The sequence below is a fragment of the Budorcas taxicolor genome, chromosome 7, assembly GCF_023091745.1.
Source record: "Budorcas taxicolor isolate Tak-1 chromosome 7, Takin1.1, whole genome shotgun sequence".
Taxonomy (NCBI): domain Eukaryota; kingdom Metazoa; phylum Chordata; class Mammalia; order Artiodactyla; family Bovidae; genus Budorcas; species Budorcas taxicolor.
In genome coordinates, this window is record NC_068916.1 from 15,772,121 (window position 1) to 15,823,633 (window position 51,513).

Here is a 51,513-nt window from a genome sequence, read left to right on the forward strand (position 1 = left end):
GTCACAACTATCGAGCCTGTGCTCTGGACCCCAGGAACCAATCCATTGGACTGAAGCCCACAACTACTGAACCACAACCACCGTATATTTTTAAAAGGATTTCCTATGTTCTGTGGGGAAGGAAGATTGTAGCCAGGTCAAAGTGAAGTACGGGTACCTTTGGGACCTAATACTGGGGACAGGCATCTGAGGTGGGGGCAGTCTTGTGAGACTGATCCCTTAACCTGTGGGGTCTGCACTGACTCTGGACCGCAACTCCTGTAGCCCTCATGCCAGGGAGCCTGCGCTCCACAAGGAGCGGTATCCGTGTGAGAAGCCTGTGCACGCAACCAGAGAGTAGCCCCCACTCGCTGCAACTGGAGAAAAACCAGGGCGGCAACGAAGACCCAGCACAGCCAGAAGTAAATCAATTAAAAAAGTATCTTAAAATATGATTAACTTTGCTGTATGTTATATATGAAAATCATTAAGAGTAAATCCTGAGTGTGCATCACGAGGAAAAAGCGTTTTTCCCTATTTCTTTACCTTTCTATTTATATGAGATAACTTCCCTGATGGCTCAGACAGTAAAGAATCTGCCTGCATGGAGGAGGGAATGGCTACCCACTCCAGTATTCTTGCCTGGAGAATCCCATGGACAGGGGAGCCTGGCAGGCTACAGTCCATGGGGTCTCAAAGCTGGACATGACTTAGCAACTATACAGATATAGAAAACAAACTAATGGTTATCAAAGGAAAGACAGAAGTGTGATGGGACAAATTATGTGTATGGGACTAAGAGATTAAAAACTCCTATTTATAAAACAGCAACAAGTTTATATTGTATCAGATAAATATTGTATAATAACATTTGGTAGAGTATAATCTGTAAAATACTGACTCACTGCTGTACACCTGAAACCAGTATAATATTGTAAATCTACTGCAATTAAAAATAAAAAATTAAAAAAAAAAAGAATCTGCCTGCAGTGTGAGAGACCTGGCTTTGATCCCTGTATTGGGAAGATCCCCTGGAGAAGGGAATGGCATCCACTCCATTGTAGACAGAGGCAATCCACTATAGACGGAGGCCACAGTCCATGGAGTCTCAAAGAGTCAGACATGACTGAGTGACTCACACTTTAACTTTTTGGATGGATATTCACTAAACTTACTTGGGAATTATTTCATGATGTATGTAAGTCAAATCATTATGTTATACGCTTTAAATTTATACAGAGCTGTATGTCAATAAACGGAAAGAAAGAAACTTTTTTTTTTTTTACAGTTTTTACTGTTTCTAATTGCAAACATGGAGGTTTTCCATACCAAACAATTCTATGAGGCCCCACAGTTCAATTCAGTTCTGAAACTAGAGTCAGTGCAGACCCCACAGTTTAAGGGATCAGTCTCACAAGACTGTCCCCACCTCAGATGCCTGTCACCAGTATTAGGTCCCCAAGGTACCCATACTTCACTTTAACTTGGCTACAATTGTCCCTCCCCACAGAACTCAGGAAATCCTTAAAAAAAAAAAAAAATATATATATATATATATATATATATATATATATACACATATATATTTTTAAATTTCACTGCATCAGTCTTAACTGCAGCAAGCAGGGCTTGTTATTGCAAGCCAGGTGGCATGTGGGATCTTAGTTCCCCAACCAGGGATCAAACCCATGTCTCCAGCATTGGAAGGTGGATTCTCAACCACCGATGATCAGGAAAGTCCCACAGAACTCTTTAGTTACTATTAATATTCCCAAGCCTGTACCTCAGATGCGAGTGACAGCGGGTGATTAACTCAGTCCCCAGCCCCTTTCCCCTCTGGAGCTCCCTCCCAGGACCTGAAGCTGATGGTGGTTGCTGTTCAGTTGCTAAGTCGTGTCCAACTCGTTTCACGGACTGCAGCATGCCAGGCTTCCCTGTCCTTCCCTATCTTCCAGAGTTTGCTCAAATTCATGTCCATTGAGTTCGTGATGCTATCTAACCATCTCATCCTCTTCTGCCTCCTCCTCCTCCTGACCTCAATTTCCCTCAGCATCAAGGGTCTTTTCCCATAAGTTGGGTCTTCGAATCAGGTGGCTTCAATTTCAGTCCTTCCAATGAATATTCAGTATTGATTTCCTTCAGGATTGGTTGGTTTGATCTCCTTGTAGTCCAAGGGACTCTAAGAGTCTTCTCCAGCACCACAATTTAAAGGTATCAGTTCTCCGGTGCTCAGCCTTTATGGTCCAGCTCTCACATCCATACATAACTTTGCATAGCTTTCCATCCATACATAGCTTTGACTATATGGACCTTTGTCAGCAAAGTGATGTTTCTGCTTTTTAATAGGCTGTCTAGTTTTGTCATAGCTTTCCTGCCCAGGAGCAAGCATCTTTTAATTTCATGGCTACAGTCACAGTCTGTGATTTTGGAAGCCGAGCAAAGAAAATCTGTCACTGCTTCCACTTTTTCCCCTTCTACTTGCCATACAGTGATGGGTCCAAACCACCATAGGCTGATGGTTCCAAATCTGTGATCATGGTTTGGTCTTTCTGGTGATCAGCCCTATACTGAAGCTACTTACGGGCCCCAGCCTAGGCTGTCTTCTCATTAGTACACAAAAGATGCTTATCACTCCAGAAATTCCAAGGGTTTTAGGAGCTCTGTGCCAAGAACCAGGGACAAAGACCTAATATTTCCTTTTTATTGTGTCAGACAGGAAAGAGATGGGTGTGGAAGTAAAAATTTTAAAAATTCCTGCCTTTGAGGTGCAGATATTATAGTGAAGGAGACACAAGTTAAGCAAGTAAATTATATAGTATTTTAGATTCTAGGGGCTGTAGGGAGAAGCACACAGGGAAAGGGACGTCAGGAATTCTGGGGGAGGCACTTCCCTGTGGTCCAGGGGCTAAGACTCTGTTCTCCCAATGCAGGGGGCTCAGATTCAACCCCTGGTCAGGGAACTAGATCCCACATGCTGCAATTAAGAGTTTTCATACTGCAACTAAAGATCCTGCATGCTGCAACTAAGACCCAGCACAGCCAAATAAACACATATTTTAAAAAAGAAAGAAATGCTTGGGTGGGTGGGGGTGGGGTGGGGGGTGGGGAGAGACTTTCCTGGCAGTCCAGTGGTTAAGATAAGATTGTGTTTCCAGTACAGGGAGTTCAGGTTCAATTCCTGGTGTGGGAATTAAGATCCCACATGCTGCCCAGCATGGCCAGGCAATAAATAAATAAATCAATGCTTGGGGAGGGGTTGCAGTACTAACCAGGGGGTTGGGAGGGAGGTGGGTCAACAGGAAGGTGAGATTTGTGTAAAGATCTGAAAGAGAGGGTGAGTGAGGAAGCCATGTGAATTCAGGCAGAGGGAATAGCCAGTGCAAAGGCCCTGGGGCAAGACTGTACCTAACGTGCTCAAACTACAACAGGAAGGAGCAGAGCAAGTTGGTGGGGGAGAGGGTGGCGAATGGGAAGAGTGACAGGGCAGGTGACAGGGAAGAGAGTGAGGTGACAGGTCAGAGCATGCAGGGCCTTGTGGAGCCTGAGGAGGACTTAGGGGTTTACTCTAAGTCAGGTGGGAGCAATAGAGGCTTCCAACCAAAGGAAGGACATGATCTAACTCAGGTATTCACTGATGCCCTCTTGCCAACATGGGGAGGACAGAACTTCTTACTAGAATCAGTTGCGTGCGTGGTCAGTCACTTCAGTCGTGTCTGACTCTGTAACCCTACGGATTTGTAGCCCACCAGGCTCCCAGTACTCTTGCCTGGAGAATCCCAGGGGCGGGGGAGCCTGGTGGGCTGCCGTCTGTGGGGTCGCACAGAGTTGGACACAACTTAAGTGACTTAGCTGCAGCAGCAGGCTCCTCAGTCCATGGGATTCTCCAGGCAAGAGTACTGGAGTGGGTTGCCATGCCACCCTCCAGGGGATCTTCCTGACCCAGGGATTGAACCCCGGGTCTCTTGCATTACAGGCTTTACTACTGAGCCATGTGGCGTCGTCCTCCTTACCCTCTATACCAAGGACGTGACCATGAGGTCCTGCGGCAGGAGCTAGATGGCCCTGGGGTGAAAAAGTTCTCCCCTGTGTACAGAAAGTCCATAATAGTGTCAACTAAAAAATTAATCACAAGCTGAAAGTAGAGAATGTTTTATTTGGTGGAAATGTTTAGGACTCCGAGCCCAGGAGACAGCATCTCAGTAGCCCTGAGGAACGGTTCCAAGGAGGTGGGAGAGGGAGTCAGTTGTTGTAAAGAAGTTTGCAACAAAGGGGGCAGGCAATCTGAACATCAAAGATTATTGTTAAGGAAAACCAGTTACCAAGTGAAGGAATGTGGCGCTCTTCTATGCTACTTTCACTTCCATGTATGGGAAGATGCAAGAGTTTGGGATTATTGAAGTAATTTCTTTCATATGCATCTCAGCTACCTAGGGCCAGCATACTGCATTTTTACAGAGGTATTCTTCTCTCTCTTGAATTCCTTTAGGGCCCACCAGCTCATACCAGAGGGCTATAATCACTGATGACTGTGACTAAGTTCCTCCTATAAGGAGTACTTTCTGAATTCAGAAATTCACATTTGGAAGGCCGGAATCATAGATAGCTGTGATATTTCTTGCCCCACTGATATGACAGGAAACATTTCCTTTCACAGCAGCAGAAACTCAGTAAAAGCAAAATGATGGAGGAGGCTGGGCCCTAGCCAGATAAGACAGTAAAGACCATTTATTCCTCATTCTCGAAGTTAAGGAGAACCTGACTACACATGCACAGAAAGGCTCCTTGGAGGTCAAAAGAGGGGGGGCTCACCTTGTAGTACCTGATGTCAACCTACCTGATGTCAGGCCTCTTTGCTGAAATCCGTCTTGGCTAAGAGATGGGCGTGCACACTTGGGAGGAGCCTGAAAGTGAAGTGACAGTGAAAATCACTCAGTCGTGTCTGACTCTTTGCAACCCCATGGACTATACAGTCCACGGAATTCTCCAGGCCAGAATACTGGAGTGGGTAGCCTATGCCTTCTCCAGCGGATCTTTCCAACCTAGGAATTGAGCCAGGGTCTCTGCATTGCAGGCGGATTCTTTACCAGCTGAGCTATCAGGGAAGCCCTGGAGCAGCCTAAGACAAACAAAATACGGGCTCAGAACCAGGCAAAGCCAGATGACTGACGAAAGTAAACCAGGAAGAAATGTACGGTAAGCATGACTCAAGCTACCACGGGGGCGTGACTCTGATCTTGCCTGTGTGTGTGTCTGATAGGGACAAAAGAGGATGATCAAATAGTTAGCTTGGAAACCCCATTAATAAGATTAATGATCAATCAAGAAAGTAATGGGAAAATTCTGAAACAAGGTGGGCCTGCCTGACTTATACAGCAAAACAGCTCACTTAGCGTCAAAGTCAGACTGGCTTGCTTAATGATAAAAGTTAACTTGCTTAACAACAAAACCACACAACACAAGCATGGGGCATGCCCCAAAGCAATCAAACGATGGTGGCGTGAGACCCACATCCTGCCCAGTGAGCTCACTGAGTTAGGAACCCCCAAAACATGTTATTTGGCCCCTAAGATGTGTTCTTTGCACCATGCCCCCCAAAACAATAAAACGGCAGTAGAAAATAAGGCCTACGATCTGCCCAGTGGTGTCATCAAGTTAATGACTCCACAATCAGGCTCTGTGGACACAAAAAACTATCATTTACGGGAAGGTGACTTTTCAAAACGAAAGAACTTCATTGTACTAAGACCTGAAAATATTTTTCAAATGTGCTGTGACAGTCCTGGTCTGACCATGTAGGGAGGGACAAGTAAACCTCCCTGCCCTACCTGGGGGAAGAACTGATGATGGAAAACATGAGGTCTCTCAGGAAAGACAAATCAGATTTTCTCCCCTTCCACTCTGTTCCTCTGACTATAAAAATGTTACTCACTGAGTACTCGGGGCAGGCAAGCATTGCGCTGCCCACTTGTGAACCTTACAAGCATCCCTTTCTAAGAAATCACTTTTTATCTATCACTTTGCATGCATGCTAAGTCGATTCAGTCATGTCCAACTCTGCGACCCTAGGGACTGTAGCCTGCCATGGACTGTAGCCTTCTCCGTCCATGGGATTTTCCAAGCAAGGATACTGGAGTGGGTTGCCATACCCTTCTCCAGGGGATCTTCCCGAACCAGGGATCAAAGCCAGGTCAGGGATCAAACCTGTGTCCCTGATGTCTCCCACACTGGCAGGCAGGTTCTTTACCCCCAGCACCACCCTCGGAAGTGTACATCACTTCACCCTTCACCGAATTCCCTTTTGTTCCGAGACATAAAGAACTGTGGTGTCAGAGCTCTTCAGAGCCCTGGAAACGACACCTAAGGGTCTCACGTCTGTCCACCTGTGCTCTTTTTCCGCCTAATAAATACTTCACTTGTTTCACTACCTTCTGCCTTTGTGCAAATTCTTCTCTGCAAAGCAGAAGAGCCAGGGCCTTGTCACTGACCAGTGGTCTAGTAGCTAGATTTGTTGTTCTCACTGCTGAGGTCCAGCCTCAATCTCCGGCCAGGAAACGAAGCCCCAATTCAAGCAGGCTGAGACCACTGGAAAGTGACAAGAAAGTGTTAGTGGTTGTGTCCAACTCTTCACGACCCCATGGACTGTAGCCAGCCAGGCTCTTCTGTCCATGGAATTCTCTAGGCAAGAATACTGGAGTGGGTTGCCATTTCCTTCTCCAGGGGATCTCCTGCATTGCAGGAAAATTCTTTACCATCTGAGCCACCATGAGGCAGCCCGACCCAGGCAGCCACTAGAGGCAGCCCCAGACCTGAGCCTCCCTGTCCGGATTCAGCTTCTGCAGCATCACACACGGCCCTCGACCAACTCTCCACTTGGCAGTGATTCAAGTGCCCTCTTCCTGGAAACTCCATTTCACTAATGGAAAGAAAAGAACCACAGCATCTGGGCATGACAATTTTAATTTTTTATTTTCTCGAGAAAACTGCACATCTTTATGACTGAACATCCAAGAACAGCTTACACAAGGAGAACCACACCCAGAAGATAAAGGCCTAGAGCTCTCTCCTGATGTGTTCTGGGATCATGGAGGAGAAGTAACTTATTGGAATTAGCACTTCAACACTGAAATCAAATTTCACCCCTTGTTTTGTTTTCAATGGAGTTGGGAGAGAAACACACAAGAAAATGATCCCCAGAGAAGCCAAAGAAAAGCAAAACAAACATAACCCCAAATCCCAAAAGGCGATCATGGCAATTTCCTGCTGATACTGGAAAGACAAGTTGAAAGCAAATAATAAGAAGGCACAGTGGGGATGCAGGATACAGCCTCAAGTCACCTCCCCAGATCCTAGCCTCCCTGGCACTAGGTAGCTGTCTTCCTACAGCCTTTGGCTTAATTTTTGTTTGTAAACTCAACAAACCTCCATTCCCTTCCAGTGATCTTTGAGGACATCAGTTTCAGTTTTCCAGACACTGTCAGGAGTTAAACTTCCCCAAAAAACATAAGATAAAAACGTAACACCATTTTTAGACCAAATAAGAAAAATTCTCCTACATCATTCCCAGGCTTGAGAGAACCCTCAAGAGTGGCAGCTGTCTCCAATGTGACTTAAAGTTGAATTGCTGAAAAGTCTTGTGTAAACAGAAATCTTAGGCCAGGTCAGGTACAAGATGCAGCCAAAGCTGTCTTTTATTACACAGGCTATCACACAAGTCAGCTGGTCCCCTTGATAGTGACACTCTGGCCAAACATTTTTTTTTGGCAGCAGTTTAAGGAAAATGGACAGGCAAAGGGAATCTTGACAGGCCATGGTGTGTCTTAAGAAGCCTTTTTCTAGCTGCTTTCTCTTTTATGTTAAAGCAACTAACATTTTAGACTCCCCTGCCCCAAACCTTCCGATAAGTCTCATGTGGTGTATTTCCAAGAACTTGTCCTTTTCATCGCAGTCTAGTTTGTTGGTGTACAAAAAATATCCCCACTTTTGACGCTCTAAGGGCAGTCCCTGGTTTGGGGTGAACAGGGCCCTCTAGAAACAAATTCAATCTCCAGCTTCTATAAAGGTAAGAACTACGTTAAACTTGACCCAGACCTTCCCCATTCCTGGTAGAAGTAGCAGAGATCCGCAAGGCTACAGAAAATCATTTTGGCAGCAGGGCTGGGAGACTGGACAAACCATACACTTGGCTGCCCTCACAGTGGCTGTCAAGTTCTGGGGTATCAGTGTTCCAGGGTAGAAAGAGGTGCTGTGTCACCAAGGTTGGACTCAGGTGGGCAGGAAGGGCCACTGAGCGGAGGATGGGGCCAGGAAGGTGTCAAAATGATCACCTCCCAGCAGGAGCCCCTGGTAGCTGGGGACCCCCAACCTGGTGGGCTCCCCACTAGTTAGTGCCACAATCAACCAGGGGGACTGGTCCTCTGCCCATCTGTCTTCAGCCTGCCACTCCCAAGCAGCATCCGGGAAATGCAAGTAGCAACAGTGGTTACCCAGCCCTGCCTTCCCTGCTGCCCCTCCAGCCAAACCCCAAAACATTCTTTCCTGTGGCTCCTCCATTAGCAGAGAACATCATTGGACCCCAGAGATTACATGGTTCGGGAAGCCAGCCCTGAGTCTTCAAGGTTTTTCAACTGGGAGGAGCCGATGTCCTCACATGGAGCGCCACCAGCCAGCGCAGGCTACCCTACAGGAATATTGCTCAATTTCCTTTTTGAGCAGGATATGGGATGTGGAAAGACCTTGCTTAAAACATTACCAGCCAAACAGGGCCCGTGGAAGGCAGGTCAGGGCAGGAGAGCCTAAGCTTCTAACTCTGAATTAACTCCTGGTAAAAAGTCCTCAGCAGGAATGCATGATTCTCTGCCTGGCCCAGAGCAGCCCCCAGTTTCCAGAATTCTGTTCTGGATCGGGAATGCAGTGGGTCAGCTGTAACAGTGGCAGGGTCGAGCAAATTCTGGAGAAGCTCAGAAGGCACTTCTGGGGTCCCTGAAGCCGCGGGTGGGGGTATGGGGCGCTCTGGGAAAAGCCGCTTTAATACTGCTTTCACAGGCAGAAGATCTGCAGGTCAGAAGGGAGGGGTCTGGGAGATGCAAAACCACCAGCCTGGTTCACAGGCAGACTGGGCGATCCTGAGAAAGGAGCTGCCTTCCACATCTCCAGGGATGAATTCTGAGATCCCTCCCACCAACTCCCCACCCCCACCGCACGAGGGAGAAGAACCATCTCCGGCCAGCACACGAACTAAAAACAATGCCCCACTCAGAAACGGATGCGGATAAGTGGTTCTAACCCAGAAGGCATGGCGGTTGCCCTTTCACCAGGCAAATTGGGACGCGCCGTGTGCGTGCTCACTATCACCATGACAACGCCGGGAAGCAGCAAGCTTGTGCACGGACCTCCCCCAGACCCTGCCCGCAGCAGGGTCTGGAGCCTGCGACAGGGGCTGCTTGGGCAGGCTGGAGGCCATGGCCAGAGAACGCGCCATGCGGGAGTGGGGGCGGCCGACGGGAAGTGGGGGGCGCCCTGAGCTTGGAGACAGCCCTTATGGCTCATGCCTCAGTTACAGTCTCTGCCGAGGCAGGAGGGGGTGGGGTGGGAGAGTCATCTCTAGCAGGGACAGCTGCTGGGCTGTGGGCCTGGGGTGTCCCCCAAGGCCGGCCCTTTCCCATTGCTGCCAGGGCTAGAGCTGGGTTCCAGGGATTCATTCATCTTCTCGCAGATGACGTCCACCAGGCGCTCGAAGACCTGCTTCACGTTGATGTTCTCCTTGGCGCTGGCCTCGAAGAACTCAAAACCTGGAGGAATATAAGATGGGAAGATCGGGGAGTTCCCTGGCAGTCCAGTGGCTAAGACTCCATGCTTCCACTGCAGGAGGCACGGGTTGGATCCCTGGTTGGGAAACTAATATACAACATGTTGGGCGGGGGTGGGGTGGGGGTTAAAAATAATAAATGGCACATATATATATATATAAAAGGAAGATCTGTGAAACCCTGGGGGGTCAGTGCCTGGGCTATGGCATCACATGAACCTGGGTTGCAAGCCCAGTTCTGACCTTCGTTCAGCTGGGGGACCTTGACTGAGAGTCTTAATCTTTCTGAGCCTCAGTTTGCTCTTCTGTAAAATGGGAACAATGATGCTGCTGATGGTGATAAAAACATATGACAGCAGTGCTTGCCCGGACTACCTTGCGTATCTCTTTGTCACAGGGCAGTGGTGGCAAGAGTCTTACCCCCAGTTAAGTGGCACTCATCCTCTATCCAATTTCTGCTGCACAGGAAGGCACAGCCAGGGTGTCTACAAAGCCCAATATTTATGTGGACCTTTTAAGCACAGCCAAGTATTTCACATGTTATGGAACATATGCTCCAGGTCAAATAAAACAGGACTGGCTTCAGCCCAGGGGTACCCAGTTTGTAACCTCTGTCAGCCAGATAATGGCAGGTTTCGCAGAGTTTTAGCGAGTATACAATGTACGCAGTTCCTGGCCTACAGCTGCTGCTGCTGCTCAGTCGCGTCAGTCGTGTCCGACTCTGTGCGACCTCATAGACAGCAGCCCACCAGGCTCCCCCATCCCTGGGATTCTCCAGGCAAGAGTGCTGGAGTGGGGTGCCACTGCCTTCTCCAATGCATGAAAGTGAAAAGTGAAAGGGAAGTCGCTCAGTTGTGTGCGACTCTTAGCGACTTCATGGACTGCAGCCTACCAGGCTCCTCCATCCATGGGATTTTCCAGGCAAGAGTGCTGGAGTGGGGTGCCACTGCCTTCTCCGCCTGGCCTACAGAGTGCACTAAAAACAGTAATAATAATAATAATAGGCAGTGCTTACACAATGCTTACTATGCAACAGGCACTTTTCTAAGAACTTTACATAAATTAACTCATTTAAGGATGTTCTGTGAATGCACTGTCACTCAGTCTGAGGTATAGTTTTTGTGGGGAGAGCTGGGCCATGCAGCTTGTGGGATCCTAGTTCCCAGATCAGGAATTGGATCCATGCCCCCTACGATGGAAGGGTGGAACCCTAACCACCTGACTGCTAGGGAATGCCCTATGCTATTATAGCCCATTTTATAGATGGGAAAACTGAGGCACACAGCAGGAAAGTCACTCGTGTAAATTCACACAGGTTAACACACTCAGGCTGCCTGGTTAAAATAATAATAGATTAAACATTTCTCCTGTACCACCTTGGGCCTCAGGAGCAAGGGCAGGATGGCTGATTCCTTTGGGGGAGGGGGAGGGTGAAGCAGATTTGAATAGACTTTTAGCATCACAGAGATCATCATAACTTTTTCTCTTTAAAAAAAAATGTTTAGGAACTTCCCTGGTGGTCCAATGGTTAAGAATCTGCTTTCCAATGCAGGGGATGTAGGTTCAATCCCTGGTTGGGGAACTAAGATCCCACGTGCCTTGGGGTAACTAAGCCTGACTGCTGGAACTCCTGTGCCCATACTCTGCAACAAGAGAAAACCCAGCACTGCAACGAGACCCAACAAAGCAAAACAAAAAAAGTTTATCCACTTAGCAAAAGGTGAGAGGTGGTACAAATGCTTTGGGGACCTGCCCAGAGATCCTGGGCTACAAGAAGTGGCCCAGCAACCTGCAAATAAGGCTGCACATGACTGTCCTTCCTGCACCCTGCACCCTGGTCCAGGCTCCACCTGCTGGGAGCTATGGTCCCCAGTGTATCCCCATCTGCCGTTCCCTAGGCCAGAAATTCAGACCAATGTCCAGGCTGTTACATACAGCACAGGGTAAACAGGCCTCTATTCTAGCCCTTGTCATTATCATGAAGCACTATAAAAATATCATTGTAATTAATAAATGTATAATTATCCATCTATGTCTCCACTATTAGAATACCCGCACCAAGAGGGCAGGGTGTCTATCTGCCTTGTCCACAACTGCAGCCCAGGGCCTGGCACAGAGCAAGTGCTCAGAAACTACTGACTGAATGACTGATCAGATGGATGGATGGATGAGTGGGTAGAGGGATATATGGACGACTAATGTGTATTTAGATGGATGGATGTACAGGTGGATGGATGAATAAATGGGTAGATGGGAGGATGTATAGGTAAGTGTATAGATGGATGGATAGGTAGTTGGATGGATGGAGAGATGGATATACAGATGAATCAATGGATGAATGTATAGATAGATGTATAGATGGATGGATGAGTGGATGGATGAATGAATGGATGGATGGGTGGATGACAGAGGCAGGACACGAACACAGATCTCTATCCTGAGCCTGGTGATCATCAAGGTCACCCCACCGTCTTCCTAGGCAAATTTGGCATTTCATTAATCACGTCCAGCTCTGCCTCAAATAATCTGTTTTTCTTCTTTTTTTAAGACTTCATTTTTGGCTGCCCCACACAACAGGATCTTAGTTCCCCAACCAGGAAAGTGAACCCACACCTCTTGCAGTTGAAGTGCGGAGCCTTAACTACTGGACCAGCAGTGAAGTCCCGGTTTGGTTTTTTTTTAAAAAAACACTTTTTTTCTTCTAATTGTAAATATTTACTAGAGAAACTACTGAAAAATATCAAGTCAGCTAAAAATGTGGTATGTAATCTCGTCACCCAGAAACAACTACTATTGCTGTTTTGACATCTAGCTTTCCACTTTACATAATTGTTGGGGTTCGGTTTGTAGTGGGTAGGAGTATGTGTGCATACATGTGTGGATTTTTTTCTTACAAAATTGGGGTCCAAATCCATCTCCCAATTTGTTGTCTGATATTTTAAACTTAATGGAAGAGCAGGAATCTCCCCGTCACCCCCAGGAACTAGATGTTTTCCACAAGAAGGTGTGGGCAGGGGACTTCCCTGGTGGTCCAGTGGTTAAGACTCCGTGTGGCCACGGCGAGGGGCAAGGGTTCAATCCCTGGTCAGGGAACTAAGATGCCCCATCCCACATGTTTCAGCCAACAACAACAAAAAAGGTGTGGGCAGCATCCTCAAGTATTCCAGCCTATGGCAGGGCCCCAACAGCTGACTCCCAGCACATCTGTAAATGAGACCCAGGCTCAGGTTCCTAAAACACGGGACAAAGAGCAGGTGAAATGGCAGCAAGAAGGAGCAGAGTCAAACCCCAAACAGGAGACATTCCACAGAATAAAGACCCAGTTTCTCCAACAAATGATGGCAAGAAAAAAAAGGAAAAGAGGGGACAGTTATGGTCCAGGGCTCTGTGAAGTTTCTCTGCAAAGGGTCAGACAGTAAATCTCTTAAGTTTTAGGTACAAACATCAGCAACACTTCACAATCATGCTAGCTAACGCTTAGATGAAACCTACACATAGGCAGGATTCTGTTAGAACTGCTTCATGCGTCATAACTCATTTAGCACTCCTGACAACCTAACCAGGTGGGGCTGTTATTATATTATCTGCCTTTCACACACGAGGAAGTGCTGGCCCAGAGAGCTAAAGTCACCGGTGCGAGATCACAAAGCCGTCAAGAAATAACTGGAGTTAATGTTCAATCAGGGCCAGGATCTGCTTATTTAATCTAACAGCCCTATGAGGTAGATGAGGTTTTCACCTGTTTCCTAGATGGAGCAATGGAAGCACAGAGAGGGTAGGTGAGGTGCCAAAGGTCACACAGTTAGTGGGTTGCAGGAGGGGATTCTCGAGTCTCCGTCCTTAACCCGCCCTCCCTGCATAGTGGTTACATTCCCTCTTGCACAGAAAGTCCTGGGGAGGGCCTAGAATACTCCAGGACAAGATTTTCTTTTAGCTTAAACTTTGAATCGAGAATCCATTCACCTTATTCACAAAGGTAGGCTGAAAAGTTCCCCTCCAACCCTGGTAGCATCCCAGGTCACCAGGGTTACTAGAGCCTTCTGTATCCATCCAGATTTCCTTTAAGCAAACATCAATACACATCCTTATTCTCACTAATACAGGGGTTGGCAAACTGAGCTGCAGGAATCTGGCTTGTTGCCTATTTTCTTTTTAAGTATTTAGTTAAGTACTAAATTTAAGTATATTGGGCCTTCTTGGTGGCTCAGTGATAAAGAATCTGCCTGCCAAGGCAGGAGACATGAGTTCGATCCCTGGGTCATGAAGATCCCCTGTAGAAGGAAATGGCAACCCACTCCAGTATTCTTGCCTGGAAAATTCCATGGACAGAGGAGCCTGGAGGGCTATAGTATGTGGGGTCGCAGACACGGACATGACTGATCGACTGAACATGCATGTACATAGCTGATTTATAGTTTCAGGTGCTGTTGCCTATTTGTGTAATTAAAGTTTTATTGGCAGACAGTCACACTCATTCATCAATGTATTATCCAAGCCTGCTTTCAGGCACAGCTGAGCAGTTAGACCCTAGGACTGAAAATATTTCCTCTTTGGCCCTTTAAGGAAATGTTGGCACGGGACTTCCCTGGCAGTCCAGTGGTTAGGGCCACTTGCTTCCACTGCAGGGAGCATGGGTGCAACCCCTGGTTGGGGAACTAAGATCCCACAAGCTTCACTGTGCAGCCAAAAAAAGAGTTTGCTATCTCTGGACTAAAAGAAGCAGCCATACCTACTATTCTGTAGTTTGCTTTTTCCACTTATCCATATATCCATAGACTGCAGAATGTAAAAAATGGCCTGATCCTTTTTCACAGCTGCACAGTATTCCCCCATGTGACTCTATGTGTAGCTGCTTCCCGCACTGTGAGAGACTTGAGAGGCTGCCAAGCTTCCCCTCCTCCTAACTGTGCTGTAAGCTGATACACCCGTCACTTCCCACATGGGTGCAGGTGTCTGTAGGATTAATTCCCAGAAATGGTTTTTCTGAGTTTGGGTTCCCAGGGCAGTGGGGGCAATAAAGGTTATCTGTGGGTAAATCCTTTGGAATTAAATGTAGCAGGTGGTATACATGCAGGTATTTTTCTGGGCAGATCTTCAAAGGCCAAGGTATTGGTGACTGTGGTTGGACCTGGGACTCAAGCATAGGGATGGGGGTTTGGGTCTGGGAGGTCCAGGGCCTGTAGCCCAGGTTGGGCACTGACCAAGGTCGTCGGCGAGCCTCCGGCCTTCCTCGGTGGGCACAACACGCTCATCCTCCAGGTCACACTTGTTCCCCACGAGGATGACCTGAGCATTGTCCCAGGAGTAGGTCTTGATCTGCGTGGCCCTATGGAGTTGGAGGGCTGTGTTAGGTCAGAGATTAGGGTCAGGGAGAGAGGGTGAAGGTCAGGGGGCCAGTGGTCAGCAAGCACTCACCAGTCCTGCACGGCAGCAAAGGACTCCTGGTTGGCAACGTCATACATGAGCAGGAAGCCCATGGCTCCGCGGTAGTAGGCTGTGGTGATGGTACGGTAGCGCTCCTGGCCCGCCGTGTCCTGGGCACACAGTGGGGTCAGGCATCTAGAAGCCACCCCGTTCCCCACCCTACCTCTCCAGGTGGGCACCCCAGCCTCACAGCCCCAGTCTGATGACCAGGACATGGACCTGCCTTCACAGCCCCCGATTTAATGGGGAGAAATATGGGCCTGCTCTAGTCTGATGAAGGGGACATGTATCCTGTCCTTGAGGGGTTTCCAGTCTGAGGGGTCAGTGGCCTCTCAAAGACTTATAAGCCCTCTATGACCTTGTCTCCAAGAACCAACTTCATGACCACAAACAAGAACCAGCTTGACCAGAGGGTACCACCTTGATGCAGACAGTCTGATGCTCGTTACCATGACAATCATTACCAGCAGGTGCTTTGGGAGCGCGAGCATGACTCTGAAGAAGCTCAATGGGAGCCTCCAGGCCTGTCCCAACAGGGTACCCAAACCTCTTCCCCATTCGTCACCAGATCTTCTAATCCAGCTTGGGTTAGTACTGTTTCCTGCTCAGACCCTAGAGGGCAGGGTAAATCCCCCTCATCCTGATGGATTCACTTCATGGATAATACCCCTGCTACTCTTCACACCTATCCCAAGCCCTCTCCCCGACTCTGGATCACTGTTCCTGACCCAGGACCCCTCCCCACAGCCCTACACCCTTGCCTGAGCTTCCCCAGAGGAACCCCAGCCCCTGTCTGGGCCGGCAGACCCACAGACTGCCGCCTGGCCCACCCAGATCTGCAGCTTGATCCTCTTGTCGTGGCGGTAGACTGTCTTGACCTTGAAGTCAATGCCCACAGTGCTGACAAAGGCGGGCGTGAAGGAGTCATCGGCATATCGGAACAGGAAGGACGTCTTGCCCACGCTGCTGTTGCCAATGAGCAGCAGCTTGAACATGTAGTCGAAGTTCTGGTCCGCTGCATCCCGCTGGCCTGTCGGGGGGTCTCCAGCTGATGCCATCTTGGCAGGGAGCCTCCTGGGATGGGGAGAGCTAGAGCCCTGCAGGGAGAAAAACACCGGGAATGGCCCCAGTGTCTACACTGGTTGTTGTTGTTGTTTTAGTCGCTAAGTCGTGTCCAACTCTGCGCCTCCATGGATGGTAGCCTGCCAGGCTCCTTTGTCCATGGGATTTTCCAGGCAAGAATACCGGAGTGGGTTGCCATTTCTTCCTCCAGGGAATCTTCCTAACCCCAGGTCTCTTGCAACAGCAGGCAGTTTCTTTACCACAGAGTCACCTGGGAAGCCCATGCACCGGACCTGGGCTCAAATCCTGGCTCTGCCACTTGGAAGTAAAGTGATCCTGGATGCATCACTTGCCCTTGTGGGGCCTCAGCGTCCTCGCCTAGAAAATGGGGATGTTTGCCAAATGCAAGGGTCCAGGCTGGGGGTGCCTCATTGGGCTGCTGAGGAACCAGAACCTTCGGAAGGTGCAGGTGTAGACTTTGCCCCAGGGTGAGAAGCTGGCGGGGCCCAAGTGTGAGCTGGGGGTAGCTGGGGCTGTCAGCTGGATAAAGCCCCCCCGCACCGGCCCTGCCGCCACCCAGGGCCTGGGTGTTGACTTTGGCAGGTGTTAGCCACCTGCCTGCCCCTACCCAGGCCAACTTTAAGTCCTTCCCTGAAGCCCATGGGGAGGGGGCTTTCAGTGGATACACCCCAGGGTTTAATGCCCAGTTCTACCCCCAAATGGGTCCTGCCACCTTCTGTTTGTCAAAGGGGCTGGGCCCATCTGCCTCCCAGGAAAGCTGACTCACCCCAGCCCAGGGTCAGCCCACGGAGGCCAGAAAGATGGCCTTCCAATCCAAGGAAACCACCCACCCCAGCCACCACCCTGACCACCTGGATGGGCCTTTCCTGTCAATCTGTCCCCACAGATAAGGCTGCTTCATCTGGGGCCGTGCACCCCCTTAGTCACTGCAGAGGCCTATTTTCCTAGCTGTTGTGGCTGCTCCCTGAGCCTCACCAGAAGGCCTGGGTGAATGGGGGGTAACCAGCCCCTGGCAAAGCCATTTCTTAACTACCCCCTGGAGCTTTCATCCAGGTTAAAAAGGAGGACCCAGCCGGCCCTCCTTTCCTGCCCAGCCCTCCGCCCCACCCCGTGTTCCGGGAGAACGAGTTTGAGGAGGGGAAGGGAAGAGGGCAGGAAGCCTTTCCCCATGCTAGGCAGGGCAGCCAGGATGGGGGCCCAACTCCGCCCCACCCTCAGCCCACCTGTCAGCCGGTCCCACCTCTTATCTGACCATCTGGCGACTCTCCCTCAGGCCAGGCACGAGTTAAGGGACCCCGGAGGGCTCGGTCCTGTCCCCCTCGTCACCTGATGTGGGGCGTCCCAGCCAGTGCTGGGGAGCTCCGAGCTTCCTCCCATCAACATATGGTCACATCTCTTGTCCCCAGCTGGGCTTTCTGCCCCCCCCGCGCCCCATTAACGCTCCCGATGAGCCCAGCTGGGTAGGGGAGAGGGAAGAGGCGTCCCCTGCCGCCTGCCTTTGTTCCCCAGGCCCCCGGCCCTCCCCCGCTAAGCCCCAGTCCCCCCATGGAGACCTGCTGGGACGCGGAGGCGCGGGCTGGAGTGCTCTCCCTCCGAGGGAGTCACTTCGCGTAGTGGGGGACGCTGGCAGCGAGGGTTCTGCCTCCGAACTCTCTGCGACCTGGCCCTGGTTGCGACCCAGACCCCGCAGCCGCAGACGCCGCCGCCGCCAGCAGCCACCCGGATCCCGCGCCGGCCCCGCCCCTAAGCCGGAGGAGGGGCCGCCCCTGGGGAAGGGCAGGGAGGAACCTGGGCGGGGCTTGTGGGGCTGGGCTGGGCGGGGGCGGAGTGGGGTGGGGGAGGGGCTGGAAGTACCTCCAAGCGCGGCATGTTCCCAGCCAATAAACATTTCATTTTAACCAACCTGACGTGGAGTTCCTACACGTGCACAGCAGCTACCAGCACGGACTCTGGAGCCAGGTTCCAATCTCAGCTCCACCACTTCCAGTCCTTGTTGCGTTGGACATGTTAACCTCCCCGGGACTCATTTTCCCTATCCATCATGTGGTCGGTCGTTAACAAGGGTCCCCACTTCACAGGGTTGGGTAAGGGTTCTGATATGAGTTTGTTGTTTGTAAAGTGCAGCGCCTGACCCTAAACTGGGCTAGACACCTTTTCCAAATACCCTGAAGAGTTAACCCCCTCCTTTTACAGATAAAGAAATTGGAAATCAGAGAGGGGCAGGCCCTGGCCTGAGGCCACAAAATTTGATATCCAGGCCCAACTGTGGTTTTTTTCTTCAGGCCAACAGCAGAGAATCTGCATTTATAATAGCTCAGGCTTAGGATTTCCTTGGCGGCCAGGTAGTTAAGACTCCATGCTTCCACTTCAGGGGGCATGGGTTTGATCCCCTGCTCATGTGGCCAAAAAAAATTTAAAACCAAAAATTTTAAAAGTTCAGGCTTTGCTGAGATCCTAATTCAAACAACTGCACCTGAAGCCACTTGCTGAACTTCACTGAGCCCCCATTGCTTCCTGGGAACAACGTTAGCCACCTCCAAGGGCTACTTTGGATGAACTGAGATGTGTGTCAGTCAGGAAGTGCTGGTATATGCTTAGTAACAAGCAGCCCCACAGTCACCATGGCACCCAACATCCAAGCTTTGCTTCGTTTTTTTAAATTGGAGAAAAATTGCTTTATGATGTTGTGTTGGTTTCTGCCATATAACATCCCAAATCAGCCATAGTTATATACATCACTTCCCTCCCCCGGTCCACCCCTCTAGGTTATCACAGAGTGCCAAGATGAGCTCCCTGTGTTATACAGCAACTTTTCACCAGCTGTCTATTTTATGCATGGTAGTGTATATAGGTCAGTGCTACCTTCTCCCTTTGTCCCACTCTTTCCTTCCCTTACTGTGTTCACAAGTCCCTTATATCCAAGGTTTGCTTCTCACTCACACTGATCATTGCAAACAGGGGAAGATGTGGTGAAACAGGCACTGGCTTGTATACTTCTCAAAACTGACTTTGCTCACATTTCATTGGCCAAAGCAAGTCACATGGCCATTCCCAATGTCAATGAGGTGAAAAAATACAATTGTCCTCTAGGGATCAGAACCAGATACCGTTACCATAATACATGATATGTGTAATGGTTAGCACCATGCCTGGCACACAGTAGGTGCTCAACAAATGGCACCATTGTAGGACGAGCTTAGAGGCTGCAACATCCTACACTCTGAATTAGTATGCCACGTGAATGGGAAAATGGAATCCCTCAGCTCTACCCTTGCCTACAAGGGTTTCCCTGGTGGCTCAGTGGTAAAGAGTCCCTACCAAGGCAGGAAACGGAGGTTCGATCCCTGAGTTGAGAAGATCCCCTGGAGAAGGAAATGACAACCCCCTCCAACATTCTTTGCCTGGGAAACCCCATGGACAGAGGAGCCTGGTAGGCTACAGTCTATGGGATCGCACAAGAGTAGGACACGACTGAGAGACTAAACAACAGCAACAACAACCCTTGCCTGCCCCTCCCCTTCCTTGCTTCCCAGTTGGAGAAAGATAAAGGCAATCATTTCCAAAGAAGCGTTTATTGACATCCGGGGCCCCAGCAGAGACAGAGAGTCAGCGGGAGTTAGAGGTTGTGGAGGGCCAGGGCGAGGCCTGCCAGATGAAGCCCATTGCTCAGGAGGCAGCCCAGATTGCAAAGGGAGGACAGGCCGTGGTAGCGGAAGAACTGCTGGCGGAGGGCGCTGTACTTGGGGTCCTGACCCCGCAGCTGGCGGTAGGGGTCCGAGCCCTGGTGACTGCCCGGCACCTCCCCGCCCAGGCCCCGCTCCTTCTCCACAGTCTGCAGGGCCCACATAGCGGCCGAGGTGCGGGACTCCAGCCAGCGGGCATTGACGGTGGCCAGGGTGAGGCTCAGGAGCAGCAAGAAGAGCTGGTGGGGCAGCGGGAGGACAAGGTGAGCCACGCCTGGGAGGCAGGAGGGGCCCCAGGGCATGTCCTTGTGCATCCTCAAAGGCCAGAGAGGAATGGGAGACAGGATCGGGTCAAAGCCAGGTCTCCTCGCTCCATCCCCGAACCCAAACAGAGCTCCAGCTCTCATATCCTGAGACCCGCAGTTCCTAAGGAAAGGCTCCACCACTGTCTCTTCTCTCTCCCCCAAATTCCTGAGCTGCGTCTCTTCTGATACACTAACTGGGACTTTCCAGAACACAGTCTGTCTGATACCCAATTCTTCCCCAGAACTGAGGATGGGCAGAGCCTCTCTTCCCTGAGTTGGGACAGAGCACCATGGTAACTGTCCCCTCATTTCCCTCAAAGAGCCTAAGACGGGGCCTATCTCCTTTGTGGCCCCAGCCTAGTCCCTAGAAGCTGACACTGGGCCCACAGGGAAAGAATTACAAGTCCCTGAAGTTCCAGTTACCTATAATCCCTCACGTGTCTGTGAGGTTATCGAAACCCCCTTCAGGCCTTACCTGCCCACATCTGAGGGACAGAATGGGGTCGGGGGAAGGCAGGATAGAGAGACATGAGATGCAGAGATGGCTCCTTGCCTTGTGGCTGGGTAAAATGTGTGGATGGGGGTCGTTGTTACCGTTGTTTAGTCGCTAAGTCGTGTCTGACTCTTTTGCGACCCCATGGACTGTAGCCCACCAGGCTCCTCTGTCCATGGGATTTCCCAGGCAAGAATATTGGAGTGGGATGCCATTTCCTTCTCTGGGGATGGGGGTGGGGGACTGTAAATCCCCAGTCAGGCTAGTTTTTAAACAATGAGCTGGGGTCAGTGCCTCAACCCAGCTGAGTCACCACAGCTTGGCTGCAGGCCCAGGCAGGGGGAGGAGAGGGAGCAACAGCCAGCAGACAGACACTGGAGGAATAGACAGGGCTGCTGGGGATGGTTGTGCAGGCTGTGCACTGCTCAAGGGTATCCAAAGCCCAACTCTGTGTACACCAGGAAGCCGGGGTGGTTTGGGGGGGTCTTGTTTTAATTGTCATAAAGGTGTCATAGGTGCTCATGCGGTCCTGGGAATGAATGTCCAGAGGGTAGTGGAGCCCAAGCCCGCATACCTGGCTGGCCTCCCAGAATGTGAGCTGAGCCCAGGCACACTGTGAAGCCAAGATGCAGAGGTTGACGAAGGCACAGCCCATGGAGATGTGAAAGTAAAAAGGGAAGAGTTTGCTCTGCACCAGGCCGAAGGTATGTCGGGGAAGGCCTCGGAAAAGCACAAAGCCTGTGGGGTGCAGGGGACCAGTGTTAGGACATGTCCAAGGACCCGCTCTCATCCCTGTCCCCACCACGGGCGTCCATGATGTCCAGGCCGACGATCCCTACCTGAGATGAAGGTCACCCACATTTGCATGCCCCAGGCCCCTGACAAGACCAGGAGATGGACCACTTTAGTCAAGCTTCCTGGATTCCCGCCTTCCTCCATCTTTCAGGCCTGAGAAGGAGGCACCAGGTAAGTCAGAGCTTTATCTTTGCCCTGTGGCCTTCAGACCCTGTGAGTCTGCACAAGGCCAGGGTCATGGTCTATCCAGCAGAGATACCGGGATAGCAGCCCAGGAATGGGGTGGGGAAGACCCAAAACAGTTGTGACATCCCCGACCCTATCTCTCCAAATGTCAGCCCCCAAGATCTTAGGGTCTCTGGACCCCAACATTCATGCCACCTCTGAGACCCCCAAATTTCAGCTCCAGCAGCCCTAGGTCTTCAGAGATCAACCCAGTGACTCCCAAATATCACCCCAGGGATCCACTTCTAACATCAAAGACCACTCCTTTCATGACAGGATGTCGCTAAGAACATTCCCGAAGCACCTTCCAGCGTTCTAATCCTGGGAAACCCCAAATCTCATCCGGAGGACACCGACCCCACCACTGGACTCGGACCTCGACCCGCAGCACCTAGGAGTCCCGGGCTGGATCTAGGGTGTCAGGCTTGCTGGGCTCAGTACCTCACTCCCGCGCTCCGGGGTGGCTCGCGGACCTCAGCTACCTCCCCTGGCGGGACCGGGAATTCGTCCCGCCTCCCAGCTAAGCCAGAAGCCAATCGGATCGGAGATCTGTATCTCCTGTACCGCCCTCTTAAATATTGGCCAATCGATAAACGGAAACCAAGCCTGAAATCCCGCCTACTCTTCGGACTCTCATCCAATTACACCGTGGATCCTAGGATCTGTGGAAGCGGGAAGGCACCAATGAAGCCTTCGGCTGCATCGGCGGGGGCGGAGCTAAACTGCCAGCCAGCCACACCCCTCTCTGTGACTCTACCTTTGGGCTCCTCGTGTTTTAAAGGGATGGTGTCCCCACGGGATCAAATTTCAGCGTCACAGCTGGGGACTGGCTTCGCGGTCCCTGATGGGAGAGCATGAGCAGGTGGTATGTAGTAGGTGGGGGTGGAAGGGGGTCGGAAGCCTGGCGGGCGCAGGATTCAAGGCCCCGGGGACGGGGCCCAGGCAAATGACCCCGCCCCCTTCCTCCGAGAATTCTATCGGGAGTGACTGAGGGAGAAACAGGTGATGTTGGAGGCGAGTTGGGGCGGGGATCGACCTGGTGTCCTGCCTGCAGTTGTCACTCAGAAATGCATCCTGCCTTTTCCTCTCCCAAGTCTCCCAGGGCTCCTATGATTCCAAAGTACTAAGTCCTCAGTGTAATTTTCAAAGACAAACACTGAGTTCCCTTTATTGTGTATCAGGCAATGGTATGGATTAATTTACTTAATCACAACAACCCAGTAAAGTAGGTAGTATGATATCCCATTTTTATAGTTGGGGACACTGAGGCTTGAAGAGGGTTCATGATTATCCCAACATCACACAGCTGGGAAGGGGATAAAACTAGGATTTGAACATCGGCCATCCAACTGGAGGGTCTCCTTGCTTAATCATCATGCTGTACTGCCTCTGGCAGTGAGGACCTCCCTGAGGCAGTAACTTTTGAAGGGGTAGCTTAGAACATTTCAGGAAGAATAATAACTCTTGCAAGTTATTATGGTGGGTGTGAAGACCCAGTGAGGGCTTAGGGTGGTGTGTGAAGACCCAGTGAGGGCTTATGGTGGTGCCCAGCACTCAGCAAAATGTTCAGAAAATATGAGTTTTAAAAGGGATTAAGGAAGATTTTACAGAGGCGATACTGAGTAAGGTTTTGAAGGGTATATAGGAGTCTTCTAGGAGGACTGGGCTAGGGGAAGGATACCAGAGGGCCCAGAAAGGACAAAAGAAGAGAAAGCCCTATATTGTGGCCTTTCTAGCTGAGTGTGATCCATGGCAAGATGCCCTTCACCTGGAAGTTTTTCCAGGCACACCTGTCCCAGGTTTCTCAAGCTGTGCCAGCCCTCACTACACTGGAAGGGCCGGGGGTAGGTATGTGAGACCCAGAAATGAGCCCTTTCTTGTTCCCAGCCTTATCTAGTGCAGGCCTGGGCCCCAGTTTAGCTAACATTTGTTAAATGGATATGCTGTGCCTCTCCTCACATTCTATGGCTCTCATTTACTGGGGAGCCAGTTCCCAACTCCTCTGCTTGGCTTGCCCTAACTTGTTTGAGCTGTCCTGCCAACCTCCTGCTGCTTCCTCCTGGACCTCTGCCTCCAGCGACCCTGACTTTATCAGCACAGAGCACCTGGTTCCAGACCTCCAAGCTTTAAAAAATATATATATATATATATATTTACTTAACTGGACCAGATCTTAGTTGCATCATTTGGGATCTTTAGTTGTGGGCTTGTGGGATCTAGTTTTCTGACCAGGGATCAAATCCAGGCCCCCTGACCAGAAATTGAACCTGGACTCCCTGCACTGGGAGCATAGACAGACCTCTAAGCTTTGGCACATGCTGTTTCCTGCCAGGGATGTCCTTCCTTTAGGGCCAGTGTTAAGATCTTTTTTTTCCCCTTCTTTTAGGCTTGTCTCAGTTCCTTCTGTGGGAACTTCTGGGTTCTTCTCACTGTCCAGTCCAACCCCTGGGGCTAGGATCATCTTTCACCCAGCTTTGGCTTCTGCCATAACTAAGAAGCCTGTGTTGAGGGCTGTGGCCACTCTGGGGTGTCAGGGAGGGCCTGGGGCTGTCAGGACCCAGGAGCTGGTCTCAATGCAGCCCTCTGTCCCCCCTACTCAAAGCAATCCTCTTCTGGCTGGCCTACCCCTGGATCCTGAGTACTCCGTGCCTTGCTACCGCTCACTTCCCTCACCCTCCAACGTGTGTTCGCCTGCTCACAAGAAGTGTGACAAGTGCTGTGGTTCATGTTCGTCTGCTCACAAGAAGTGTGACAAGTGCTGTGGTTCATGCTCGCCTGCTCACAAGAAGTGTGACAAGTGCTGTGGTTCGTTGAGGGACTAGCCTGGGGCTGGAGGGCTGGCGTCATGTGGGCTGGCTCTCAGGAAACTTTCACCACCCATCCCTCTTCCCAGGCACTTCCTCAGAAAAGACCTTGGGATATACATTTCACTGGTCCAAGGACCCAGAGCCAGAGACCCCACAGCCGAGTGCACCTGAAAACACAGTGACAACTGAAGCCTGGAGGCCAGGGAGAGACTCAGGGTGTCAGTCACATGGGTCTCCTTCCACCCCTTGCTCAGACTCACAGGAGCCGTGTAATGGCCAGGATCTTCCCAAGAGGCATAACAGCAACACTAAGGTCTACCCCACCTGGGAAACCCCTTCCTGCCACACCTCAGTCTGCTGCTGCAGGGCTTCGGGTGGGGGCTGTGGGGCAAAGAGTTCTTGAGAACCCTCACACCTTATGTCTTCAGCACCCAGAACAGCGCCCAGTGCTCAGCCAGGCCTGCTCTAAAAATGTCTTGAATGAATGGAATGGATGCCCCATTGTGTGTCTTGTGAAAGTGAAAGTGTTAGTTGCGCAGTCCTGTCTGACTGTTTGTTACGCCATGGACTGTAGCCCACCAGGCTCCTGTGTCCATGGGATTCTCCAGGCAAGAATACTGGAGTGAGTTAGCATTGCATTCTCCACGGGATCTTCCCGACCCAGGGATTGAACCCAGGTTTCCTACACTGCAGGCAGATTCTTGATCATCTGAGCACTGGGGAAGCCCATTATGTGTCTTAATGAGGTTCTGTCTGTGATTGACACTGGGTGTGACTGCCTGTGTGTCTGTGACTGTGGTTGTATGTCTGAGATGGGCATGAGCATGTGCCCTGGGTCTTATGACTTAGCATGCATCTCTGTGTCTGAGGTTGTGTGTCTATGGTTGTGTTTCGATGACCGTGTGTGGTTGTGCATCAGGGGTTGCTGGTGCTCCTTGCAGACGTTGTTGATGCCGTTTGCCTCTAAAGAAGAGGGCCATTACCTGAGTCCAAGCCGGAGTGAGGGCTCTGAAGCTGTGTGTTCTCAGGGGCAGCCTCCATGCCTGCCACACAGATGCACTTCTGAGCGTGTTCAGGCTGGGGCAGAGGTGAGGTGGGGTTGGGGGTGCATGCATATGCCTGGAGGCAGCTTTGCCTGCCCTCGGGGTTCTAGGACACCCAGAACTCAGCAGGCCCAAATCATGTCTAACCCCCACACCCTGGGTTAGGGTGAGCAAGGATGCAGCCCAGGGGTAAATTTCTACTGCCTTCATGTCCCCCTTCTCTAGAAGCCCTTGGAGACCAGCTGTGCCAAAACCAAAGGTAAGAACCTTCCACCCAACAAGACTATGGGTAGAAGACCCTCCAGTTCCTACCTCCACCTTCTGCTCCTTCCTCAGTGGACCTGCACCATTGCTTTCCATTCATCCCTGTCCTGTCATCAGCTGACTCTTGCCCCTGACCTTGCCCTTCATCCTGTCTCTGACCTTGACCCCTATCTTTCTTCTACCTCTGCCTCAGCCTACCCCAGCTCCTTACCTTGTCCCCTGCCTCACCCCCCCAACACTGAACCTCTACTGACCTCTGCCCTGCCCCCACCCACACCCTTCCCAGCCTTGGCTGACACTCACCTCTGCTCACAGTTAAGTCCACCACGATGATTCCCGACTGCCAGAAGCTTTTGAGATGTGAACTGGAGTCACTCAGGTGTCAGTTACAGGCCCAGACCAAGGTGAGCCAGGTCGGCCCCACCCCCAGCAATTGTCTCCATCCCCTCCCACTTCACCCCTGCTCCCGCCCCTAGGCCTGACCTCTTGGCCCAGGCTTTCGAGTTCCTAAACCACTCAGTGACCCTGTTGGAGAAGGAAAGCTGCCTGCAGCAAATCAAGATCCAACAACTGGAAGGTGAGAACTGGCCAAGGGTCGAGGTAAGGCTTGGAGGCTGGCCCTGTCAAGGTCAGCCAGGTCAGGCCAGGGTGGGAAAAATTGGATGAGTTTGGGTTTCAGGCCAGGGTCTGGTGAGGGTCAGGGCAAGTTGTGTTCAAAGCTAGGCTCAGGGCTATGGGTGGGGCTCAGGCAAGTTCCCACCATCTCTGTAGAGGTGCTGGGCCCCACGAGCCACCAGGGAGACAAGGAGGGGCACAAGTGGGATGTGGTGGAGGGACGGCAGGAGCTGTATGAGGCCCTGGCTCAAGGCCTGCAGGGGCTGCAGAAGAGCCTGCATGACAACGAGGAGGTGCAGCGGGCCCGCACCACCCGCTGCCTGCAGTTGCTGGCCCAGGAGATCCGGGACAGGTGGGTGTTGCCAGGAGGGTTGCCTGGAGGTTGTTTCAGGAAAGAAGGGAGGCCAGGGAGAAGGGGCCACAGGTGGGATGGGGGAAATGAGTAAGGGAGTCTGGGGGGCCATGGAAAGCTTGGGGGACAAGAGGAGGGGGTGGAGGAGGCAGGAGGCAGTGGGGCTGTGTGGGAAACTGGGAGGCCAGAGGAAGGGGAGACAGGGATGGGAAGAGAGCTCAGGGGACCAGAAAGCTGGCAGGGGTGAGATGGGAAACTGGAGGGGAGAGGTGGTGGAGAGGGGCAGAGTTGGGGTATGGGAGGTCAAGGGCGCCAGAAGATGGGGAACTGGAAGCCAGGAAATGGGGGTCTGAGGGAATAGGAGGCTGAAGGTCAGAAGGGGTGGACAGGGTCAGGGTAGGGACGGGTAGGAGGTGGGGGAATAGTAGTAGAAGGGGAAAGGTGGGTAGGCAGGTGGGGGGAGGGGACAAGCTTCTGGTGGATGGTAGTTGAAGATAGAAACATGGAAGGTGGCAGTGGCTTGGGGGAGGCAGGTGGGCAAATGGGAAGCCAGGAGGCCAGGATACGGGAGGCCAGAGGCTGCCCTGTCTCCTCAGCAAGAAGTTCCTATGGGAGGAGCTGGAGCTGGTACGAGAGGAGGTGACCTTCATTTATCAGAAGCTCCGTGAGTGCCCAAAGCCCATGGCCGGGAGGGCAGGGTGGAGGTCCTTCTACAGATTCAGCCCCCTTAAGCCTCCTCCCCATACAGAGGCACAGGAACAGGAGATCACAGAGAACCTGGTGAACATCCAGAAGATTCAGAAGACACAGGTGAAGTGCCGCAAGGTGAGCAGAGCAGGGTGGGGTGGGAGGGGAACCTTGTGTGAGTTGGCGTATGGGGATCTCTGCTGGCCTCTACCATCATACTGCAGCCAGAAGGCCTGGGTTCAAATCTCAGTTTTGCTACTTACTGCTATGTGATTGTGATCAAGTCACTTCTCCTTGAGCCTCAGTTTCTTCATCTGTATAGTGGATGTAACAACATGGCCCTGCCTGACTGAGTAGCTGCATTAACTGAGTGATAACCTCTTTAAAGGCACCTTGGTATGCAATAAATGCTATATCACACCTTTCACCATTATTATTATTGTTTCCCCATCCCTTCCTGACCTTAGGTCCTGACCAAGATGAAGCAGCAAGGGTACGAGACAGCCAACTGGCTAGAGACTGAGGAGTTGCCCCCAGGATGCAGTGGTTCCTGGAGGGATAACCTCCAAAAGGAGCTGGGTGACATATGGTGATGAGCTCCCTCTGTAACCTCTGACCCCGACCTTCATCTGCCCTGCCCTCTCCTCCCAATCAGATCCAGCCGTGACCACTAGAACCTGGAACCCACCTGAGTCCAGGTCTCCCTCTCCCCTTGGGACTCGTCTCCACACCTCCCCCACCACAGCCCCCCTGCCTCAGCCCTGAGCAGTCCAGAGTACCCTGGAGGGCCCACAGATCACCATCTCCCCACAGGTCCGCTGTGCATGTGCTGCAGAACTCCTTTGATGGCCTCGCCATATCCTCAGGGGGCCGCCCCAGGGCCGCAAACCTCAGGGGTGAGGGGGGCTAAGCAGCACTCCAGGGTTGGGGGGAGATCATTCTCTAGCTTCACACATGGAGGTCATGTCAGAAGCCATCTTTGGGGGTCACATCTGTTGGGTCTCCCCCCCTGCAGATATTTATTTATTTTTGGTTATGTTGGGTCTTCATGGCTGTGCGCTGGCTTTCTCAAGTTGTGGCAAGCAGGGGCTACTCTCTTGTTGCTGTGCATGGGCTTCTTATTGAGGTGGTTTCTCTTGTTGCGGAGCATGGGCTCTAGGTCCCGTGGGCTCAGTAGATGGAGCTTGGGCACTCCAGAGCACAGGATCAGCAGATGTGGTGCATGGGCTTAGTTGCCCCATGGCATGTGGGATCTTCCCAAGCCAGGGATGGAACCTGTGTCCCCTGCACTGGCAGGCAGATTCTTAATCACTGGACCACCAGGGAAGTCCTCTGTTGGGTCTTATTCTGTGGTCACATTAAATAATGTTCTGGGGTGACATTAGAGAGTCCCTGGAGGTTTCATCCAAGGGTCACTCAGGGTCACTGATCTTTTTTAAGGGTCAGTGGGATAAAATTTGGGACTTCCCAACTGGCACTAGTGGTAAAGAACCTGCCTGCCAATGCAGGAGACATAAGAGACATGGGTTGGGTCCTTGGGTCGGGAAGGTCCGCTGGAGGAGGGCATGGCAACCCACTCCAGTATTCTTGCCTGGAGAATTCCAAGGGCAGAGGAGCCTGGCAAGCTACAGTCCAGGGGTTGCAGAGCCGGGCATGACTGAAGCAATTTAGCACACACACACACACACACACACACACACACACAAATGGGGTAAAATTCAAGGGTCATCGATTGAGATCATAGTTTGGGGTCATGTTGGGTCACATTCAAGGGACATGATCAAGGATCACATTATATCAGGGGTACTGGGCTCATATTCACAGACCACTGAAGGGTTACATTCAGGTTTCATGATAGAATCGCACCTGTTCCACCTGCAGGCTATAAGGGACACAGATGCCTGAGCCCTCCTCTGCCCTGCTGGGACTCGGACTCAGACACGGACCAGGGCCCTCCCCAGCTACTGCTCAGCAAGAGCCGCAGCTCCTTCCCACCTGGTGCGGATCCTCCCCTCCCCCAACCCACCTTTCCCTTCCCCTTCTGGCTTGTCCTGGGGTCCCAGAATCTGGGCACCACTCCCAACTCCCAACCTGGATATCTGCTCCCTGACCTCCACTCCTGGGGTCCCCTGGACCAAGCCAGGTTCTGACCCACCCTCTCTCTCCGCAGCCTGAGCAGCCGGGACTGCTCTCCCTTGAAGACTCCTCCAGAAAGAAAATAAACTAGCTGAGACCCTCATCTGCCTGTGAACTGTTGCTCCAGCTTCTTCCTGGGCCTGCAAGTGACCCCTTCAGTTTACTGCCCAGTCTTGGGCAAGATGTGGAGACCAAGGGGCTGAACAGGTCTAGAGTCAGGGGGCGGTGTGACACTGTATTTAGTATATGACAAGGTCAGAGGTCAGTCTGTCCAGTTATTGAGTGACCAAACAGTCTCTTCCCCACTAGCTACCAGTCTTCCTTTCTGAGATGCCCTGGCGATCCTGCCTGCTGTCCCTACTGCCAAATGGGGAAACTGAGGCTCAGAGAGGGAGGGCCTCGTTATCCCACCCTCTTCCTCTCAGCACCCACCAGGGTCCTCCCTCTTAACCTCGTCTTCGTTCCCTCATGGCTCGCCCCCAAAAGCAAGTGGGGCCCCGCCCCGATCACGCTAATGAGACATCGCGAGGCCCCGCCTCACGGGTTATGCAAATGATGTCCCTGAGGCCCCGCCCCTCCCTCCGGCGCGGAGACTGCGCGGCGCGGCCCGGCTGGCCGACCGCATCTCCGTCTCCGCGTTCGCCTGCTGGCTGGCGGTTGGTTTGTCTGTCCGTCCCGCCGCGCCGGGCCGTCTAGGTGGAGCCAGGGCTCAGGAGGCGGTAGTGTCGACCCGGTGAGGGGGAGGGCCTCGGGGCGCCGCCTGTACCTCTTCTCGCCGGCTTCCGACCCTCGTTGTGTGTGTCTGGCCAGGGTTCGGTTCGTGTGGGTCGGGTCCCCCTGCGGGTCCAGCGCGGGGAGGGGGAGGGGAGGCTGCGAGCTGAGGCTTGGGGACCCAGCTAGGGGAGGGATGGATGGGGACAGTTCCCCGGTGAGGCTGACCGTGACTGGGTGGTTGTCGTTATGTGTCAGTGTGTGTGTGTGGCATCAGGGGTGTCCGTGTGGTGGCTGTGTGACTGTGTCTCCCGTGGCTGTCTTTGTGTGATTGTCACCGTGGGTATCACTGATGGTGACCGTGTGGTGGTCGTGTTGCTGTGTCCGCCTTTGAGTGGCCCTGTGACTGCTCTCACAATGATTGTGTGGCTGTCTCGGTGTCTGTGTGGTTGTATGCATGTGACTGTCATTGTGTGGCTGTTGTGTGTTTTTTCTGATGGTGTGTGGGGGTCCATTGTTATGTGACTGATCGTGTGCCTTTCTTATGTCTGTGTGCAAGGCTATGCCATGGTCCCCGTATGTGCCCTTGTGTGGCCATGTGGATGTGGTTGTGGATGGCAGGGCTCTTCCGTGACAAGGTGGACCCGAGACTTAATATGTGTCATTCTGTGCCTTGTAATTGGGGGCGTGACGCTGTGACCAGTTCTGTGACCCCCCCCCACTGTGTGTGGTGACTTTTTTTTGATGTGACTCTTAAGTGTATTGGTAGCCTTGAGTCTCTGTTGCTGATGGGGGTGGAGTAGGGCTGTATGTGGGGCCATGAGGTGTGTGAAGGACCTCCTGTTGTGTCCCAGTGACTGTGTGTGTTGGGGGCAGGGGATTTGTTTGATCTGCGTGGGTGTCTGACAGGCTGTGTGCACACCGTGCTGTGTGAGTGTGCAGTTGTGTGTAGTGGGTGTTGGGCACCTGTCTGAATGAGCGAGCCCATCTTGTTCATCACAAGGCTGACACCCAGTGCATTGCCTGGAATCCAGCAGGCCCTTCATCCTTGTTGGTGGGATGAACGAATACTGTTCGATTGGATATGTGTGTGTGTGTGTGTGTGTGTGTGTGTGTTGGGGAGGGTGGTTGGGATGGAAGCTCTGGCTGAGTTGTGTGTTCTGGGAGGGGTGCCGATGTGTGCCTGTGTCTGTGAGAGTGAGGGGGCCGTGGCTGGGTAGGCACCTCGGGCATCTGGGCTCTCTGGTGTGACCCTCATCCCACATGTAACGTTGCAGAGCAAGCGACGTGGATGGGGCACTGGACCCAGAGTGCTTACCCCTGCCTGTCTGGGCCTCAGTTTCCTCATCTGGGCAATGGGGCTGACCATCCCTGCCCTGCTGGCTGCCAGGAGCGGCTGTGAGTCTGTGGGCGTGGCAGCAGCCTGCGGGAAGCCATAGGGCCCATTCACAGGTGAGGTCTGGCTGGGAGAATGGGTCCAGCAGGTGTGACTGTGTAGGCCTCTCAGTGCTGGGGACTGACTGAGGTTAGACTGGGGAGCGGGGGAGGGTGAGCGGGTTGAGGGGGAGATAGCCCTCTCTCATAATACAGGGAGGCAGACGGGCTGGGAGGAGGGGAAAGGAAGGAAAGAGGGAGAGGCAGCTGGGAGAGAGGGAGGGCCTGGCCATCAGCCCAAACCAGTCAGGCACAGCCCATGGGGACAGGAGAGGGAGGCCCCTGTGGGCTCTGGGGGAAGTGGTATGGGGGGAGGGGCCTGGTGGAGGTGGGTAACAGGGAGCATAGGGCTTCCTGTAAAGCACGTAGGGGAAGAATATGGGGTCTCCTAAAAACTAGTGGGGGTGAGGAATCTTATTTGTAGAAGAGGGGTTCCCTTTAAGCAGGATAACTCTCTGCTGAAGGCCAAGGGGATGGTTCTCACATGCTAAGGGAGACAGGTCCCCATACAAGGTATGGGGTCAGAATCTCCTGTGCAGGCTGTGGGGGACCACTATAGAATCGCTGGGCACCCCAGCAGAGGCTGAGCTGACCAGGTTGTATCGGTGGAGGCACGTGCCTCTAATAAGCTGGGATGGGGGAAAGACCTGGGTATGTGGAGGCGTGGCCAGAAGGCTCAAGGGGGGCGGGGCCGGGACTCCTTGGCTGTAGTTGGAAGAGCCAGGCTTAGGGGGTGGGGCCAGGTGTAATTGGAGGGGCCAGGGATGGGGGCCAGGGTGTGGCCAGAAGACTCCAAGAACAGATGACCTGAGGCTCTCTCTAGACCCCGCCCCTGGCGGTCCCATTCCCTCTGCATCTCCACAGGCCCAGCCATCACCATGGCGGGAGGGAGACCTCAGCTGAAGAGGAGTTTTTCCATCATCCCCTGCTTTGTCTTCGTGGAGGTGAGGAGCGCAGTTCCTCCCTGGCCCAGACCCTCAAGAGGGAGGAGGCACCTTCTGAAGTGGCACTCCCTGGGGTTCCAACCGACCTCTGCCCATCCTTACTGTGGAACTCTGGGTACCTCACATGCCTTCCCAAGCCTCAGTTTCCTCATTTGCAAATGGGCACAATTGGCATCCCTCCCTCTCTCTTAGGGCTGTTATGAAAGTAAAATGGATTAATTCTAGAAAAAGGTTTAGTATGACGCCACAGTAAGAGTTACACCTGTTGTGGCTGCTCGTGTTGGGTTGGTGCAAAAAATTTGTTATGGAGAAACCCAAATGACTTTTTTTGGCCAACCCAAAATTTCTACCAGTGGTTTTCTTTTTCTGTTGCTCTGTCCCTCCACCACACTCACTTTTTGAGCCCTGGCCCTGTTCTCTCTCCCTCTTCCCAGTCCGTTCTCTCTCTGTATTTCTCCTCGTCTCTTTCTCCATCTCTATGTCTCTGTCTCCATGGCTCTGACTCAGACCTGACCCTTTCTTTCCTCTCTCTTCTCTGTCCATCTCTCTCCCCACCCTGACTGGACGGCAGTCGGTACTGCTGGGCATCGTGGTCCTGCTTGCCTACCGCCTGGAGTTCACAGACACGTTCCCTGTGCACACCCAGGGCTTCTTCTGCTATGATAGTACCTATGCCAAGCCCTACCCAGGGCCTGAGGCTACCAGCAGAGCACCCCCAGCCCTCATCTACGCCCTGGTCACCGCTGGGCCCACCCTCACGGTGAGACTGGTGGTAACCTGGCTCAGACTATGGGAAGGGCGTTCCAGGAGGCAGGAGGGCCATGGGATGATGGGTGGTGGACTGGGTTTGAAGGCCAAGAAGACCACATCTTGGTCTTGCCCACAGATCCTGCTTGGGGAGCTGGCACGTGCCTTTTTCCCTGCACCACCCTCAGCCGTCCCCATCATTGGGGAGAGCACCATCGTGTCCGGGGCCTGCTGCCGCTTCAGCCCCCCACTGCGGAGGCTGGTCCGCTTCCTGGGTGAGTGACTTGGTCAGGGGTCAGCCGTGCAAAATGGAGATGGGCCAGGCTCAGCCGTAATAAGAATTCCAGGGGGAAAAGGGCCCTAGAATGTCCATGATGGTGACTTCATGGAGCAAGAGGAATTTGGGCTGAGGGCAGGCCTAGTGGAGGTTCTAGAGATATGGGTGTGCCCTAAGCCAACCATGATGGCAACTCTAAGAGGAGGGCCCCAAATTACCACAAGAAGAATCTCAGGCAGAAAAAGCACAGGAGGTCCTCAGGGCAGTGGGGTGAGATCCCTGGCAGTGCTCTAAATATGGTCTCAGCCACAGTTGGTGGCCTTGGGGTAGAAGGGCAGAGCTCACCCGACATGGTGGTCCCTGGGGCAGAGGGCTGAAGATCCTCCAGGAGAAAAATGAGCAGCTCAGTAATAGCAAGAACAGAGGCAGGCAGAGGAGGCTCAGAGTGACATCGCAAGGGAACATGGCCCAACTGTTACGGAATATGGTGCTAGGGGGAGTCCGCGGTGTGCTTTCATGTCAGTCACAGGAAGAAAGATACAGGGACCCAGATGGATCTTAAGGAGGCTCACAGGAGAACAGCTGCTGGGCCCTGGCATGAACCCCTTCTCTCATCCTACCCCAGGGGTCTACTCTTTCGGCCTCTTCACCACGACCATCTTCGCTAACGCGGGGCAGGTGGTGACCGGCAATCCCACGCCTCACTTCCTGTCTGTGTGCCGCCCCAACTACACAGCCCTGGGCTGCCCGCCACCCTCACCGGACCGGCCAGGGCCCGACCGTTTCGTCACTGACCAGGGTGCCTGCGCCGGCAGCCCCAGCCTGGTGGCTGCTGCACGCCGCGCCTTCCCCTGCAAGGACGCTGCCCTTTGCGCGTATGCCGTCACCTACACAGCGGTAGGAGCCCCGAAATGGAGGCAAGGCAGTTGGGGGCAGCCAGCGGTCAGAAGACCCCGTGGGCTGGGGCCTCCAATCCCTCCCAGAGTGAGGCCACGCCCTGTGTCACTGTGGCTCCGCCCCCAGGGCGGAGGCTCTGGCTCCACCCCTTGGAGTCTGGTCACGCCCCCATCTTGAGTCAAGAGCCGTCCCTTGGTGTTTGACCACGCCTCCAGACCCACTAACCCCGCATCCGAAGGAGGCTATTTATTGTCTCAGGTCTATAGACTCTGCCCAGTGAAGCCTAGCCAACTCCCTACAGTGTCACAGGTCCTGGTTATTGGCTGGGTGACTAGGTAGTGGGCTTTCAACTTTGTCCCCTGGAGCCCTTGTCCCCCACTTTGACATCACTTTTTATTGGTCTGGCCATACTCCTGAGTCAGTTTCGCTGAAACTTCCTGGTTCTTGTCCCCTGCTTTTCCCTGGTCACTCCCACTGTTGCTCTGACTCCTTTTTCTGGCGTTGGGGACTATGCTTCTAACCCTGTCAGTGGTCCCCAGGTGTTTGGGGACTCCACCTCTTGGAGCTCCTGACAGCACTTGTCGTTTGGGCCTGACTCCATCCTCTGACTTTGAGGCTATACCCTCAGCCAGCAAGTATCTTTCACCATCTGTGATTGGTCTCCCAGAGACCTGGGGCCCCAGACCCTATTTTCTGCTCATTGGTGCTCAGGCTACACCCTCTTCCCTGCAAAGGCCCACTGGGGGTTCATGACTCCATCCCCTGAACTCCAGTCCCCCTGGCTGTGTTCCTTGGAGCCCCTGGCCAGTGCCTCCAGCCCCAGCGCAGCTTCTCAGGGTTCAGACCTCACCCCCTTCCCTGAATGTAATGTCCACTTGAGTTTGGGAACTGCTGCCGCCGTGTGACCTCTGACCTGCCCGGCTCCCGCAGATGTACGTGACACTCGTGTTCCGCGTGAAGGGCTCCCGCCTGGTCAAACCCTCACTCTGCCTGGCCCTGCTGTGCCCTGCTTTCCTGGTGGGCGTGGTCCGCGTGGCGGAGTACCGCAACCATTGGTCGGACGTGCTGGCTGGCTTCCTGACAGGGGCAGCGATTGCCACCTTTCTGGTGAGCCCCTTGCCTTCCATCCCTGACCCGAAGCAGGACTGCGTGATGATGAAGGGTGTGGACTCTGTGTGACCTTGGGCAAGTCCCTTAGCCTTACCTAGCTGGGACATTCTCATCTGTGAAATGGGATAACAGGTTTGGGACCCGGGTAAGGCAAGTGAGGCACTCCCTTGAGTACACCAGCTAAGGGGTATGCCAGAACACTCAAGATCAAGGGAAACGTTATAAATAATAATATAAAATAATATTAATCATGATAAACTTTATTTTATTTACTAAAAATAAGTTTTTTGGAGGCACATGGCATGCAAGATCTTAGTTCCCTGACCAGGGATTGAGCCTGTGTTCCCTGCAGTGGAAACAGAGAATGTTAACTACTGGGCCACCAAGGAAGTCCCAAGATAAATAATATTCTAATGAAATATTCTTCCAAATCAGGATTAATGCAAAAACCCATGTTGTCCAAAATACCAAAGGTTTAAATAAGGACAGGATTAGATCCTGTTGTTACACAATTCAGTGTCACTTGCCTCCCCGTGTGGAATAAGTAATAAGGGTACCTGTCTCTTAGTAAAGTGGAAACAATGGTGTTTGCCACATTATAGGCACCATAAAAGTGTTAGCTGTTCTTGAAAACCTAAGCCTCAGTTTCCTTATCCAACAAATGGGAATAGTAGTCTACCTTATTGGCTTCAGGCCTCAACACACCCCTCTCCCCCTGTCGATAGGTCACCTGTGTCGTGCACAACTTCCAGAGCCGGCCACCCTCTGGCCGAAGGCTCTCCCCTTGGGAGGACCTGAGCCAAGCCCCCACCGTGGACAGCCCCCTCGAAAAGTTAAGTGTGGCCCAGGTAAGGGGGGCCGGGGGCTACTCCCGGCTGGAGAGGGTGGTGGGTGGAGGGGGACCAAGGAGGGAGGAAGTCGGGCAGGCGGTGGGGGGGTCTCAGGGCCATGGAGGGGTAGAGGGATCACTCGCCTCTGTGGACCTGGGTCCCGGGGGAGCTGTCCCACAGAATGGAAGGGTGTGTCCCCCCTCCCTCTCAAGGAGACATGATTAATCCTGAAAACTTGTTACCTGTTCCACTGGGCTCTGTGCACTTTGAGCCCCTTGTGGCTGTGGCCAGCGGTGCCCAGGGGGCCACTAGCCCCTCCCCTCTGCCTCTTTGTCTCAGGAACCCGAGGGCTGCAGGCCGCATTCGACACCGGCACGGCTCACCCCATCCAGTGAGTATCAAGGGGGTGGGAGGATAAATGGGGGGACTTCCAGATGGCTGTCACTGCCACAAAGGTGTCACTGTGCTCTTGTGGCCCCTCCCAAGCTTTCTAATCCCTTGAACTTCTGATTCCTGATCCCTAGAGCCGCAGAACTGCGCCCGCCGTGGCCACCTGATCCCCAACTGCGTGTCCTCCAGGGCTCCAGCCATGTGTTCATCGCCCCGTGTGCCCCGCCCTCGATTGAGGTCTGAGCCGACGCCCCTGCCTCTGCCCCTGCCCCTGCCGGCACCAACCCCCAGCCAGGGCCCCTCACCCTCTTCGCCTGGGCCTGGGGGGCCGGGCGGGGGTGGTGGTCGTGGCCGGAAGCTGCTGCTGCCCACACCCCTGCTGCGGGACCTATACACCCTTAGCGGACTCTATCCCTCCCCCTTCCACCGGGACAACTTCAGCCCTTACCTGTTTGCCAGCCGCGACCACCTGCTGTGAGGCCTGACACCCACCCAGAATCTGCCCAGTCCCCATTTCTTCCCTGCCACGCGTGTGTGTGCGTGTGCTGTGTGAGTGCCAAAGCCCTTGTCCCCAGGCCAGCCAGGCCCAGACATCAGAGGATGGCTGGAAGGACATCGAGGGGACCCCCTGTCTCTTGCCCTCTGGGATATCCAAGTGGGCCTAATTGGGAGGTGGGTCCTTGCCTCCTAGGATTGCCCTTTTAAGGGCCAAAGCCTGATCCTATTGGCCATTGCCCAGCCAATGGGAGCTTCCCAGTACTCAGAATTCTAGCCAAAAGGAGTTTACTCCAGCCAATAGGAGAATCCCCATCGTTTCTTAGACACCTCAGGCAAGAGGGCAACTCTAGTCAAGCGTTCAATCTCAAGGTGGGTGGGTATGATTCCAGTCAATGGGGGACCGCCCATGTCGAGGCATGTGCAAAGGAGAGAGTGCTCTCTCCTCAGAATCAGAGTCCAGCTGGAGGGTGGGGGGCAGGCTCCCCCATGGCAGGGTCCTTGGGGTACCCCTTCCTCTCTCAGCCCGTCCCCCTTGTGCAATCTCTCACCCAATCTCTCTTAACTCCCAACTTGTGCAGGGCTTGCCCCATTTCAGAGGTTTTGGGGTTCAGGGTGCTGCATTCCCCCTTGCCTGTGCCCAGATCACTTCAAACCCTTCTGTTATTTATTAGGGCTGTGGGAAGGGAGTTTTTTTTTTCCTTAGAACCACCCCTGTTCTTCACACTGCCCCCCCATGCCTCAGCCTCATACAGATGTGCCATCATAGAGGCATGGGTGGAGCAAAGAGGGCTCCCCACCCCCGGCAGCCAAAGGCAGTGGGCAGGGGAGACACTGCCCCCGTTTCACACCCCCTCCTCATCTTTAATAAAGACCTGTTTGTAACAGAAGTTTGGCCACCTGCCTTCCTTCTCCAGGTGGCAGGGGTGAAGGACTTTGATGTTGGGTGTGGGTGTCAGTGAGGCTGGGTGTGAGTGTAGAGTCACAGGGAGATAGTGGAGAGGCAGCATGGGGCTGTAGGGTCCATGACTTGGCTTTAATCCAGGCTCAGCATTTCCTGGTCGTGTCACCTCAGGAAAGTTAATTAACCTCTCTGTGCTCTTGATTCTTCATCTGTCAAATGCAAACAGCCCTGCAAGCCACATGTAAGGCACACAAACATACTGTGAGGGGCCTCATGTGACTGTCTTCCTCAGGTGGCTGGCCTGTTCTGACCATGGCCAGGGTACTGAGGGTACAGGGAATACGGTGAGGGGACCATAGAGGTCCTGATAGAAGGGGATGCTGAGGGCAGTAGGAACCTCCACGCTGAATCCCCAACTACGTGGATTTGAGCAGGGGTTTTGATTATGAGGTTGTGCTGAGAACCAACCCCTGAGGGGCACAGCAGAGATTGGGGAAGGTAGAAAGACAGGGAGCCACATACAGCACCCCCACACAGAAACACACTGTGGCTTCAAGAGACTTCAGACAGGCCATTCAGGGCACGGAGTCATTTAAAAACCAGGGAAGGGAAGTCTGCTTTCCTTTCACATTTATTCATTCATCCATCCATTTATTCAGTCAAAAAACATTGTGGAGCACACCTCACCCCACCCCCATGCGTGCCAGGTGCTGTTTTGTTAGGCAAAGGGGCTGCAGCACTAAGCAGAACAGACACAAAATCCTGCCTTCATGGAGCTCACATTCTAACACCAGAGAAAGAGTAAACAAGATAAATAAGTTAGTGACAAAACTACAATTCCCAATTTCAAGAAGGTCTGGAAACCAAAATTATCCTCATAACTCATTTGTGGCAAAACCTGACCTGAACTGACATAAGGTCATTAATAGCTTTTATTTGTTTAATTTTATGTGAATATTCTTATGTTTCATTACAGATACAGTGTTTGATTTAGAATGTTACCCCAGGTCCAACTAGGGGTGTTAATCAATACATTGTATTTACACCATAGTACCTTTTGAAAATCTGAAAAAAATCTAAATTTCAAACTGCAGGATCAAGAATTTGGGTCAGAAATTGGTATCGTTGATATGTTAGATATTGATAAGTAATAAACAGAAAACTCAAGCTAGAGAAGACAATGGGACAACTTTGGAATGAGGACATGGTTTGCAATTTAAGGAGAGTGTCCAGGGAAGCTATTTCTGAGGAGTTGGCACTGGAGATGTGGTGTGGAGGGAGGGAGGGACGAGAGCCCTGCAAATAACCGCAGTGTGGAGTGGGGGAGTGTTCCAGGCAGAGGGAACAGCAAGAATGAAGGCCCTGAAGTGACAACGTCCCGGCTTTGTTCAGGGAACAGTGAGGAGACCTGAGCGGCTGGAGCTGATCAAGCGACGCGGAAATAGAAGGGAAAGGAAGTGTGCCTGGGGGAGTGGGGTGTGGTTGATTCTGCATTGCAAGAAATGAGATGGACGCATGAGACGGCTGAAGGCAGAGGAGGGATAGCATCATGTAGCCCCCTACTTCACCGCATGGAGTATCTACTTCCAGGGCTTGCCTTTCCCTGAACCCCGTAGCACAGCTGCCTCCTTGGGGCCCAGCAGAGAAGCAAAGTTTCAGCACAACGGACAGCATTCTACGAACAAACCAGTTGGCGCTGTCCATGGTTCTGATGTTAAGCCCGGGCCAAGAAAATGTCAGGTTGGGGCTGCCGGGCACAAAGAAGTGTCTGGACCCGCTAGGGAGGGTGGAGACTGCAGTCCTGGCCTTGCCCACTCCCATTGCAGGGTGGATAATCTCAGGTCGAAAATCCAGATAAAGATATTCCTGCTTACTCAAAAGGCTTCTCCACATGACCCACCGCTTCTTATCCTCAACTTGACCAAAACTGAGCTCCTTTTTATAATGTAAGACCATGACCCTCCTGTGTTCAAACGCTCTCTGGGCTCTCCATGGCACTCGATCTAAAAGCCAAAGTTCTCCCAGTGCCTCCAGCCCTTTGCACTTTCAGGTGCCTCGCCCCTGGAATTCTCTTCCCTCTCATATCTGCATGATTTGCTCCCTGCACCTCCTAGGAGCCTTTCTTCAAGTGTTACCTTCTCAGGGAGGCCTGCCCCTACCATCCTATTCAAAATTGCAAAAATCAAACAATTGTCCCTTCCCTTCCTTTCCCTGTGCAAATCTCTCTCTCTCTTTTTTTTAAATACAGACTTATCATCTGCTCATAGACTATTTAAACTCTTCATTATGCTTGGTAGCCATTATCACCTCCCTCACTAAGATATCAGTTCCACTAAGACAGAGATTGTTGTTGTCTGTTCACTGCTGAGTCCGTGTGCCTCCTAGAACAGGGTCAGGAACAACATACCTGCTCAATAAGTGTTTGCTAAATGAATAAACTTATTGCTTGAGGATATCAACAAACTGGGGAGGAGTACAGACTGACCCTGACTGTCCACCTCACCCTTTGGTTCTGCCTCCTCCAAGGAGCCCCTATAAGGTAAAGTCCTGTCAGGACATGAAGATGGGGTCCCAAGGAGCAAGGGAAAGAAGCAGTGTATGCATGAGAGATACACCTAATGTCTGCATCTCTGCCAGTATATGCATTCAGGAGCACCTATCCTATGTCAGGTGCCATTCCAGGAGCTGGAGACCCAGCAGTGAAAGAAAGAGGGACTCTACCCCAATTGAGCTGACATTCTAGTGGGGAGAGAGGCAATAAGATAAATACATATGGCTGGAAGTGATAAGCATTTCAAAAGAAAATAAAGGTGAAGAAGCAGTGAAAGAGTGCGGAGGGGTGTGATTTTACACAGGTAGTCAGGAAAAGTGAGTGATATTTGAGCAGAGACCTGAATAGAATGGAATAAACGAGGGTTAGATATCTGGGAGCTGAATGCTCTAGGAAATGGAACAGCAAGTGCAAAGGACTTGAAATGGGGCTGTGTTCAGCATGCTCTGGTGTTTATAACTATGTGGAACTGTGTGATACAGGTGCTTGTGTATTTAGAGTGTTGCAAAGCGAGGTGAATCGGGATGAGGTGGTGCATTTGACAGGACAATGTAACAGTGTGACTCATGTGTGTGTCGGCAAAGGAATTGTTGTATCAGACTGTATCTGGTTTGCTTGCAAGAGAAAGGGTGTGGGGGCATGAATGTGAGAAAGAGTATGTATGGGGTGCCTTGTGTCAGGATATGATTGTGGGCATGTGAGTGGTGGGGATTCTGAAAGTGAAATATATGCAGAAATGCCCTGTCTGTGTGTGTGTGTAGGAGTGTGGGGGTGCCTGTCTGTGTGAGTGGGTGTATTGAGGGATGTTGTGAAGCTCTTTTCTGGCCCCAGAGGGAGAGAGAGAGCCCTGGAAATCTCAGTTCCGCCCTGCCCCTGGGTCTCCTGGCAACGGCACCACTTTGAAGTTACCAGGAGACAGAGTTGCTAGGGCAACAGGGCTGTGAGTGGCAGCTCTGGGGAGAAGTCTGTGAAGATATCCAACCAGTGCTCACTTGGTCACTCACCTTGTTCTTCCTTCTCTCCCAGTTTCCAATCTATCCTACCTTTCTTTATTCATTCCTTTAACAAGCCTTTGTTGAGACTATGCAATGCCCTAAGCACTGTCTGGGCGCTGGAGATACTGAAGTGAATATGACAAAGAAGGTCCTGCTGTGTGGCTCTCCCTCAGTCCCCCAGCCCCTGCATCTTTGCCTTTTCTCTCTCTTCTCTCTCTCTCTCTTTTTTTTGTTCTATGGTCCTGCCTCTCATTGTACCCTAAGCAGGACTCAAGAAGCCCCCAGGCCAATGAGGAAGCCAGCTGCGACTCTTCTTACAGACCCTCAAAGACACTCCTTTGCGGTCTGACGGATGTTCTGCACATGAATATCCTCAAGCTTGCAACCCCAAACACACACACATTTGTGCAAGCATTCATTCAAGTGCAGAGAGAGACAAGCGCATAGCTTATCCACTTCTCCCCTTCACTGTCATTAGGTAACACCAGCAGAAACGCGCGCACACACACGTTCATTGCAGTATTCCTGAGATACCATGTGCTCCATTTTATAGGTGGGCAAAGCTGAGGCTCAGAGATTTTAAGTAATGTGTCCGTGATTAGGGCCTGTTCCGTCCAACTCTCAACCCTTATATTGTCTGATTAGCTGCTTAGCTCACAATACTAGTGTTCGTGGTGCTTCCGCCAGCGGACTCACTTACGAGAGGGCCTTATCGCCCTGAAACGCCTCCATTTGTTGCTCAAACTAGGTTATTTGCCCCTTCACCAGGGGAGGAGCTAGGAAACGTCGATCTAACTTTGAGGAACAGATTTTTGGACTAATGAAGAAGCTAAGTGCACTGTAACCAATGAGACCCCGCCCTGGGCGGGATTAAGGGCAGGCACCGGCCGCCGATTGAACAGAAGTACGCGGCAAATGGCGGAGACGCTGAGGCGAGTGCTGAACCTGGGCAGCGCGGCGGGCCCCGGGAAGAACACAGCTGAGGCCGAACCGCCTTTGCTGCTGCTCGGCGGTCCAGGCTCTGGAAAGACAGCTCTGCTATTCGCGGCGGCCCTGGAGGCGGCAGGGGAAGGCCGAGGCCCGGTCCTCTTCCTGACCCGGAGGCCTCTTCAAAGCCTGCCCCGCAGGACTGGACCGGCGCTCGAACCACTGCGATTACAAGTAGGGGACCAGAGGCGGACCAGCCCGTAGCGGGGCTAATGGGGGATTGACTGACAGGCGGAGACAGACCAATGGCGGAGACGAAGCAAACATTGTGGGAAGGAATATGGACGAGTTGGGGATGGGACTATACGAAGCCTTGTTAAGACTGAGTGAGAAATTATCCAATGAGGGGGCAGGATCCACACATTTGCGTTCCAAGGGGTAGGGTCAGGGGCGGAGCCAAACAAGAGTCCGTGGTGGAGGTGGACGCTATGGGCAGGTTTTACGTGGAAAGATTGCCCTAGAGATTTGGCAGAAAGGCATACCTGTTCTTAATAATACCGGGCAGTGCCGAGTGCAGGATAAGAAAAAAACGAGGGTAAGGGGTTGGTGAACAGAAGAATATTCGATCCCTCTGAGCTGCTTCACGCTCGAACCAGAGGTCTAGTGGGTGAGAGCCTCGTCCAGGGGAGTATGCAAGGAAGCAGGGCTGCTCTAACTGGAAGCCCCGCTTCCTATGCTGAATCTGGCCCTTTCCTTTTTCCCTTTCTAGAAGATCCGCTTCCAGTACCCACCCTCAACCCGTGAGCTCCTCCGGCTTCTGTGCTCTGCCCATGAGGCCCGTGGACCAGCCCCCTCACTCTTGCTGCTTGATGGCCTGGAGGAATACCTAGTAGAAGACCCTGGGTCCCAGGAAGCCGCCTACCTGGCTGCCCTGCTTCTGGACACAGCTGTCCACTTCAGCCACCGGGTTGGGCCTGGCCGGGGCTGTGGGCTCATTGTGGCCTTCCAGACCCGAGAGGAAGGAGGAGACAGTGGAAATGCTCTGCATCTGGCACTCCTTCAGAGGTATTTCCCTGCCCAGTGCTGGCTGCAGCCGGATGCAGCAGGCCCAGGACAGTGCTGCCTCCGAGCCTCCCTGGAGCCAGGTGGGCTGGGCCCCAGGGAAGAATGGTGGGTGACTTTTCAACCAGATGGAGAGATGACAATCACCCGATGGCCCACCCAGTTGGTTGACACCAGCTCGCACAAGGGTTCAAGCTCTGGAGGCCAACCATGAGGTTTGGAGTGTGACAACTTCTCTATGCCTGTTTCCTGGTCTGGAACACCTGCCTCAGTTCAGTTCAGTTCAATCGCTCAGTCGTGTCTGACTCTTTGCGACCCCATGAACTGCAGTATGCCAGGCCTCCTTGTCCATCACCAACTCCCGGAGTTTACCCAAGACAGATGCAAATTCAAAGCCCTTAAGATTGTAAAGTGCTTTTTCGCTCGTAAATATACCATTATCCTGTATATATTGTGCCCAGCCAACATATTGTTGAATTTTTCTGTTTTGAATTTTATAAAGAAGAATTTCATGATAAATGTAATCTGAAACTTCCCTCTCAACACTGGTACTAAGATTCGGCCACATTTTCATTCATTCCTTTTTCCATACTGCATGTAATTCCATGAGTGACTATACCCTACATTAGGTATGATCAGATTGACTTATTTACTACTATTAACATTCATACACATATCCTGGTCCATGTGTGTGAGGGTTTCGTGGGTACATATCTAAAAGTGGAATTGCTGGAATAGAAGGTATGCTTTCCTAGGTTATGTCAAACTTTGAAAAAGCAGTTAAGCCGAAACTTCCAATGAGCCACTTGATTGACCTTTGGTGTCATCAGCGTGCTTTCTTAGAACCAGATTTGGAATAAAGCCTTAGGAATTAATGTTAGTATTATTATTAGTGGCAAAGACTAGCTAGCTGCTCATTAAACAGCTCTTCTCTCCTGGGTGCACAGCTGAACTACATTTCCCAGCTGTCCATGGTTCTTACTAGAGTCAAATGACCATTTCTAGCCAGCAGAATTTGTGAAGACGTGGCACCCACCTCCAGGCTACATCCCTAAAGTGGCCTACAAAAATCTGCTGTCTCTTGTTGGCTGGAAGGATGCAGAGGGTCCACCTGAAGACCCCAGAGTACCCCTAGGAGATGGTTAAGCTACAGCCTGGGTTTCTGACTCATCCCAGGGATAAGCTAACCATCTATTTGAATTGTATGAGAGAAAGTGCTTCCCTGGTGACTCAGCTGGTAAAGAATCTGCCTGCAATGTAGGAGGCCTGGGTTCAATCCCTTGGTCGAGAAGACCCCCTAGAGAAGGGAATGGGTTGTTGTTAGGGCAGCTAGCATAACTTATACTGACCAATTCATTCTGTTATTCAGGTTGTCAGGTCAGAATTTTAGACTTAACTCCAGACTTGCTGCTGCTTCTTCTATGGCCTGGGCCCAGGGAAAAGATGGGGCTGACAGGTAATTATAGAAGTCACGACAGGAAACTTGTATATATTTATATATAAAGTATATATATATATATTTATCTATCTACACACAAAAAACTGTACATTTAAAAATACTGCAAGGCTGTGACTTTGAGCAGGATGACTTGAGCAGAAAGCCAAGGTCAGCAGGCCTTACTGACCCTGCTGGATAAACCTTGGGTCTGGAGTAGCAGTGCGGTCATTCTGGGTCTCTGTGGCTCTGAGGGCTGGAATCCTAGGAGCAGGCCACGTAGCTCGGGGGTGAAGGCTTGGGAGCTGGGATGAGGCTGTTCTCATAAGGGTTGGAGTAGGGACCATTGGATGAACCCCCCTGGGCTTCCTGGGAACCCCCTGAGCTGTAGCCAGTTGAGATGCCAGAGTCAGACACCACGAGGTACAGGTACTTTAGGTGGGGTGGGGTGGGGAGCAGCTCAGGGGGCAGTGCCCTTGGGCGCAAGAGCTGGGAGCTGGGGTCAAGAATGGTGTACTCAAAGCTGGCAGCAGAGGCCCCCTCTGGCCCAGGCTTCAGGGCCAAAGTGGATGTGCAGGAGGACGCTTCTGAGGCTTCATCCGTGGTCACTATGTCCATATCGCCACAAGGCTGCAGGAGGTCCTCACTCGGCGGACTCCGGGGCAGCAACCACTTGTCCAGCACCAGGTAGCTGTCTTGGGCATGCTCGCTGCCCACCGGCTCCAGGAGGGACCCCCCGTCATCTGCCCCAGGTTCCACTGCCTGTGTCACCCCCCAGCAGCACTCAGAGAGGACTTCCAAGGGGGCAGGTGGGTCCTCTGGGAAGGGGGTGCTGGGGCTCCACCACAGACAGCCGTCAGTCTGGTACAGCCACAGCTGGGGAAACAGCACCAGCTTGCTCAGAGACTTGGAGTTCGGCCACAGGAGCAGGGAAGCCCCAGGCCTGGAAGGAACAACCAGGCCGCCTACCTGGAAGTTACCCTTGTGGGTGGTGAAGAGGCCTTCAAACTCGCTCTCAGGGCTTGGGATGCCAGGCCAGATCTTCTGCTTCAGGGTCCTGGTGAAACCGGAACAAACAGATGCCTGGGCATTTGTCACTGAACAGTCACCGACACCCCCTCAGCACCATCCCTGGGGCAAAGAGACTCCTAGTCCCTTGTGGTCATGTTGAAGGCAGAGGAGTGCATGGGACTGAGGAACAGGGGTTCTGCCAAAGCATCTGCAAGGCCCTACAGAAGGGCAATGGGAACAGGGTTTTGAAGGATACATAGGAGTTCAATATACACTGCCTTATGGTCCCTCTAAAACCCACCCAGGCTTGTCTGAAGGTCCATTATGCTACTTTCCTCCTCACTCTTTTCCATGGTTCTCCAGTGCATTCAGGCTAAAGTCCAAACTCCTCCCTACAGAACACCCTACATGATCTAATCCCTGTTACCTCCCTCATCCCCCCCGCCCCACCTTACACACTCTGCTCTAGCCATACAGTTTTCTTGCAGCTGCTTCAATGTTCCAAGCTCACTCCCATCTCAGGACCTTTGCACTTGCTGTTTTTCGCTGCCTGCTTTTCATGCGGCTGCCTCTTTCCCAGGATTCAGGTTTCTGCTCCGATGTCACCTCCTCTCACCTATCTATTCTGTCATGTCCCCCTGTGCATGCATGCTAAGTCACTTCAGTCATGTCTGACTCTTTGTGACCTTACGGCCTGTAGCACACCAGGCCTCTGTCCATGAGATTCTCCAGGCAAGAATATTGGAGTGGATTGCCATGCACTCTTCCAGGGGGTCAGCCCAACCCAGGGATCGAACCTGAGACTCTTATGTCTCCTGCACTGGCAGGGGAGTTCCTTACCACTAGTGCCACCTGGGAAGCCCGATATTTCTGCTATCTCTCATCACAATTTATAATCAAATATCTGTTGGTTTCCTTATTTGTTGTGTGACTCAGCTATGAGATCCACAAGAGTAGAGACACATCTGGTTGGTTCTGCTCTTTCTTCCCAGTGCCTAGCACAGAGCTGGCACTCAGTATTTCCCAATCAAGTAAATAAACAAGGCTTTGAAAGAACTAGGAGATTGCTTGGCAGGCACGGCAAGAAGGACATTCCTGGCAGAAGGAACAGTGTTATTCCAAGGCTTGGGGGTGTGAACACACATAGTATGTAATTGGGTTACAAAAACTGAATTACAAAAACCTCAGGATGGCTGGTCATGTCATAAAACATCTAAGGAGCTTGACAACGGGTGAGAGGCATTTGGGGCTAAATCGTTTCATGAAGCCCATTTGGTTGGCTTTACAGAAGTTGATGAAACTGGGAAAAAAGTATTCAAAAGGAAGGGCTTCCCCGGTGGCTCAGTGGTAAAGAATCCGCCTAAAAGGCAGGAGATGCAGTTAGACGCAGGTTCCATCCCTGGGTCGGAAAGATCCAGGAGGAGGGCATGGCCACTCACTCCAGTATTCTTGCATGGAGAATCCCAGGGACAGAGGAGCCTGGCGGTCTACAGTCCATGGAGTCGCGAAGAGTCGTACACGACTGAAATGATTTAGCATAGCACGCATGCACGTTCACAAGAGAATCCAAGAAGGAGCAGACACTGAGGTAGGAGGAAAACCCAAAAAGTATATGCCCAAGAGCAGAGAATTTTAAATAAGAATCTGAGTGTGACTTGGCTTGCATCCCGACCCTGCCACCGACTTTTCATTCTGTAACCCTGGGCAAGTGCCTGCCCATCTCTGAGCCTAGGTTTTCACAGGGAAAGGGGAAAGTTAGTGGAGGGGAGTCTGAGCCAGATGCCGAGTGGGGCGCTCACCGGCGGTGGGAGAGCAGGGCTAGCACGGCCAGCAGCAGTAGAATGAGCACGAGGACGAGGGAGAGCGTCAGGATGAGGGGGTCCAAGTCTGGGGGAGCAGGGAAGAGGTCAGGGCAGTGAACTTGGCCCCCATGCTCCGCCCAGCCCCTCCTACCTCCCTTGCCTGGGGCCTCACCACTAGCCGTCAGCAGTGACGCAGGCTCGGACCAGGCGCTCCAGAAGCCACCGAAGCTGGGCTCGGCCATACGCGCGCGTACCCTGAAGATGTAGCGCGTTCCGCCCCGCAGGTTGCTCAGCAGGCACTCGGTGCGGCCGTCGAGGATCTCCACCTGTAGGCGGGGCCCGGGTGAGGGGTGTGGCCAATAGGGGCAGGGAGGGAAAAGGAGGGCATGTGGGGGTGGACTCTGAGGGAGCCAGCCAATCAGAAAAAGGAAGAACAGAAACCAAGCATGGGGAGGCGGGCAATGAAAGTAGGAGGCGGGGCCCAGGAAGGCTTGGGGCCAATCAGGATGGGGCCCTGGGTGGAAACGGGCGCACTCCGGCTATTTAACAGTTGGGCCTGCGAACAGACAGGGCGGGCACTGGAGCGGTCTAGGGTTCCGGGCAAGAGTTAAGAAAGGTTGAGTCCAGGTGGGCTTGGGAAAAGGGGGTCATTGGGAAAGGGGACAAATCAGTGGACGTGGAGATGTCTTGGGCAGGGCGTGGAAGGGACGAGGCCAAGGGGGCGGGGCCCTAGTGACAGTCTGGGTGAGACTTAGAGGGCCTGTCTAGTCTGGAGCCCTTTGGGGCTAGGTTATAGGGGCGGGCCTCACCCTCTGTGCGCCCCCTGCGGCGTTCTCTGCCGAGATGTTCACCTCATAGCGGATAAGGCTCGCCATGGGTGCCCCAGGCGGCGGGAGCCAGCGCAGTACCACGTGGCCGCCCTCGTCGGCCCGCCGAGCCACAAGCCTGGCGGGAGGGTCTAGGAGCACTACGGAGAGGGGTTTGCTTAGGTGGGCGGAAACTGGGATTCCCTCCCGACCAATCCCCCGTTCCCAGCGCACTTACCCACTTCGTTGACGTGAATGGTACGGCGGTAGCGTGAAGCGCCCGAGGAGGCCGCAGTGACGTGCAGCTCTAGGGGCACGAAGCTCGACGTGTCGGCTGTAGGCAACGAGCACCAGAAACGCACCAAGCCGCGGGCGGTGGGCGTCTGATGCAGGCGGCATGGCTTCCACGGCTCACCCCTGTTCAACCAGGAACCAGCGAGGGTAGGGGGATCAAGTTTGGAGGTTTCGCGGGGACCGAGGGCGCGTTTCTGGACACCACCACCAGGGGGCGTCGCAGCCCCGACGTACGCGACGCCTTAAGTCCTGCTTTGGAGCGGTATTGTTCCTGCCCTGAAGTTTGCGGTTGCCCTCCAGCAGTGATCACAGGAGTGTTCCAGCCCCGACCACTAGGGTGCACGTCAGCCCTGACTCCGTGGGCTTCCCACAAGTGCCCACCAGCAGAGATGCCAGCCGGTCCCTGGCACCAGGAAACATCCCAAGATGCGAGCTCCTGGGAAGTCTGCCCGGCCCGCCCGCCCCCTGCACCTGTGGGGCGCTCCACCTGACCCCGCCTCGTCCAACTCACTCGAGCTGGTAAGAGAAGCTGTAGTTGTCCGGGCCGACTCCGGCGGTGGCCGCTTCCTCCCAGAAACACACCAAGTCCTCCAAGCGCTCGGTGAAGCACAGAAACTCATCAGGCTCGCGGGCTGTCAGCAGGGCCGCTGAGGATGGGGGTAAGGGGAGGGGGTCAAGGGACCCGAGCCCCTTTCTCGAGCCACAGCATCCTTCCCTCCCTCCTCCTGCCTGTGCGGACAGATAAGAAAAAAAGCCCCGCCCCCATTCTTCCAGCCGGGCCCTTCAAAGGGTCCGCCCAAGTAGTGCCCCCCAAACTTCCAAGTGTGGGTTGCGTGTCTTATTGTCTCCCTCCAACACACACGCCGCCCACCCGCGACCGGCTTTGCTGAGCGCAGCATTCAAGGCCTCCGCCTCCCGCTGCCGCCCCCGCCCCAGCCTAGGGACTTGCGTGCGGGTGAGTGTGTGTGCAGGAGGCGGGGTCCCCTATCAGCCCCGGCAGGCTCCCGGCGGCCCGATAGCGCCAACCGTGCCCCCCGTTCCCCTCCCTCAACCCCGCGGACCCAGGGATCTGGCGCCCGCATGCCAACCGTGTTTACAGTTGCCTGGGGCTCGGCCCCTCTGACTCGGACTCGGGTTTTACCCTCCCTTCCCACTTGGAGGGTCGGCTAGATCTCCTTAGCTCAGCGACTCTAGAATACAGGACTCTAGACTACAGCACCACCCCTGCCCCATTTAGCGTTTAGCACGTCCCAAGTTCGTTGAAGAGATAAAGCAGGACTCTTATGCCCCTTTCTAGCTTCTCCCCCAGAATCTAATCTGGGGATATAGACCCCAGCATGCCATATGAGATCCCAGTCTAGGGGTTCAGACACCGTCTTGGGCCCCAGGTCACAGACTCAGAATGAGAACCTGGGTGGCCCCAAGGATCCGGGCAGGAAGTTCGGGTCCCAATATTGCCCTCCAAGATCCAGTGCTGGGGTCCACACTCAACTCCACCCTTACCTTTGTTTTCAAACTTGGGGTCCGTTGGATTGGGTGGGGGAGCCCAGGCTGCCCCAGCGAGCAAGAGGCAGAGGAAGCCAATTCCAGGACGGAGGGGTGCCGGGAGATGATACATAATGTAGCCCCTAACGCCGGGGGCCCAGGGCTCCTGCCCTCCCCCCTCCCACTTCTTCCGCCCCTGGCACAGGCCACAGCTGGGTCAGCAGCTGCCTCCGCCGGACACAGCTGACCAGGCCTTCCCGGTCAAAGCTCCAAGTGGCAGCTCCCCCGAGGGGGCGGGACCAGCAGGCAGCCCGAGCTGAGATAAGAGGGAGGCAGCCGCCCTGTGGGGCCTGGTTAAAGAGAGCAGGGGCCCTGAGCTCTGTATCTCCTTGGGGGTGGAGGGAAGGAACTGCTCTGCTTTCTGCCTCAGACACTCTTGCTGTGCGACCCTGGACGGGTTACTTACCTTATCTGAGCTTCAGCCTTTTAATCTATAAAATCCGACTTGCACATAGCAAGCATTCAAAAAATGTAAACTGTAACTACTGATATTATCGTACTAATCAACATCTCTTCCCAGTCTGGGTAGGAATATAATAAGCCTAATAGTAGCCGTTGAATGTTTGCACAATGTTGGGAAGTACTGCCAGATAGTAAGTAAGAAAGAGCCTGCATTTGTAAAAATTACATGTATTCTAGAATGCGAGATT

At 52.9% G+C, this 51,513-nt stretch overlaps 6 protein-coding genes across 7 annotated transcripts; 3 read left to right on the top strand and 3 right to left on the bottom strand.

Annotated features, from left to right (window-relative positions):
- Positions 1 to 6,956: 6,956 nt before the first annotated feature.
- On the bottom strand, positions 6,957 to 17,975 carry RAB3D (RAB3D, member RAS oncogene family). The gene is made up of 5 exons (XM_052642977.1): positions 17,845 to 17,975; positions 16,039 to 16,305; positions 15,200 to 15,318; positions 14,986 to 15,110; positions 6,957 to 9,767 (listed from the first exon to the last, which is right to left on the bottom strand). Exons 2-5 carry the CDS (start codon positions 16,264 to 16,266, stop codon positions 9,580 to 9,582), a joined length of 660 nt encoding a protein of 219 aa, XP_052498937.1. The 5' UTR covers positions 16,267 to 16,305; positions 17,845 to 17,975; the 3' UTR covers positions 6,957 to 9,579.
- A 1,881-nt stretch (positions 17,976 to 19,856) lies between these two features.
- On the bottom strand, positions 19,857 to 22,311 carry TMEM205 (transmembrane protein 205). Of its 2 annotated transcripts, none has more exons than XM_052643747.1 (4): positions 22,234 to 22,311; positions 21,612 to 21,720; positions 21,347 to 21,510; positions 19,857 to 20,213 (listed from the first exon to the last, which is right to left on the bottom strand). In XM_052643747.1, exons 2-4 carry the CDS (start codon positions 21,709 to 21,711, stop codon positions 19,908 to 19,910), a joined length of 570 nt encoding a protein of 189 aa, XP_052499707.1. In that variant the 5' UTR covers positions 21,712 to 21,720; positions 22,234 to 22,311; the 3' UTR covers positions 19,857 to 19,907. The 2 variants fall into 2 exon arrangements, with proteins under 2 accessions (XP_052499707.1, XP_052499708.1); XM_052643748.1 differs by having other exon boundaries at positions 22,169 to 22,293.
- A 335-nt stretch (positions 22,312 to 22,646) lies between these two features.
- Positions 22,647 to 31,846, top strand: CCDC159 (coiled-coil domain containing 159). Its single transcript, XM_052642790.1, has 15 exons — positions 22,647 to 22,657; positions 24,395 to 24,597; positions 24,686 to 24,912; positions 25,541 to 25,687; positions 25,868 to 25,901; positions 26,222 to 26,310; positions 26,402 to 26,483; positions 26,678 to 26,873; positions 27,470 to 27,537; positions 27,622 to 27,698; positions 28,028 to 28,149; positions 28,374 to 28,456; positions 29,442 to 29,558; positions 30,216 to 30,429; positions 31,747 to 31,846. Exons 1-15 carry the CDS (start codon positions 22,647 to 22,649, stop codon positions 31,844 to 31,846), a joined length of 1,770 nt encoding a protein of 589 aa, XP_052498750.1.
- An 873-nt stretch (positions 31,847 to 32,719) lies between these two features.
- PLPPR2 (phospholipid phosphatase related 2) lies at positions 32,720 to 37,514 on the top strand. Its single transcript, XM_052644125.1, has 8 exons — positions 32,720 to 32,785; positions 33,357 to 33,545; positions 33,672 to 33,807; positions 34,435 to 34,706; positions 35,637 to 35,813; positions 36,542 to 36,664; positions 36,986 to 37,037; positions 37,171 to 37,514. Exons 1-8 carry the CDS (start codon positions 32,720 to 32,722, stop codon positions 37,512 to 37,514), a joined length of 1,359 nt encoding a protein of 452 aa, XP_052500085.1.
- A 5,382-nt stretch (positions 37,515 to 42,896) lies between these two features.
- SWSAP1 (SWIM-type zinc finger 7 associated protein 1) lies at positions 42,897 to 44,430 on the top strand. The gene is made up of 2 exons (XM_052643985.1): positions 42,897 to 43,142; positions 43,678 to 44,430. The coding sequence occupies exons 1-2, from the start codon at positions 42,897 to 42,899 to the stop codon at positions 44,182 to 44,184; spliced, it is 753 nt and encodes a 250-aa protein (XP_052499945.1). The 3' UTR covers positions 44,185 to 44,430.
- Positions 44,431 to 45,669: 1,239 nt separating this feature from the next.
- Positions 45,670 to 50,936, bottom strand: EPOR (erythropoietin receptor). Its single transcript, XM_052644263.1, has 8 exons — positions 50,822 to 50,936; positions 49,830 to 49,965; positions 49,263 to 49,441; positions 49,028 to 49,185; positions 48,391 to 48,544; positions 48,216 to 48,303; positions 46,375 to 46,462; positions 45,670 to 46,281 (listed from the first exon to the last, which is right to left on the bottom strand). The coding sequence occupies exons 1-8, from the start codon at positions 50,934 to 50,936 to the stop codon at positions 45,670 to 45,672; spliced, it is 1,530 nt and encodes a 509-aa protein (XP_052500223.1).
- Between the last annotated feature and the right edge of the window lie 577 nt (positions 50,937 to 51,513).

Coding starts and splice junctions, on each gene's coding strand:
- EPOR (XM_052644263.1), bottom strand. CDS start 50,936: ATGTATCATCTCCCGGCACCCCTCCGTCCTGGAATTGGCTTCCTCTGC. Junction 49,442..49,829: donor AGCTTCTCTTACCAGCTCGA/GTGAGTTGGACG, acceptor CTGGTTGAACAG/GGGTGAGCCGTGGAAGCCAT. Junction 48,304..48,390: donor GTCACTGCTGACGGCTAGTG/GTGAGGCCCCAG, acceptor CTGCTCCCCCAG/ACTTGGACCCCCTCATCCTG.
- TMEM205 (XM_052643747.1), bottom strand. CDS start 21,711: ATGGAGGAAGGCGGGAATCCAGGAAGCTTGACTAAAGTGGTCCATCTC. Junction 21,511..21,611: donor GTGGGTGACCTTCATCTCAG/GTAGGGATCGTC, acceptor TGCACCCCACAG/GCTTTGTGCTTTTCCGAGGC. Junction 20,214..21,346: donor CATTCTGGGAGGCCAGCCAG/GTATGCGGGCTT, acceptor CTGCCCCACCAG/CTCTTCTTGCTGCTCCTGAG.
- CCDC159 (XM_052642790.1), top strand. Junction 24,913..25,540: donor GGCATAACAGCAACACTAAG/GTCTACCCCACC, acceptor TGCTCCTTGCAG/ACGTTGTTGATGCCGTTTGC. Junction 28,150..28,373: donor AAGGAGCTGGGTGACATATG/GTGATGAGCTCC, acceptor ATCTCCCCACAG/GTCCGCTGTGCATGTGCTGC.
- RAB3D (XM_052642977.1), bottom strand. CDS start 16,266: ATGGCATCAGCTGGAGACCCCCCGACAGGCCAGCGGGATGCAGCGGAC. Junction 15,319..16,038: donor GGATCAAGCTGCAGATCTGG/GTGGGCCAGGCG, acceptor CTGTGTGCCCAG/GACACGGCGGGCCAGGAGCG. Junction 9,768..14,985: donor GAGGCTCGCCGACGACCTTG/GTCAGTGCCCAA, acceptor ATATTCCTCCAG/GTTTTGAGTTCTTCGAGGCC.
- SWSAP1 (XM_052643985.1), top strand. CDS start 42,897: ATGGCGGAGACGCTGAGGCGAGTGCTGAACCTGGGCAGCGCGGCGGGC. Junction 43,143..43,677: donor TCGAACCACTGCGATTACAA/GTAGGGGACCAG, acceptor TTCCCTTTCTAG/AAGATCCGCTTCCAGTACCC.
- PLPPR2 (XM_052644125.1), top strand. CDS start 32,720: ATGGCGGGAGGGAGACCTCAGCTGAAGAGGAGTTTTTCCATCATCCCC. Junction 35,814..36,541: donor CAGCGATTGCCACCTTTCTG/GTGAGCCCCTTG, acceptor CCCTGTCGATAG/GTCACCTGTGTCGTGCACAA. Junction 37,038..37,170: donor GGCACGGCTCACCCCATCCA/GTGAGTATCAAG, acceptor CCTGATCCCTAG/AGCCGCAGAACTGCGCCCGC.